General features: G+C 36.9%; 7 protein-coding genes across 8 annotated transcripts in view; 3 read left to right on the top strand and 4 right to left on the bottom strand.

Annotated features, from left to right (window-relative positions):
- Positions 1 to 275: 275 nt before the first annotated feature.
- Positions 276 to 1,569, bottom strand: LOC147850390 (vacuolar protein sorting-associated protein 55 homolog). The gene is made up of 5 exons (XM_087336497.1): positions 1,421 to 1,569; positions 1,230 to 1,281; positions 1,067 to 1,106; positions 701 to 785; positions 276 to 573 (listed from the first exon to the last, which is right to left on the bottom strand). The coding sequence occupies exons 1-5, from the start codon at positions 1,444 to 1,446 to the stop codon at positions 390 to 392; spliced, it is 387 nt and encodes a 128-aa protein (XP_087192623.1). The 5' UTR covers positions 1,447 to 1,569; the 3' UTR covers positions 276 to 389.
- A 776-nt stretch (positions 1,570 to 2,345) lies between these two features.
- LOC147850391 (uncharacterized) lies at positions 2,346 to 10,563 on the bottom strand. 2 transcript variants are annotated; one of them, XM_087336746.1, is made up of 16 exons: positions 10,482 to 10,563; positions 10,095 to 10,203; positions 9,603 to 9,696; positions 9,333 to 9,511; positions 8,559 to 8,609; positions 7,000 to 7,056; positions 6,805 to 6,925; positions 6,598 to 6,664; positions 6,483 to 6,524; positions 6,311 to 6,416; positions 4,480 to 4,590; positions 4,281 to 4,352; positions 4,091 to 4,192; positions 3,967 to 4,013; positions 3,020 to 3,047; positions 2,346 to 2,906 (listed from the first exon to the last, which is right to left on the bottom strand). In XM_087336746.1, the coding sequence occupies exons 2-16, from the start codon at positions 10,110 to 10,112 to the stop codon at positions 2,751 to 2,753; spliced, it is 1,251 nt and encodes a 416-aa protein (XP_087192872.1). In that variant the 5' UTR covers positions 10,113 to 10,203; positions 10,482 to 10,563; the 3' UTR covers positions 2,346 to 2,750. The 2 variants fall into 2 exon arrangements, with proteins under 2 accessions (XP_087192872.1, XP_087192871.1); XM_087336745.1 differs by lacking the exon at positions 10,095 to 10,203 and having other exon boundaries at positions 10,482 to 10,557.
- Positions 10,564 to 13,841: 3,278 nt separating this feature from the next.
- Positions 13,842 to 15,615, top strand: LOC147850392 (large ribosomal subunit protein uL14x/uL14z/uL14y). Its single transcript, XM_087336732.1, has 4 exons — positions 13,842 to 13,959; positions 14,246 to 14,530; positions 15,024 to 15,065; positions 15,388 to 15,615. The coding sequence occupies exons 1-4, from the start codon at positions 13,947 to 13,949 to the stop codon at positions 15,468 to 15,470; spliced, it is 423 nt and encodes a 140-aa protein (XP_087192858.1). The 5' UTR covers positions 13,842 to 13,946; the 3' UTR covers positions 15,471 to 15,615.
- Positions 15,616 to 19,020: 3,405 nt separating this feature from the next.
- Positions 19,021 to 24,499, bottom strand: UVR8 (Regulator of chromosome condensation (RCC1) family protein). The gene is made up of 12 exons (XM_087336415.1): positions 24,218 to 24,499; positions 23,248 to 23,434; positions 22,968 to 23,114; positions 22,694 to 22,775; positions 21,509 to 21,664; positions 21,265 to 21,438; positions 21,119 to 21,190; positions 20,944 to 21,015; positions 20,304 to 20,422; positions 19,947 to 20,035; positions 19,751 to 19,845; positions 19,021 to 19,393 (listed from the first exon to the last, which is right to left on the bottom strand). The coding sequence occupies exons 1-12, from the start codon at positions 24,288 to 24,290 to the stop codon at positions 19,319 to 19,321; spliced, it is 1,341 nt and encodes a 446-aa protein (XP_087192541.1). The 5' UTR covers positions 24,291 to 24,499; the 3' UTR covers positions 19,021 to 19,318.
- Positions 24,500 to 28,806: 4,307 nt separating this feature from the next.
- Positions 28,807 to 33,641, bottom strand: LOC147850394 (uncharacterized). The gene is made up of 7 exons (XM_087336820.1): positions 33,521 to 33,641; positions 32,554 to 32,936; positions 31,659 to 32,000; positions 31,496 to 31,542; positions 30,825 to 30,972; positions 29,930 to 30,037; positions 28,807 to 29,784 (listed from the first exon to the last, which is right to left on the bottom strand). Exons 2-7 carry the CDS (start codon positions 32,890 to 32,892, stop codon positions 29,041 to 29,043), a joined length of 1,728 nt encoding a protein of 575 aa, XP_087192946.1. The 5' UTR covers positions 32,893 to 32,936; positions 33,521 to 33,641; the 3' UTR covers positions 28,807 to 29,040.
- A 3,036-nt stretch (positions 33,642 to 36,677) lies between these two features.
- On the top strand, positions 36,678 to 41,507 carry LOC147850395 (uncharacterized). Its single transcript, XM_087336692.1, has 8 exons — positions 36,678 to 36,961; positions 37,585 to 37,677; positions 39,262 to 39,473; positions 39,645 to 39,789; positions 40,510 to 40,582; positions 40,683 to 40,829; positions 41,045 to 41,170; positions 41,255 to 41,507. The coding sequence occupies exons 1-8, from the start codon at positions 36,684 to 36,686 to the stop codon at positions 41,321 to 41,323; spliced, it is 1,143 nt and encodes a 380-aa protein (XP_087192818.1). The 5' UTR covers positions 36,678 to 36,683; the 3' UTR covers positions 41,324 to 41,507.
- Positions 41,508 to 50,182: 8,675 nt separating this feature from the next.
- The window catches only part of LOC147850396 (protein translocase subunit SECA1, chloroplastic-like), a 10,420-nt gene continuing 9,723 nt past the window's right edge, over positions 50,183 to 50,879 (top strand). Inside the window, exons 1-2 of the mRNA XM_087336781.1 lie at positions 50,183 to 50,192; positions 50,380 to 50,879. The exon at positions 50,380 to 50,879 is cut by the window's right edge and continues 87 nt beyond it. Coding sequence (XP_087192907.1) covers positions 50,183 to 50,192; positions 50,380 to 50,879 — 510 coding nt within the window. The remainder of the gene's footprint in view (positions 50,193 to 50,379) is intronic.

The following is a 50,879-nucleotide window of genomic DNA, read 5'->3' on the forward strand; positions in this document are numbered from 1 at the left end:
ACGCACTCAATTATAATAACTCGAGATGCAGAATTTTGGACCAACAGCTCTGATTCCTGTCAAGCTCATCCATTGTACATAATAGCATTGCTATAAATATAATTCTGCCTTCCCACATTAACATGCATAGCCAGGAGAACAATAATGGTTGTATAGAACAAACTAAAATGCTGCCGAAAAACTGATTCTCTTTCCTTGCAAGGTGTTCATCGAATCCAGTAACTGATTCTCTTTCCTTGCAAGGTGTCCATAGAATCCAGATTGACGAATTTACAAACTCAAAATCGCGATGCATCTTCAAACTCAACCATATACATCAAAAGATTGAAGATTTTTTACAAATTCATGATTCATCCTTCACTAGAAGTAATGTCACTAGTGAATCACAATCACCATTCATCTTCAGCAGTAAAGTTAGTAAATAAAATAACAGCACAGAAGAGAATGAAAGTGGATGTGAAAACCATGCACATCGATCCCACTTGGATGAGCCCAGTATGGCACAAAATCGAGGGGATAGCGATGCTCCCAATTCCAGAGAAACCAGTCAAGAATTTTGCTGCATCTGCCCAGCTTTTCCAGAAACACCATGGAAAACAAGATGCAACAAAAAAAGATTAGGGAGATGTGGATCCTAAATATCCTCGCTTAAACAAACAACACACCAAAAATATATGAAGAAAGAAGAAGGGGCGCCTACTCTCCAGCATCCCCTGAACTGATGAAGTCAGCTGAGCCATTTTCAACAAACAAGCATGGAATAGGAACCATGATGTACATAAGAACTGCAATCACCATTGCCTTCAAAATGAGCCAAAGAAATATGGAAGGCATACATGTGAATGTGGATGTGTAGATACAAAGAAACAAACACACCACACACACACACCCAAGGTACATATATGCTCATACTTGCATACAAATATGTATAATCAATACACTTTCAAACTTACACATACATCCATACATTCATAAATGAAAGGTGCATATGTGTGTGTACAACGAGAATTGTGGTTGATGATGGCCATGGCAGAGAAAACATGACAAGTTTCTGCATTAGGATTACCTGTCAACATGGGCCACCAATTGTTGTACAGGGCACAGGCCTAGCATATGGGAACAAAATCTGATGTTTTCATGGTGTTACATTTTACAAAGAAAACAACATAAAAAAACCCAGATCTTCTCAAGCACAGAAAAAACCCGCAAAAAAAACTAGAGGACCTCACCAGAATCTGCAGAAGACAAGCAGAGAAGAACATGAGGGAGATAGCTGCGAGGCTGAAAGATTGAAAAACAGAAACAAAAATAACTCTGTTGAATCTGTGTCTGTTTGTGTGTGTGTGTGTGTGTGTGTGTGTGTGTGTGTGAATGAGTGAGAGAGAGAGAGCGAGAGAGACCGAGAAACAGAGAGACTTACACAGTATTTCTTGATGAAGATCCCATGCTTGAAATGTTAAGCCTTCTTCTTGATTTGGTTGATGAAATCAAACACTTGGGAAGAGTATTGAAAATGGTCTTCCGAAAAACTCATTGCAATGCTAAACTAAGACATATCCTGATTTGATGGACTTGGGCGCTTGTTCCGATAAAATACATTTGCCATACCATGGTAAAGGAACAAAATTTACTGAAAAAGTAAACCAGCATGGAGTTCTCTATATCGTTTTTGGTATTTTCTTGTTGTTCTTGATCGATTTTGATCATTAAAAAGGAAACTCTAACACTGTCAGAACATTATTTTCCTTCAAACAATGTCTTTACTAGAAAATTGCAAAGGTTTTTATAAAAACATAAACATTTATCATCAAAGACTACAAAGATGAACAGGGAAATTTGTACAGTTTCTCAACATTGGGTAATAAAGGGAATGTTAACAGTTTTGAATCGTTGGGTTGTAAAACAGGAATTCGCAAGGTCAAGACTTTAATATAAAATTAACAACCTCCAAATGTAAACTTCAATGCACATTTCAAGAAGAAAGGATAAATTTGGAAGCAAAGAAATCTGGAAATCTGAAATCTGGATTACATACAGTAATGAGCTCACAAACCCATCGCTTCTAGTGTACAAATATTCTACTCTACCACATTACATACGTATGTGTTTGGACATCATGTGATCGTTTCTAATATTCATTTTCATCTCACTATGTCTAAATTTTTTGTCAACTTCTGAAACCTAGAACACCATATACAACAAAATTTAAGAAGTAAATTTCCTTTCAACATACACCATCTTCCCAACAATGACAACAAAATCAATACCAATTCTATGAGTGAGTATCAAAAATTTATTGTTAGTTTAATAAACTTCATACTTTTGCATAAAAATATGACATTCAATAAATAAACATAAGCGCACTGTTGAGAAGCATCACCTATATATATAACAATCCTCCAAGATTTTCACCTGGACCTGAAGTTGCTGAACAGAGTTCTTCATTGGTTTAAGAATAATAATAATATACAGGTGTTTAGGCAGAAAATTACATTTCCAAGCCTTCCCATCCATAAACCAATACAATGAAGAGAAAAAATAGCAAATTAGTAAAAAGAATCAATCTGCGACTGTGGCTCCTTTAAAATTTTCTATCTAGGTCATGATCTGCAATTTGCAGGATCTTAGTTAATGTAAGGAATTGGCTTAAGGTAATTGCATGGGTTCACAGCAATGTATTCTCTAGAGCCATGACTCAATGTGCCTAAAATCTAACAAAAAATTGTGTAAGATGGATTTCTCTTTCCCTCCTATGTATTGATTTTCTGCGACCGTGTTATCGAAGAGAACCTCTGAATTTTTTTTATCTCGACGGGGGACCTGGAAGAAGTACAACACATTGAAATGTCGATCCCTGCAACTTCCATTGCATTACGCACCCACTCCGGTACATCTCCTTGAGGAAACTATAAAATTCAATTCATGAAACAACATATATTACAGATGATGGATCTTCCTTTCCTTAGTTCAATATTTATGCAAACAAACGACATACACACATATATAACAGCTTTTTCACCTGCTTCTGTAGAAAGTCTTGGACAAACCTGTGCATCAAAAAATCCAATTTACCGAGTGTGTCAGTAAGTATATTTTTGTGATTCATAAGAATGTGCATATACCATAGATAGCTATATGTATGGTTTTTATAAGCATGTCGAACGATTCAATAAACACGGGCAGGGCGGTATATACAATATATAGCGAACATGTCCAACTTATACAAGAATGTAAAATGATTCAATCAACCTGGGTGGTATAAGATTGACAAACTATGTCCTATCACTAGGATAAGAATGCAAAAAACGAATCCTTTCCATCAAAGGGATTTCAAGTGGAAAACACGCGATATATGTTCCTTTTTGCTAATTGTTAAAATCTGGCCAAATCAATTCATTCACCAGCAGATTATAGATACAGGTATCTTATCTTCAAGACTTCCTTAGTCTCAAAGTACCAACTAATAACGCTTCATTAGCAGAAAGGGATGAATCTCGTTTGCTATAACCCGTAGTTCCAGACCCAGTACCATCAAGAGGAAGCGAATTAGCTTCTATTTCACAGCCATTGATACATTGGAGGATTGAGAATCCTTTCTAACGTTGACACCAGAACTACCTTTTCATCTATAGTTCAGTATGCACTTACGTTTGTTTTATTCTATTCAGATGTGATGTACACTTTAATTCTAGTCAGATGTGCCATACACTCTAATACTAGGCACATGTGCCATCTTCTATTCGCAAATATTTCATGTTTTCCTATAATCTATCAGCTAAAGTTACGCCTAAATTTTGCCATGAATCATATGCATCCATTAAATTACAGACTTTCTATCCATTATAAACTAATATTACTTCTAAATTTTATTAAGAATTATATGTATCCAATTTACCGACATAAAACCTGATGAACATACCAATTTTAATATTTCTATTAATAAATATATTGACTATCACAACTTACTCTGGAAATCGGCCTTCTAGGATAGATTGGTGCAGATCCCGACTCAACTACAAGACACAATTTTTTTGGTTAGATTTCTCTTTTCTTAATTCATAAAAAGTTACTCCTATCAAACTAGGCTTACTCGCATCATATACGCAACATTGTGGTATGAAACAAGCTGAGATCCCATGGCCTCTTTTGTAACAAGATTATGAAGATAAGCCCTGGTATATCTTTTGCATACCTGGGTCAAACAAAGAAAAAACTCATTTTAAATTCTAAAACTTAGGTAGCTACCAATTCATGTAAGCACCAAAAGATTAAAATCACACCATGCAAGAGCAGCTTTCATCCAGAGGTCGAAAATCCGATGCCATTGATGCATGCTTGAGTTTTACAAGACCCTACATATCATTTTTACTTTTAACTCCCACTCAAATAGCAATATTAGCAGATTTCCTATCTTTGTTTATCCTAATTTTATTTTCCTCTACCACTCACGTCAAAAAAGACAAAAGATATCATAATTACCTCAGGAACAAGAGCTGTTCCAAACCTCGCAGTTCGTGTTGGGTATACACAATCGTACATATCAGCACCCAACGCACTACAAACAACTATGTCCAGAGGAAAGCCAACACCCTGCATTGCAAATGATTCCATAATTAATTCTTCCATTTCACTCTTTCCAAAACATCCATTTTTCCAAGGTCATGAAAGCCACTGATATAGCCAATCACATTTGTTTAGTTTCACTGTAAAGACCAGAACTGCAATAGAATTTCCATTAACTGTTTTCTGATGAACTTAGAGTGAGACAGTAAGAAAATGCAGCCAATAAAGTTGGAGATGAGAAACAACCCATGTTATTATTTCTTCTGATACAATTCATAAAGATGAGTTGTGGCTTAAATACTAGCTTTGCATTATACTGCTAAAAATAATCAAAGCCACATCATACTCATACAAATAATCAACGCACAAAATTGATGGGAACCAGATAGTTGACATCCATTTCCAACCTGGTTTACCAGAGTTCAAATGCCAGAAATAGAAAACAGACATCTCGCTCAAGCATTTAATTACTATACGTAGGACTAACTTAACAGTATCTCCCAGTACAGACTTAATCCGTGATGTTTATCCTCTGGTAGTGACTTGGTGACTATACCTACCACATTGCTTGTTGCAGAAACACACATCTATCTTAACAGAATCAAATCATCACTAACAGCACAGACTTGATCCATGAAGTTTATCCTCTGATAGTGACTTGGTGACTATACCTACCACACTGATTGTTGCAGAAACACACGTCTATCTTAACAGCATCAAATCATCTCTAACATGCTGCAAGTGTACACTAGTCTAATTCTAAAAGCATCCTGACTATCCTGACTCGTATAAGACATGTTCGGAAAATCTCCCCATGATGCAAGCTTGTGTACAGCTATTTCAGCCATTTACATTCATGATAGTGTCAGGACCCTCTCACAGCAAACCTATGACGTTCTATACCCAAAAGATTTAGATCACACCTAGGGAATCTTTTCCCTCAAAGATGGCCAATTACAAAGATCATTTTATGAACTTCTCCAGGATGGATTCATATAGAGATCAGGATGCATGGACATATCATCATGTCGCATAGTGCTCGCAAAGCAATAGGCCAACTCAGACTTTCCTCCCACTAGATAGAGATAGAAGCAGCTCAAGAGATTTGCATACCAAGAGCCAAAAAAATTCGTAAATTATGTGAAGGAGAATTGTAAGCAAAGAACATTGTGTGCAGATCATATCAGGGTCAGTCAAGACTTTGAACTCAGCTCCATACATATAGTGAAGCCATGTCTTAAGTGCATGGATAATCACATACAGCTCTAGCTCATGTGTGGGAAACTTCCTATGCAGCGCAGAGAACAGCTTGCTCATTAAAGCTAGTAGATTTCTTTGTTGAATAAGAACAGCCCCACAACTACATCACTCTCATCGGTCTCTATGATATAAAATAACTATGTTGACAAATCTTATTATGGGTGTAGACAATATGGCTTTCTTCAACCGATCATGTGATCACTTCCTAGTAAGAATCTGGTCATAGACCACATCAGACTGCAACAAATCAGTCATAGGAGCAACCAATGTTGAAGTGGGTTATGTTGTATTGATGGCCATCATATGACATCCATTACCATCATCAATGCACACTATACATTACACTTCCTAATGTTTGTTGGACAGGGGTTATCTTGTATTATTAAGGGCCATCATAATAGATCCATTACTGTCATCAATGCAGATTATCTACGACATAGCTATCTAGTTCATCCAGAAATAGCATCATTTCACAGCATGATCATACCATGACATAGCGAGGTTTATCTTCAGGCAACCCTGCTGTGCACTGTGCAACGACTCTCCAAAAGGCGTCTTTTTCTTCACCGCCTGCAAGCCCCCCAATGGCATATCTGAAAGATAACAATAGCTCAGTATGTTGATTATAATGTTCATAAGATACTACAATCAACACTTACCCAGGCAGATCTTGTGCCACTAGACCCTTCACACAAATATCTCTGCAAAATATATTTATCATGTTCAATCAACCTAAATAAAAATTTCCACTGTCTTCTACAGAGTCACCTTTACCTGAGCCTTGGATCCAAACCTCCTTGAACTATCCCAAACAGATTTTGTTCAGATGGCCTCTTATGTGCTACAGTAAGGAAAAAGAAAATGATAGTGAAGTTAAGATTCTACAAGTATTTATATGATATCAATCATCCAAAGTGTAAGCAAGAAAAACTTATGAATAAATGGACAATCAACAGAATAGGTGTTTTTAAAGAGTGAAACCCTTGATGCAGCGTTCAATCCAGCGAAGAGTTCGATACATGGCTTCCTCAACTCGAGGCCCTGTTGTCGTAGTTTTCACGACATCATCTAATGCCATAATTATGTCTGCACCAATTTTGTTCTGCAGAAATTTTCATTAGTACCATTATGGATGCCATTAATTGTTTGCAGATGAAATATTCACATATGAAGAACCTGAATTGTAATTGACTCTTCCGGGGTCAAAAGCATTGCCTTTCCATCCACAGGTGACTGAGATGGTCAAATTTACAAATCATGAATGTTGACGAAACATGCACCCAGAAATAAATTGTAATAATAAGTTGAGGGAGATAATACTCTCAAGAAAGACAAGGTTACTTATATAGAACAATATGGTAGAACTTTAGCCAATAGCGAACCAAATTGCAGTTTGTCAAATGTACTTGTGAATGACTACTCTAATGTCTCAAGGGGTGTTCTTCCATATGTTAACAAGATGTCTCAGACTCATAACGTCCCTCATAAAGAAGATTAGAATGTTTCAATTTTGTCTTTCATTTAAATCTTCAGAGTATATTTTTGCCTACTGTTCAAGGTGTGATTATTAGTCCTTTCATTTCAGAAATTTTTAAGTTAGCATTCCTTGTGAAACTATTCCTTTGCGTACCATTTCACGTCAACAACAGATATCATCCACACTGAGCAGTTGACTGAGCAACAAATTCTTCATGTCGTTAGAGATGTGAGAGTTATTCCTTGTGAAACTACTCCTTTGTGTACCATTTCACATGAACAATAGATGTAATCCACACTGAGCAGTTGACTGAGCTACTTTGAACTTTGTTGGTGCAAATTGGTAATTCATTTGAAATGGATAGTTATTCATGTTTAAATCTGTAAATCAGTACATTTTCTTATGTTCCCTTGATAAAGATTTCAGACCCAGATCTCTTCTTATCACAACCTCTCCAGTTTCTCCCCCGTCAAATCTGATTTCACAAATAAGAAAGTTTATGTACGTTTTTTCCACGTTTTTATCCAAATAAACAGTAGACCCTGCAAAGACATGGTAACACACTATTGATTGAACTTGGAATTGGCAAGGGTGGGATGAACCTTTAGTGTGCCATATACTTAATAGAAAGGGAGAAAGACGGCATTACAAAAGACATGGATAGCCTTGGTCAAAAGGCCTACCTCTGCTCTATCACTATATGAAAGTAATTTTTAGTGTCTTTATCACCTGGGCCTTCCTCACATTCTTTCTATACCCTGCCTGATGTCCATCTTGTCACCTGCCTATCTGACCAACTCATAACTAGACAACTAGCTACAGTATTCTAAAACTTATAAAGTTAGATCCCAACATTCTCAAAACTTAATCCACATCTTGAAACCCCATGTAAGAAGAGACTCAGAGCAAAATATGCAATTCCATGCAACCAAGAAAGCTAGGTAATTGGAGATACTCATGAGTCACAAGCTACATTAAGTGCATCCTTCTGTCATTGCATTCAGTCTGAAAATGTAGGTAAGTGTTGAAGGAATACCTTTCTAATCACTTGCACATGTGTATCTACAAGCAAGTTGACTTAAATGTACATCACATATAAACAACACAAAGATACCTGCCAATAAACTACTTTCCTGTTCCAAACAAACACAAAGAGAAAACAGGCGCCAATATGCAAATTCGCCAGATATGGACAAAGTTGTCTTATTACAAAATACAGCTTTTCATGAGCATAAGTTGACCAGCAGTTAATACATACCTGAAAAGTTACGCCTTCCTCTGTAATATCTGCCAAGTGTAAAAGTGAAACCTGGGGCAAAACGTTTATTCATCAATTCTTCAGATTGAACACAAATTGAATCCCATAACTATGCAGTAGCAATAGTTGCTTTTAGAGAGATAGTTCTAACACAAAATACTAGACATTGACACAAGGACACTAACTAATCTTAGTTTGGACTTGCTGAAGCTTCAATACAATCACCCAACTGTAACTACTTTAGGGAATGGGATGTGATGACACCACTGCCAAAACATACAATCCTTTCATTGATCACTATATAGCACCAACTAGACTCTTCCAAATATATCGCTTGGCCATGAATTCTTCATTCCCTTCTAAGCCAATTACATCACTCAAAAGTTCAAATGCAAAGGAGTTCAACAAAATCACTGGACACATCAGGCTGATCACTACTCAGCAACCATAGTGGACAAGTAGGCTATTCAAGCCTAGAGTAACAGGCGTGGAAATCCGATTGAGCAGCTACTAAAGAGAAGGTCGAATCTGTCTCAGATGGCCCTCTTTGAGGTAAAAAAATGGGTTGCTTACATTTCAATTCAAAAGTCATCTTGGAGTTCCACAACTGTGCTTCCATCAGCATCACAGTGCTACATAGTGTGATCATATATAAACCTCTACCTACCTCACACAAACTCAAAGAGGCAAACAATATTCCACTTCAAGCAATTGATGTATGTCGAATGGATACAACAGAAATGAATAAATTACTTCATGAATCAAACAATATACCATTTGAAAGCCCCCAGAGTCTGTCAGTATTGCCCTCGGCCAATTCATAAAGTTATGCAAGCCACCTACTTGATCAAGCAACTCTGCACCTGGCCTTAATTCTAGATGATATGTATTCCCCAATATTATTTGGCATCCAATATCTTCAAGTTGTGTGTTTGTCAATCCTTTGACGGTGCCTAAACAACAATGGGAGACATGCACATCAGTATAAAACATAATACACTTCAGAATTTAGCATAATATGTCCAGTTCCTATAGATGTCTAACCTTGGGTGCCAACGGGCATAAATAAAGGTGTTTCACATTGAAAATGAGGTAAAGTAAGGCGCGCTGCTCGAGCTCGATTATGTTTTGCCAAAACCTACGTTACAAAACAATGTATTCCTGAGAATATCATATACTCAAATGACTCAGCAACTATGCAAAAGTGTCCGATGAATACCACTTTTTAAACACAGCAGCTTTTTTTTACCGAAGATAAATATAAGAAAGGTCTATTCTAACCATCATTACAGGGTCAACAGGTGGATAACAAATTAGTCATCCATATTGAGCTTTGAAACTTCATAAATAACTACAGTAATAAAGCCTAAAGATTTTAAACATTGCAAAATAAAACTCAAATAAATCCCCAGGTATAGATAAATTATACATAGAACATGAATGATGTAGATAATTTACGGTGATACAGAAATTTTGAGGGATCGTACAAAACTAAATTTGAGGGTCTATATTCAAGTTTAAGTACTTTGGGCATACCTCAAATTGTAAGCTCATTGTTGCCCAGTATATTCTTTCTTCTTAGGCTTTTGGTATTTAAGAAATTAATGATTTCTTTTCCTTTTCTCTCTAGCTATATACATGCTGCCTATGAAAATGCAAAACCATAAGATTGCCATTAGAAATAATACAATTACAAAAATGCAAAAAAAAAACGAAATACACAGCAAAAGTCAAGTCTGAGATTATAAAGAAAAAAGAGAGAAATGCCAAGGTTGCTCGAATAGGATACGCTTAAAGACTTGATATGATAAGAACCAGTAGCAATGCGAATGAAGTCGAAAAAACAAAGATTGAGTAAAGATATGGAAGCTTGAAAATTTGCTCTCCCAAATGAGATGTTGGACTAAAATTCGAGTGGCATACCTCGAAGATCAAGGACGGAGCTTTGGAGAAATTTGAAGAAATTTGATTGAAGGAAGCCATGGATACCCAACTAAAAAATAAACTGTTGGTTTCGTTTTTTTTTAAATTAGGGCTAATGGAAAAATATATGAACCCAAGGCCCTCTTCATCATCAAGGGCTAAGATTTCATCACTTGAAACCTTTGCCATTCGTAGAGTTAAAAAAGTTTTTAACATTTCGGACAGCCCAAACAAATGTCCGGCTCGTAACAATCGGCCACGGTTCGAACCGAACCGTTTAATTTTTTTGAAACCTGAACCAAACCAAACCGAACCACGAAACCGTTAAACCGAACCGTGAAACATTTTTCAAACCATTAAACCTTTAAACCGTAAATATCACGGTTTCGTGGTTCGGTTTTGGTTTTCAACATAAGTCTAATTTTTAATTTTTAATTTTTAATTGTTTAAAATTTATAAGATTTCATTTTTTTAAATTTTTACAATTTTTAAGATGTTCCTAAAATGTGAGAATAAGGTCTAAAAATGAAAGGATTGTTTAAAAACAATTTTTAGATTTTTTTTTTTAAATTGTAAAAATAAAAAACCGTTTAACTGTTTAAACCGCGGTTTTTGACTATTGAAACCGAACCGAACCGGTAAACTGCGGTTTCACTGTTCGGTTTAGTTCAAACCGAACCGTTGCCGATTGTTACCAGCTCATCTCTTAACGAAATTTCCGGCAAAACTTCCATAGAGGCGCTATTGGCCGCCATTCAGTTTCCTCGGGGTGCTTTGGTCCAAACCGACCTAGAGGTTGGGGGGAGGGGGGGGGGGGTTGAATTGCTACCAACATGTGCCTTTCCCAAACCATTGATGATGTGTGTTGAGGTCCACGGGTTGGTAAGCAATTTATCATTTATATTGACCAATTGCATCAATCTCATGTGTTCTTGTGATGAAGGATTTTTTATTTTTCTCTCTATAGTTTTCATGTTCATTGTCTTTGTAACACTACTTTTAGATGAAAGCAAGTGAAATGCAAATATACGCTCTTTCATATATGTTCGCGTTGGGGTTAAGGGGCACTGCCTCCACTTGACCACAACAAAAAAATTGTAAAGGGCATACATAGCTTATAAATCTATTGGTGTGGTCAAGTGGCACCAATTGTTACAACTTACAAATATAATTCTACAAAAAGGCGTACCTTGTGGATTTATTGGTGTCACGACCCTACAAATATAATTTTAGAAAACTACAAATATAGAGATTCATAAGTACCGTTGAATTAGATTGGTTTGAAGCTTTGCTTTACTTCTTTTGCATTTGTGTGACATTTTGATTTTGTGTGAGTACGAGTGGACATTTGTAAACCCCCCCCCCCTCCCTCTAACAAGGATGTGACGTCACGCGTTGTGTAAGATTACTTTGGTTATGCTTTTCTTGATATTGGTGATAGATGCTCGCAACTCTACGAAGAGCATTGGCAACATCATAAGCATGTTCTCAAGCATAATCACGAGCAAATGACATTTCCAATACATTGCATAATGATGATGATATTGATGGAATTTAGACTCCAAAGTTTATCGAACATCAAAATCCTCACAATCGTTGATCTTGACTAGTAATACGTGTAGTTCTACTAGATCAAGAAAATGATTCACCATGTATGGTTGTAACTAAGAGACATGGAGGATCAAGCGAAAATTATTTAGTCGCGAAATCTTTATAATTTGTGGGTAACATGGTGAGTGTAGTAGATGTCGATGAATTGCTCAAGGTGACATGGAGAAGATATACTTGGATGTGTTCCATGGTGTCCATGAAAGAGACCACTCTAAAAGTAGTAGAATTGTTGAGTTTCTTGACATAGTACATAAATCTACTGGTCTAAAGAGAGCTCCTGAAAGCAAACAAAGCATGAACTTGTGGGAGCTCGTGAAAGTTGATGAAGCATCAACTTGGAGAGGGCTTGTGAAAATGGATGGATTGTTGTCCCTAGAAAGGGACATGGACTTAGAAAGGGCTTCATGCAAGTGGATGGAGCATTGTCTCAAAGAGGGCTCAATGAGACAAACAAAGCTTTTGTTTGAGAAGACCAATGGAGTATTGACATGGAGAGGGCTTAGAAAGAAATTGGAGTGAGGCAACATTGACAACGTTGATGGAGTAAGAAGAAATATTCCGACTCAATTTATCACAAACCCTACAAATGGAATGCGAGAAGGATATTAACAAGTCACAATAAAAATTCAAAAAGAGTACAAATCAAATATTAAAGACATGATATATGTAATGCTACAAAGGGCGCAACAAAATGAGGGATGTGCAATAAGGCACTGCTACTTATTGGTCTTCACATTGAGACCAAAGGCCATGATCTCGTTGTGTTGATAAATGAGCATTTCAGACAATAACGATCAATTATGAACATCAACGATTTGCGAACGAGGTGATACTATAATAAGCTTTCTCCGAGCGATGATTAGTAGAACACGATCAATACTCCACTCCATTAAAGATCCACGAATCACTACCCTAATGGAGAGGTAAGGAGCTCCTATATTAATTTAATTTGTACATCAACTTGTTGTGTGGATTGATAGTAGAGCGTTTGTGCAAGAATAAGGGATTGTTTAGTAAACACTTAAAAGTTTGACTAATCGATAAGAGATGTCTCATTATAATTGCTAGAGAGCAAAGATGAGCTCTGAAAAACCCAACTCTCGTTGTTGATGCTTTCACACAACAATAACAATCACCCATAGGACAAAGATCTACATATAAAGGGCGAGGAGAAGGAACAATACATCATGGCTTGTCCACCACACATTAGATACATTTTTACTATATTTCCTAATTGACCCACATACGAGCTTTACTCTCATTTATGCTATCTTTAAGAGCGAGCATGTCACCTAAAGCATGAGGCTAATATCTATCTATGACAAAGAATGCTCCATTCCCTAATTCCGTTTATTAAACATCCGATGTTCTCGTCTTTCAAGTTTCTACCCTATAAATATATCGATTTATCTAGGCGCACATGTCCTTTGCCAAGTGGTTAAGAAATCGCACCACTCGAAAGGGCGAGATCACGTTTGGAGAGTTGCATATGTCAGGGTGGTAGGTTTTGGAGAGTTTCCGGGACTGCATGGAAACGAACTATGCACACGAAGAAGATGGTAAGGGGAAGTTATAGGGGTCAGATCGCGCTCCAGGGCTAGCAAAGGTCTCAAGGAAAATCTCTGAGACATTGAAGAGAATAATGTGTGTGTTTAAAATGTAGAGGAAGAAGGGGGGGGGGGGGGCTAAGTTTGGAGGTCTTTTTGGGAGGTGGGCTATTTATGTAAATTAGTCATACGTTTGGTATTGTTTTGTTTTTTGTTTATAGCAGTAAAAATCATGTGATATAATTTGGCTTTTAGGGTTTCCTCTCCTGCGTCTTTCCTGCGTTTTGCGCGAGAAGCTGCTGCAGCGATGTCGAAACGAGGTAAGCCTTCCGTCTCCTTCCTCCACTAGCCTTTTCCTGTATTTCTTCGTTGATCTTCTTCTTCTTCTTCTTCTGCTTCATCGACTTCTATTTGCTTCTTCTTCATCTTCTGCTTAGCAATGCCTTTCATTCTGCCTCCATTTCTTTTTCTTCCTTTTAGGCTTGTTTCCCTTTGTTTTCGTTGATTTCTTCTTTTCCTTCTCTTTCTTAGCCCGGTATCTCTTTCTTTCCTCGTCTTAGCTATGTCTTGCTTGCCTCTCTTACTCGTGATTCTTCATCATTGCAGGGCGTGGAGGCTCGTCTGGAAACAAGTTCCGAATGTCTCTTGGTCTTCCTGTCGGTGCAGTGGTCAACTGTGCTGACAATACAGGTGCGAAGAATCTCTACGTTATCTCGGTGAAAGGTGTGAAAGGTCGCCTCAATCGGTTGCCCGCGGCTTGCGTCGGAGATATGGTTATGGCCACTGTAAAGAAAGGAAAACCCGACCTGAGGAAGAAGGTCATGCCAGCTGTCATTGTTCGTCAGAGGAAGCCATGGCGCCGAAAAGACGGCGTTTTTATGTATTTTGAAGGTTGGTTAATTAGCCGTCCTCTCCATCTCTGTCTGTATGTCTCTCGTTCATCGCCTTTTCCTGTATATTGTGCAAAGAATAAATCTGCGTTTGGACAAGATCCATCAAATATCCATTAAATATTGCGTTTTTTCTATGCATTTGGTATGTATGATCACCTTTGCCAATGTGCTTACAATGTGTGATCTTCTTGTGATGACGCAAACGACGAAGATACAATTTGAGGATTAGTTTCGGGGCCTATACTATATATTAGGCCAATAAGATTCCCCTTTACTTGTCTGAGAGCATGTTCGTGCTTCATATGAACTCCATTAAGCTTGCCATTTTCTTGTTTCAGTAGTACAATCTCGTCCTTTGAAATTCCAATAGTTTGCAGAAGTTTATACTTCATTTAAACATCTAGTGTAATAGATAAGTTTGTTTTGTTTTCTCTCTGATTGTATGCTTATATTCTTCTGTCTTCCTTCCCCCTTTTGTGCACGTTCATCAGATAATGCTGGAGTAATCGTCAATCCAAAAGGGGAAATGAAGGGTAATGATCTTAACTTTCTTATATTTTTCTCCATTTGTTGGTTTGTCATACAAGCAATTAAATGTCATTGTTAGGGGATAGTTCAAGAAGTTATTTTATCAACATACGCATATTCATTTCCAATCTTAGCTAGGTACTAGCATAGAAAGATTGGTAAAAAGGATTATTATGTCTAAGAATGTGTCGGTTCTCTGAGAGAAATATTGATGGGGTTGTTTGTAGATTTATAAGGCTCATTTATATTTATGCATGGATAAAAATCGTTAAATCAGAATTACTGCCAGATAGAAAAGTAAAGAAAAGGATATTGGTCTTATAACAGGTTCTGCTATCACTGGCCCTATCGGGAAGGAATGTGCTGATCTGTGGCCCAGAATTGCAAGTGCTGCTAATGCTATTGTGTAGTGACTCTGGATCATAGACATAAGTACAAGACTAGTTTTTTTGGCTTGTTTAATCAGAACTATATTGAATGTTATGTTATCTTTGTAATTCGAAGTGGTCTCTTCTCGGATCAGAGTTTTTTACCAATGCAATGAGTCTTTATTTATTTGTAAGAATGGTTTCATTTCATTATTTTGTCCAAGAATTTTCAGTAGAGACTAGTTCTATTTAAGACTTGCTCTGCTAAATTGGTCGTACTTTGAGACAAATATCTGTACCTTAATTTTGTTGATTTGACCATCCTATATATTAAATGTGTAGTTTGGGTTTTAAAGGATTTATATGCTGTAAATTCTTGAAGTGAATAATTTTTAGCTTGTAATGAAAATGTCATATTGGACACATTTCTAATGACCTAATCTATTTAATGAGTTGATATTATATGTTCTTTGGCTGTAGCAGAGAGGCGATCTGGACATGATATTAATCCACTCAAAATTTTCCTCCTATATTATTCAGCTTAAATAATTGTCATCTTGGCAAATAAGTGTCTGAGATTAAAAATGTGGTGATTTTAGTTATTGAAGTTAATCATATTGAAACTACAATTCTAGGGCAAAAAGAACAATGACTTTTTTAAGTTTGGCTAAAGTTGAAATCTACAGTACAGATTGGGTCAAATGTTTACAGAAAGTTGGGGAGTTAAGTAATTTAAACAAAGATATGATAATTATTATGCCAGCTTATGCCAAAACTATTAGATGTATAATGAAATTGAAGGCAAGTGCATTGGTTGAAAAGAATTAGCTGGGTAGTTAATGGGCGAGCAGGCTTTTGAAAAATACCAAAGTATAGTAGGATCACCATATTAACCCAAACCCTGTTGTAGTAGATCACGTTGTTAACCCAAACCCTATTGTCAACAGAAGAGAGTTGTATGAGAAGGGTTTATATGGCTTTTGAAAAATACCAAAAAATGAAGAGATTTTTATGAGAAGTAAGGGTTTATATTATCCCTTCATATATTTTAAGAAAGCTTTTGATAAGGTACATTGTGAAGTTCTGTAGAAGTGTATCAAAGGACCCGGGTTTATATGGCTTTTGAAAAATACCAAAAAATGAAGAGATTTTTATGAGAAGTAAGGGTTTATATTATCCCTTCATATATTTTAAGAAAGCTTTTGATAAGGTACATTGTGAAGTTATGTAGAAGTGTATCAAAGAACTCAGGGTGCCAATTGAATATATGCTTGCAATTTCTTGAATCTATGTGAAGGTTATAAGTTGTTTGGGGGCAATATAGTTTCAAATGTTTTCAATGACACAGTTGCTGTTAAGCAAGGATTCTCATTCTCACCAACTTTATTTGGTCGATGCAAGGATGAATTTGAGCAAAAGGTCAGGCTTTGGTGTTTTTTTTAAATACCTTATAAGATCTACAAAAGCTTGCAAGGCCATAGATGAGTTTTGCATGCATACAAAGTTGAGTATCAATAACTTTAAAGGAAGATTATGCTTATGAAGAGCCAAAAAATAAGGATAAACCATGTATTATATATAATAATGAACCACTTAAAACTGTGAAAAGTTTTAAATACCTCAAATTATGGACAACATGAATGTGTTATCCACCACTTTGAGGTGAGAAAGAAAGCATATGCAATTGAGAACTCATGTATGTTGATTAAATTCAATTCAATTTGGTCCTCAAGAATAACCTTTTTGACACTTCGGTGACACTGATGCTCGATGGGATGGAAGTATTGCAAAATAGCATCTATAATACTTGGAAAGAGGTTGAAAATGCCCAGAAACATTTCCTTACAAAGTTTCTCTAAGTCAACAAGACCATACACCCTTTTATTTCTTGAGATAGGATCACTTCCCAATTAGATCATGTCCATGGAAAGGGTTATTAAATATGCTTAAGGCTCAAAAACTCATATTGATTTTATAGAATCAGAAGAGAAACAAGCAAAAAGAAAGAACGACACATAAAACAAACTTTTATATTTCAATTGAATGCCAAATAAGGAAAAATGGTTTGGACGATGGAATGTGACACAATCTCTTCATGATGCATTGATAAATTCCTTTATGAATGAGATATTTTTGCAATGCCAAGGTATCGTGACATGGGAAAAATATCGAGGCTCACACCACACATTATAGTACATATGTTGCACTCTACCACAAAACATTTCCTTTGATGAATAGAGAAACCACACCCATCAAATATAGGTTAGAGACGATCCCATCATCTACCATCCAAACCATTGCTTGCAAACTAAGTTTATACCAACTTTGACGTGAGACAAGACAATGGGGCATAGGACATGAGACTAGTTGACTATACACATTTTTCCCTAAATTGATTTGGGGGTCTCATATGATGCTCTGCCTTTGATCACATTCGATTATGATTTCCACATTGTAATACCATCGTGCCGTTTTTACACAACTATTTTTATACAAAACTACAAAAGATATAAGTAAATTCAGAAAAAAAACCATGGTAGTAGAAATCATGGGCTTTGACATTACTATGAAACATTATTACTTTGCAAATCAACAAAAACTATAGTTTCTCTATTTCTCATTGTAAATGACATATTCTAGATATAAAATTTCCCATCCTAAGCCAATGAGAGTGGAAAAAGGTGTATTAAATTTGGCCTATACTTTTAACAATATTCCATTTTGAAATTGTTCACATCTATCTACCACATCATTATGAAGAATAGAGTATCATGGGTGCACATTATAACTAGTTATGGAACCTTTGCATGCACTTAATTATTTTAATTTCAATCATCATCAACATTGACAATGGAGAGAAAGGGAGAGAGATAAAGAAGCAAAAGGCAATTGCTTCTTTGCTTCTTCTGGATAGTTCAAATGGAAGATAGTACTCATCGTTTCGTGTAATGTTCAATTGATTGTCAAATTTGGAGTTACATTTCTCAAATTTGATTACTTTTGTTATGTTGTTATTTGATGCCAAGCCAATGGGTATTTGCATAGTTGATACATGTTTTCTATTTCTGAGATATTGGGGATTGTTTCATGATCGGGATATGTGCAATACTTTCATATTTGATAATTTGATAGTATGCACTCTATTTCATATCTACAAAAGTTTTAATTGTGACAATTTTATTTATTTATGTAATGGAACAAGTAGAACTTTCCTCAATGGAGTATTTTTCTTATTGAAAAATTCAACATGTCCCACTACCAATGCGGTGGTGACAACACTCAATTGTGGTGCCATCATACTATATTTCACACATTTATTAAAAGAATCGAGTGCTTTCACCAAATACAAAGAGAGAGAGAGAGAGAGAGAGTGTGTGTGTGTGCTACTACCAATGTGGTCCCATTATAATGTTTTTTACACATTCATTAATTTAATTGTGTGTTTTCACCAAAGCCCGAGAGAGAGAGAGAGAGAGAGAGAGAAAGAGAGAGGCTATTTGCTTTTTGGGGTGTGTGTGTGTGGAGTAAACGGGGAGTATATGCCTCCAGCTTTGGGTCTGTTTATAAATTATGTGAAGGAGATGCATCAAGATGGTACAAGGACATTTTTACCAAGGATATAACTAAATGCATAAAAATGGTACAAGGACAGTTGCCATGGACAACTACATTAGTAGCATAAATTATCTAACATTTTACACAAACCAACCCTGGCCCAACAAGAAACCCTTTCCATCCATCCAGTCATGCCCTCTTATTCGAATTACAATGAAGAATAGCAAAAAATATGTAATGAGTCGGATAATGTCTTCCAAATTTTCTTCAAATAACAAGAGCATTAGAGATGACATGTCACGAGAAGCAACCTGTTTCCTCCGATGACGTCATAATTAGTGTGTCCTTACACGCTTGAAATCAGTATCTGGAACACTTGCATCCAAGGATGGCGGAACCTGGTTAGTCACCTGCAAGCAAGAAAGGTTTTTCTTTATTATAATTTATAGGTAAGGAAGAGTTAATACCATACATGTACATGTAACTGTGTGTGTATGCGTGTACATGTACATGTAGTTAGAATGGTTTTTCTACTTTTTCGATACAATAGGTAAGGAAGTAGTACCATGCATGTGTATGTACCTGTGTGTGCGCGTGTGTTTATACATACACATCTTACCAATCTAAACATTCCACACATGCTATTCAATTTCCTTAGAAATGTTTTCAATAAGAACTTAAGGACATTTGGCGAAATAAATAGAAAAATTTAAAGAGGGGTATTCCTGAGTTTTTAAGACTCATATAAACTATTGTTGGCAACATACACTGGTGGTTTGGTGAAGACGAGTTGCGAGTGTCTTTACAGTCTCATCTGGCACAACTGCATATCTTTCACAAGGAGCAATCCAGTTTGCTGTACCTGTGGAAGTGTAATACTATGAGATGACTACACAATCTCATGCTCAAGAATCTCTCGCTCTATATTTGAAGGGCTACAGAAAATTCATTTCCTTAGCAAACCTGGACGAATTGTCGAGTAAGTGGAACTTTCTACCTCCATGCAAGCATTTCCATCAGCACTGAGGGCTTCTATCATTTTGGGTGTGTTTCTGCTCTCCACCACAGTAAACGAATCATGAAAATTAGATTACTCAAAAACTAAGATAAGGACACAAGTCAATCATTCAATGTTAGAACATAAACATGCATAAAACTCAATGGACAAAATTATGTATGCATACATGCAAAATAAACCTGTGTATGCTGATATTTTTAAGCACCAAAATAAGGAATATACAAACTACAATATTTTCACATGGAAGCTAGTTAACAAGGGGGGATATTTCACCCAGATGATAGCAGAATATTTGCTCTCACCTGTCAAGGACATCACCATGGCCCAGTTGGCCACTTGTTCCTCTACCCCATGAGAAAACATTATACCTTGTTGAAATTGCCACGGTATGCCTCCAACCACATCCAACATAGCTTATACACTGCAAAATTGTAAACCATGAGGATCTTTCTTGCTCTCTGTAGGATTATTAATTTCTAACTCTAGGATCACTACTTTGGGAGCCGTTCCCATTTGGTCAAGTAAAATAGAAAAATAGATCTCCTTAATTCAGTGGCAACAAAACTCAAAATATTCTATGATACATTAATTATCAAGTTTTGAGTTCTAAATGTGCGGTGTTGATGGTCATATAACAAGACACAAATAGAATCTGGATGAACATCAACCATCTCCTGGAACCAAACATACCAGAACAATATAGAAACAAGTCACACTTGTTCACGCTGACTGTCATTGCCCTTTAAATTTACCAATTATATTGGCACTTGTTTATGAAAATTATATCTTTATGACAATTAAATCAGCTAAATTAAATATGACTGAAGAAATCAACACAACCAACAATTCATACAAACAAATGCCATCTACAAACTTGAGAAGATAATTACTAGCCATAATCATAAGATGCAAACTGAAAGTACAGAATAGCCATAATCATACTTCTTCATTTGGAAATTTCACCAATTGTGGGCTGTTATGATCATCATTATTACCAACTCCAACTTGTCCAAACTGCAGTGCAAAAAGGTTATATTAAGGTATAAATTCTGGAATCATGACTTCATCCTAAGTAAGAGAAGTAATATTCGGCAGAATCTTTTTGTTCACAGTGCACCTTGTTCCACCCCCAACCATAGACATTGCCTTGGTCATCGAGTGCCATTGTGTGTCTCCAACCTCCTGATATCTGACCATCAAATGTTTGAGTACAACTCCAAATCTCTCTTAGTTTACTAGCCAATTAGAAAACTAATGCAAAACCTGAACTATTGTCTTGTTCTTCAGTCCTGCTACTTGATGGGGAATGAGATGATCTTCATAATCACCATGGCCAAGCTGCCCATACTTACTCCATCCATATGTATAGATGCATCCAGAATCTGAAACAGATATTGTATGTCTCCAACCACACGCCACCAAGTCCATTTTCTCACCCTATGATAGCATAAATACAATTCAATAATGTTCTCAGATGAAACCAATTCATAATATGGAAACCACTTACTGGAATGGGGATAACCTCGCCAGGAACCAAACGGTCATTCCGATCACCCAAACCCAAATTGCCATACCGTCCCCAGCCCCAACCATACAGCTTCCCACTCTCTGTTACTGCAGCTGTATGTTCCGCACCAGCAGCAACCATCTTTACAGGAATTCCCTGAAGACAAAAAAATTGTTATAAAATACATCAATGAGGGTTGAGACCACAAACAACTCTGCTCATGGTTATGCAAATTTCACAGCAGTTGGCACTGCTGGATTGGACATGACTGGTATCCTTTCAACATGTCAAGTAGAAAAAATAAATTTAAATGCTTTAAAGTGCATTTCCGTATATACAGCTACTCAAAAGCATGAGAAAGATGGTAAAACAAAGATGTGCCACACATGTTCCAAATATTAACCTTTACCATGTGGTATCCTTAAAATGTATAATGAATGTTCATTGCGATTGTGGTTCTACACAGTGCTGACTTATGCTTATGGTACAGTGGAGGCATTGTGAAAGACCATGAATGTCCCAATATCCATTCCTCTTTGTCAGATTATGCAGAATGATTATTTTCAAAGACTATATCATAATACATATTGAGGAGAAAACATCACTGAGAGATACTGACTGAATGCATCATGCAGTAGAAATGATATTTTAAATGGTTAAAAATGTGTTAACATACACGTACCTACTTTCAGAATTCAAAAGATTGAGAAATATATTAAGAATACAGGCATTTGAAATACATTCAACATTATTAACCTGTAATTACCATGTAGGACCCTTAATTTTCTGACTCCTATTTCTGTGAAAGAATTATGTTTCTGCAGCTTTCCTTTTCAATCCTATTTAGAAAGTAATACAGTGACCAATTTGTTTGATTCTGCACTCTTTGATATCAAGAGTCTCAATGCTTTCAAAATCCCTACTTCTACCATCGCACACTATCCTTTGTCTATTATTTCCAACAGTTTCTTCGCTGGATTTATGGAATTCGTATCCTCCGAATCCCAAGTTCCAGTTGGTAACTCTATGTGGCTCTTTCACATTGCTTTATTCAGATAGCTGTCTTGAAGCTTTAGATATCAATGCACATTTCTCTGGCTTCCGAATGATGCATCAACACGTGGTCCTAACCCTATACCTAGGTATAACTTAACAATAAACAAGTGTAAGGTGTCAGAACCTCACCTCAAAGGCTTTAATGGTGCAAGGAATATGTGAATCTTCGGTATTCCCAAGCCCAAGCTGCCCATTTTGATTTCGACCCCAGCTGCAATAAAAGAGTATCAAATTTAAAAATTAAGGACCACATTATGACCTGTCAAGAATATAGTAGAGCTAGGCATGATATTCAGTTGCAGAGCATGTCATGTCATCCAACCATGACGAAATGCCCTATGCATGGATAGCTTACTCCTCATCCATCCTGAAAAGGTTGAAGTATCATTGCTGTATTGATTACCTTTTAACTTCTCCCCCCACGGTAATGGCAAGGCAATGGCTGTCTCCGCATGCAATCTGCTTGATTTGAACTCCTTGAAGACCCTGTATAGAATGAGGTACAAAGAGATCGCTCGAGTTTCCATGACCCAAACGACCAAAGTCACCCCTGTGAGCCAATATTGAACGGGTTAAATAAAGGCATGTTGAACGCTCCAAAGGAAGCCAGAGAGAAAATATATAGAAGATAAACTACAAATAAGAGAAGATGAACATAAACCATCAAGGAAAATGTCACTGACCAGCCCCAACTGTACACTGTGTTTCTTGAATCTGATCGTGCAGTTGTATGATCTGCGCCGCAAGTTATAGAAGAGATTTCACAACCTTGCAGTGTATTGATAATGGTCGGAGTGTGTTTCTCGTCTGCATCTCCATGACCTAACTGCCCATCCTCACCTCGACCCCATGAACATACAATATTTCCAGCTGTTCATCCCACATTCCCAAGTATTTTCAGGTGATGAAAGAAACAGAAACAGAAATTACAATTACCCTCCCATAGCAAGAATAGATTGGTAAAAAGTTCATGCACATTGCGCCATCAGGAGCACAAGAATGCTGAAATATTTTACAACAGAATTCCATAAGAACGTTCGCAAACAAACTGTGAGCAAGACCTTTGGATCTCATACAGAAAACTAAACCTTTTGTCAGGTCAAACTCCAGAGAAGCTGACGAATACAGAAAGATATGCAATAGGATAAACAAAGAATATGTAAAGAAAGCATTCAATGGAAAGGAATTGCCTCCTGATCTTGTCCTAAAACTGAACCTTCCCAACATTCAGGGAAGCACAGAAATACGGAAATACTTGCGCAATAATATAACAAAGCATGTATGTTAGAAATCATCAGTCAGCGACAAACTACAAATGAGGACTTTGAATGAAAATTGAAAGCGGAATGGAACTTTTCTGAGGAATGATGTGAGTAAATTCAAAGAGCCGCAAGAAGAAAACTGAAATATTAAAGCAGTACTGTATTCAAACGCATGATCTACGTTAAGAACATCATTCAACAGCAGCATGTCGCAAAGGAATACTTCCGGGATTTCATTCTTGGTTCAAAACCAAACCTTCCTGTGGTTTATGAATACTACCTGAAAGAGAAGCTAAGGAAGTGGAACTGAATTCACACGAGGATGAAGCAGAAATAGTCAATATGACAAGACATAGCAAAGAAATGCACAGTGGAGGGGGTAGGGACATACAGAGAAGTGCGACACTGTGGCTTGCTCCAGCTGAGATGAATTCCACCTTTTTCCGAGAGGAATCCACCTCCATTTCTCTGACAAATTCCTAAACCTGTCAATACACAAGAGTTTGCTTCTGGGAAGGTGGCATAGATAGAGATATAATGGGAAGCCTGTGGAGCAATATTTCAGCTTAAGCAGTTAGCAAGCGAAGGCATCTGATGCATCATTGCGCGGGGATAGGGACTGTGTGCTAGAATTAGGGTTAAGGATTGGGGATAGGAGGATAGGAGGATGGGATTAGGGTGAGGGTGAGGGTTGGGGATGGGGATGGGGTTGGGGTTGGGGTTGGGCTCTGAATTAGGGTTAGGGTTAGGGTTTAGGGGGTAGTAGGAAGGAAAGGAAACTTGTGCAGGAAGCCAAGTGAGGGATGGATTGGATGAATGGTAAAGGAAGGATAAGTAAGAGATATGTATGTATGTATGTATGTTTGTTTGTTTGTTGTTTTGTCTGGCTATGGTGTGTCCAAAAGACCCTTCACCTTCTTTTTGTCCACCCTTTCCTAGAAAGTGAAGCCATACCATGGCCTGCCTGCCCATCTCATCTGGCCTCTGTTTCCTGCCTCTTCTTGCCCATCTCATCTGGCCTCTGCTTCATGCCCAAGTGAGGGACGGATTGGATGAATGGTAAAGGAAGGATAAGTAAGAGATATGTATGTATGTATGTTTGTTTGTTTGTTTGTTGTTTTGTCTGGCTATGGTGTGTCCAAAAGACCCTTCACCTTCTTTTTGTCCACCCTTTCCTAGAAAGTGAAGCCATACCATGGCCTGCCTGCCCATCTCATCTAGCCTCTGTTTCCTGTCTCTTCTTGCCCATCTCATCTGGCCTCTGCTTCATGCCTCTACGTGCCCATCTCATCTGTCCTCTGCTTCCAGCCTCCACTTGCCCATCTCATCTAGCCTCCGCTTCCTTCCTGCCTCTACTTGCCCATCTCATCTGGCCTCTGCCTCATTCTTGCCCATCTCATCTCATCTGGCCTCTGCTTCCAACCTCTACCTGCTCTATGAATCAAATCGCCTGTCACTCCTCCCCGCCCATCGCTTGTTAGAGAGAAGGAAAATCTCACCACCATTTGTCAGGATTAGATTCGTGTGGCCACAATTTCTCGCCTAGAAATGAACTTATTATGGCCAATAGCCCACTGGACACCACTCTTTTTTTGTCCGCCCTTTTGGACACCGCCTTGCCTCATATGCTTCCAACCCTCTCATGTACTTGGCTCTGTTGTTCATGAAAACAACAATCGGCCCCTTTAGCCTTGCCTTGCCTTGCTCGCGTACTGATCCTGCTCACATACGTGGTGGTGTTTCGTGAAATGATGGTAGACCATGCATATATCTACAGTCTAGACCACTAGCAAGAATTCGTATTTGTCTTGGCATGGAAAGAAAATTTGTCAAAAAGGGGCCATTATAAAAAAACACAAAAGGTTTACGAGGCAAGCATTGTTTGGCTCCAACAAAGTTAAGGGGGGGACGAAAATATTGAGTGGAATTTGAACTTGTACACAACCAATGACACGTGAAGGATGACATTAGGCTTCGTCTTGGAAACTTTTGATTGGGGCACAAGCAAGTTATTCTCGCATCTTCAAATCGTGATGAAAGTGCTCCCCCCTTCTCTTTGTTGTCATCCATTTGTTTTGCATTTCTTTAGGCCTAATAAACAGAAAGTAACGATTATAAAATAGTGTGTGACGAATCACTAACAACTTTGGCGATTGGATGCATGTGAGTTAACATGCCTTCACTTTCATGACATATAAGAAAGGAGTTAAAATTGTTGCAAAATAGGAGATCATAACCGAAATCGACATGTGACCTCATCTCCTTTTCTCTTCTTTATAGTTTGTATTGATGAACCCTCGTTAAGACATAATGCAAGCAAATTTTGCCTTTACTCGTGATACATTGTGCTCAAATATGTTTAATGAAGTTGTCGTCCACTCAATTAAAATGCTTAATATCTAATAAATACGAGATTCTCACATTGTTTATAAACAAATAATGATAAAATACTCCTTTAGTCTTATATTAATGTTTCTTATTAAAAAATCATAGTTCTCGATGAATCAATGAGCAATTGGGCCTCATCATAAACAAACAGGGGCAATTACACTACCAATGAACACATGGAAATATAAATTTCTTTATATTCAAGCTTATTATTGATAATGTTACACACACATATTCATAGAGAGAGAAAGAGAGTGAGTTCATGTCCAGCCATTGGTTGCTTTATGAAAAAAAAAAGGTGTCAAGCAAGAATTCACGAGTACTAGACATAAACTCGTGCGATAGTGATGTGATATATGCACTTCTCACAATTAATCCACCCACATTACCGGTCGTAAATTAGTTGACAACAACCCTTCATGTCACAGTACATTTTTCACAAAATTATCATTCCATTTACGTAAAAGCAAAAGGCAACCTATTAAAGAGACATCGTTTATCACTAGAAATCCATTATTGTACATACATGTTTTATTGAATTCGAAAGATTTAGCCTATGTTGATAACATTATCTCAAAGCTTGTTCAATCATCAATGGATGATGGGAAAGGACTACCATATGTAGATTGATGCGATAGGGATGAGATAAGTGCATTTCCCACAATTCCCATAATAAATCTAATGGGTGAACAAGAATTCATCGATGAGCATTAATAAGACGACAATGAGATAGATAACACTTGACAAAACTCACATAGGACATTGCATTGGTGACAAGTGTCCCACCACCTACTATATGAACCACTCCCATGAACGGGGCATTTATTTCTTTTCCAATATCAGTAAGTTGAGGTCTTAGCTCAAAACAAAAACGCACCTCACAATTTCTTGTATACTTGAGATGTTCATAGCTTTTACCAGGCACAAACTTTGTATATAAATGTTTACTCTAAAACATAATTTACTTAAGAAATCCTAAAAGACTAGATGGGCTCATCTTCATGGCATCAACATATAATTCTTGCAATCAATCAATGTCATCCCCACTTCAAATGGCATTACCATTTGAATCATTGTAACTAGTGTTGAACACATTCCATATTAAGCTTGATTGCTTGGTCTAGAGTCATTTGATTGTTTTTTAAATCCTACATTGAAAAGGGATGCATGATATATTTCATGTTGTAAAACTTCACCTGCCTACTCTAAATCAATCTTTCTTTATGAAGGTCTCACACACGATACCGATAGTTTTGAGAGGCAACTATAGCTAACTATTTTTCTTTCTGTAGTTGGTTGGTAAAGATTCCTTATGTTTGCAAACAAGAGGCAATGCATTCGATTGTGTTTTACACATGATGTCATTGGATGACATCTTCGGGCCCATCTTAATACCACCTTTTGGCACAATATAGCCGTATCATTTGATGTCAAGAATAGCAAATGATTCATTTTCTTCCAACAAATTATAAGCAATATCCAAAACTTATGAGCATGCTCATCAACATCCATATTATTTACCTTAAATTTGTAATTTGCTAGCTTCACATACATACTTTAATCAATCTTGGTGTTAAATTTTTTTATCGTCCACCATCAAGGTTATTAAGTAGTGCATTTATAAGTTCAAAATGCATAGGGTTTGGAGTCTCCAAAACGTGGGCAAAATTCAAAATTTTACAAGCACCAGAAAAAAACATTATGGATATGATGAGATCACAATTTCATGTCTATATGCTAGACATTGGTGTTTGTTAGTTTGTGAACAAAATCTTTTCTTCTTGGTGTTTGGTGTATAGGATTATATTCTTGAGGGTGGCAAATTCTACCACATTGGCAAATAAGCCATTTTGACAAATACAATTCACTCTGTGAAATTTACAAGTTTTAAATCTTTGTCATGTTAAAGATGTCTTCAACATTGCCATTCACAATGTACTCGAATATAAGAGATCTGAAGGGTTTCATCATTATATTATCTATGCATGCACTTTTCATTATGAATCTATGGGACAAACATGCCAATAGAGTGGAAACTTGATATTGAATTCATGTTGATGTGAAGGTCACAATCAAGTAGGTAAGTGTGCTACCATATAAAATAGCTAAGTATAATAATGTTTATAGCTATGATCACTCATGCCTCCAGAGTAATGCAATAAACCACTTTGATATAAAGGGAATATGACTTGGAAAAACAATTCTGAAATATTCTATAGAAAAATGAAGCCTATAGTGTCAAACTTGGGTCAAGCAAATCTTGTATCAAGGGAGAGTAATGCCTAGATATCAAAGTATAATAAAAACAATTCCAAGTGTCAAGAAGCTTCAGAGTATGATCAGATGTTGTGAGCATATGTTTCATGAAATGAAACGTTGTCATGAAGTGATTGTGCATGATGCAGTCAGTCCATGGAATCTTTTTGAGGTATATGCTTTCTTTCTATATGTATATTGTTCTAATTCCAATCCACGAGGGTAACTCTTGCCCACCTCACGAGAAATTTGTATGAAGCCATGCTTGAAGTGAAGGTTAGAAACAACACACATCTGTGGAATGAAATTCCATAGGAAGATTGTATATGTTCAAAATCCAAAGACAAACTAGGAATTGATGATGATGTGTCATCAAAGAGACATGGAGCTCAAGGATGTTTACCCATTATACAATGCACCTAACATAGCATTTAGGGACATAGGGAGTCCATACATTCAAATCCAATCACTCAAAGTATGCATGATAAGGATGTCACGGGAAAGGCATAAAGCTTGTCACACATACAAGAAATATATATATAGGTAGGTAAATAGATAAATACCACAAAATTAAGAGACCACAGCCACATCTACCAAGGAAGACACTGGAGATAAGTCCTGAGGAATATGCTCTAGCAATACTTGACCACCCAATTGTTCTCTCCTGGGAGTGGTTCGAGTTGAATGTTGCTTCTTGACCATTTTGATTCTATGTTCCTTGGCCTCTGATGTAACCTTACTTGTTGATAAACCATTATTAACACTTTTAGACTCTCTGGGCTTGATATTACCATTGCCTTGAATCTCGGCTGACGGTTTAACATCTTTTCCTTTCTTAAGTACTTTGGGATTCTCATTAGATATTATATGACCGTCAGAAGGATCACCTGGTGCGAGCAATGAATCACTTTTATTCATAACACCATCATTATTCTTCTCAATGATTACCACATTGCTCGAGTCACCGGGCAGCCCAACCAATTGCTTTGCACAATGATCATCGGCATTGATGTGGGGGGGATTGTCAAGTACAAGTACTCCAGGATGCAATTCGGTTATTTCTTTTGGCCGAGATTGCTTCATGTCTTTTTTCAGGGGGTCATGTAGCTCTCGCTTTTGTGACAATTTCAAAGCTTTATTGTTGTTGGATGAAGAAGTTTTAACTGTGCATTGACCTGATCCCTTCCCAGCAATTGATTTGATATCACTTCGTGGAGAGCAGCCCTCACTCTCTGGTGTTAGACCAGAGCTTGCAATCATAGAGTTGTGGCTCTTTCTTCCTAATTTAGGGGATTTGGGCCGCGTTAGCGGTATCTGTTTATAATTAAAAGAGTTTTACCTCATTCGTACATTAATCTGGATATATATTTCAAATGCTTTCCCAAAGGAAACCTTTTAAGCAACAAGGATCTATTATCTCAAAAAAATCCACCCCATGTTTAACAAAAACTCTCTTTACCTTCTTGATCTCCATTTTCGGTGGTGCTGACTCTTGATAAAATGAAGGCAGTGGCATTGCCTTGAAAGGACTCTTATGGGCCCGGTTTTTCTCTGCTTCAATTTCTTCCTGAAATGGTTTATTATCCCCCAAAATATGCAAACATATCATCATACAACACCAAAAAAACTCAATGTGTATTTCTAGGTATTGAACGGAATGGAATTTGTTTCTGCTTCATCAACCTTGATATCACATCATATGTACATTTTGTATTGAAGCTAGAATAAGAGAATATAACTACTTTCCTCCATAGAGCTGGAAATGGAACTCAAGAATAACATATGATTAATGTGCATTGGGTCAATCAATCTTTTTCCAAAGCCATCATCACATGCCTAATTTAAATCACAAAACCTTTTCTTCACATACCCAATGGATGGGGAAGCATAAATAAAAATACACTATTACCTCTGACCCTTAACTTTTAAGGTAAATGGAAATGACTCAGATTCTGAATCATCAATCAAGTAATGAATCAGAGAGTGATGCTCATGCAGTGAAGATGGAAGGAACAAACGACCACAGTAAAAATACCAACTTTAAGATTCGGTCTATGGGCTTTCTTGTACATGGCAACTTCTGCCACATAGTAAAGATGGTTCTTGAATATGACCTGGTCACGTTAACTTGAAATACAAAAAACCTAATATCATACAATTTTGGAGAGCATCACAATAATAAAGGTACATAGAATCCTATCACATATTGAATATAGTCAACATATTTTAATGTAAAATATGGAAGGTATCTTCAGATGCATGCAATTTTGAATACTTTTGAATTTTAGCTTTAACATTTAAGAACTTAGGGTGAAGATTTATTGGTCAGATGCCATCGGTCGATCGAACTTTACCTTTGTCTTTGTATGCCTACTTGTTCCTTCCTTTCCTGTTACCTCTCTGCTCCTTGCACCTTTAACATCACTACTATAATTTAACGAATTGGTGCTTGCTCTCATCTGCATCATTTTAGCTTTCTTGTTACTCATATGTTCAATGCGCCTGCCCAACACAAAATATAATGTTAATTCCAACGAAATTTAGAAGTCCTTTTCTAGGGATGTACACGTCATTCATGTTAAAGGTCCTTTCTTAATTTTTGGCAATCATATTCAGCTCAGTTATATTTTAGCTGCGAAGAAAAACAGGGAGTGTATATGAGTTTGGTGCCAAATGTGCTATATTCTCGTCCCTCTCCACAAGGAATAGTAACATGGAAACCTGTCTTGCTGACAACAACAAAAGAAACAAACAATCTACTAAATCTTGCCTTTGTCATGATGTCTACCAATAGGATTCTTAACATTATCATAGAGTATTATTCACTATACAACTTGAAAAATGCTATCATCATTTAAAAAAATTCTACCATGTGTCTAGCTTCTACAATGTCAAAAGACAAAGAATGGAAGATTCCCTCTCATTGGTGTGTGATCTAATAATTATGAAATGTGCAAATCTATACTATTTTTTTTAAATTGGACTGGTAGAAAATAGGCCATATGGTTTTAAATTTCTTACTTACTTGACATGTTCTCCTTTATCTCCTGCAGTATTATCTGTCTTGGAGTCCTGGAAAAACATCAATAAAGAAATTTCTCATTAAAAAAGAATCCACAGTTCATGCACATTTTGTTTTTCCCTATCTAAGACACTAATCTTTAAAAAAACTGAAGGTTGAAACCAACCTGAGCATTCCTCAACCGTAAATGCCCTCCTAAGGAGGCCCTTTTATCAGTTGCAAGTCTAAAGGGCTGTGGAATGGTGAAATTCGGGTGAGATCGACGCATGCCACATTGCGTTTGAACAATTGATGACTCTGAATCACTTCCTTTGGTCTCGGCCAGTTCACATTTATTTCCTCTATTATCATTCAGTGCATATTTTGCCAAACATTTTGGTCCATTCTTTGGTATTGGTGCTGAATATCGTTCTTTTGAAACATTTGTTCCATGCTCAAAGTGTTTCTGAACTGAACCCCGCTTGCTAGAGCTCATCATGGAGCTCCCATTCTTCTTGTTAGTTGATTCCTATGTCAGATAATAGAGGGTGATTCAGTTCATCATCCATATTTGGGTTTTCTTTGTGAGGGGATGAAGGCTCCCACGTATACATATAGCATTCAATCAATATCCACAAACACACACAAACTTTTTCACAGGTCAAGAATCACACATTATACAGATACACATCCACAGCATGTTCAGGTTTTCACGGATCAAGACCCATACATATATACAGGTACACCTAAAAAAGTCAAGACCTACACATATTGATACGCACATAATGTAGATCAAGAGTGAACCCTACCTACACACCTTATGTTATGGTCTTCCTGGTTCAAGACCTACCCAAACACAAACACACAAACATGTTGCATACATACATACTGTAACTGGAATCTCCCTGGTCAAGGCCTGCCCATGTACAGATACTGGATACACAATGTTACGAACCTACAATACTCACAACACGAAATGTCAGGGCTTACCAAGGATCAAGAATGACTAGATACACATAAATTTAGGTATTGTTTTGGGGTTTTCAAAGAGATCGACACCCAACACACATACACACATGCACCTTTCCATGTGATTCAATTTTATTTGTTCCTAAGTCTCCACTTGGAACCAAGGCATTCCGCCCTTCCGCTATGTCGTTTTTTTCTTCATTCTCATCTTCATATTCTCCTTCTTCTTCATTGTCGTTTTCTTCATCTGCTTTCAGGTTTATCGCTTGGGTCATTGATTCCTCTTCTTTTCCTTCCTCCTTTTGGCCTCCTTGTTCAAGTTTAATTGCATCATACGCGATATCACTTTTATTTCTCTCGATATGAACGGTCAATCCATCCTCCCCTATAGACTTCTCCAAACCTTGAGGTGTGGACGAGGACCCAACCCCTGCACGAACACTGACATTCATATTCCCTCTGCAATGGTGATTTAGGCTGCCCCCTGCCCCTGTCTCTGCAAATATCTATGGATCAACCTCAAGAGAAAATCCAAAAATAAAACAAAATTGCATTGATCTCCTGCGGGAATAGTCGCATTCAAATATATGAACTAAAAAAAGAAAAGAACGAAAAAAAACATCCTTTTCAATGAGAAAACAAGTTATCATTACTTATATGAGTAAGAAGATGATCAGATTGAAATGCGTTTTACATGGATGAAAAGATGATGAGACCATGATTCATCATCTACCATGAGAAAACCAATGATCATGAACTACACGATGAGATGATCAAACACATAAACATTTGTTTCATATAAGGATGAAAATACATTATAAGGATGGGTAAATACATGTATATGTGTAGAACCATATGATCACTAATAACTAAATTTGATGAAAGCCATATATATGTGTATGTACATATATGTGTGTATAAACACTATCGCTGGATGAAGAAACCAGCATAGCATATATAAGTATTCCAAAAATCGGAATATGTGAATAAAAACACCATCTCTGGATGAAGAAACTAGCATAGCATATACAAGTACCCAAAAACCAGAATGAAAAGAGCAGAGGCATGGGTTGCTTTTACCTGAGAGAAGACAATGGTCCAAGTCGAGAGAGAGACAGAGGCAGAGGCAGAGGCAGAGACAGAGCAAGTCCCAATACCACCTTTGTTGTGTGAACAGTGGACAGATTACAAATACATATATAGCTAGGCTATGGCTATGAGTACAATATATGATGATATAAAGATGGTGGTGGTTTTTGCATATCTCCCAGAGACCAAATTTCAGAAGCCCAAATACCACCTTTTGTGTTGTGTCCAATGCACAAATAAATGTGTACACAGAGAGAAGGAAGAGAGAGAAAGGGTGGTTTTCTTCCAGCCTTTTTCAAGAGAGAGAGCAACCCCAATACCACCCTTTGGGTGTAATAAATATAAGGTATGGTGGTTTCTGGCCTTCTAGTAAAATCCTGGTTCCATGGACAAATATCTCTTCTTAGGCCACCTTTGGGGCTCTTTAATAATTCCCTTTGGATCTTATATACATATTGATATGTGTGTGTGTGTGTGTGTGTGTGTGTGTGTGTGTTATGTGCTGCCTTCTAACACCATGTAAAGCAAAGCTATGTGATTTTGTTTTATAATTCCAATGAATCAATCACACAAAGGATGTGCTTTTGCTCATGCAAAGGTTACCTATTCTCGGACATTACCTGCCTGCTCTCTACTACTGCTCTTATATCCACCAACAATTGACCATTAATGTGTGCACCAGTGTCTCTCTCTCTCTCTGTTTGTATACTCTCTCTCTCTCTCTCTCTCTCTCTCTCTCTCTCTCTCTCTCTCTGGTGGCATACATCATATGTGCACGCTTTGTCTGGTTTCTGATTTTCCCATACATATCGACAGTGTTTGGTTGAACCTTTGCATGCCTGGCCTTGCATGCTTTTATTGTATCATCATGTGCTCGTATAGTCACACAACCACTTGTTTATTTATTTGATTAAAAATCACAAGCTTCTTTTTTTTTTTTTTTGAAGATGCAAGGGAGGTTGCGTCTATTAGCAAAAGTGTTTCATTGTTTGGGTATTGTATGGATCTTTTAATAGTGATAAATATTTGGGATCGTGGCTGTGTCAAGATTTGGTACCTACTACCTCCCTATAAAAGAACATCATCAAAGTAGAAGGCGGCATGAAATGGCTTCACTTAATACTTATATTAATCGAGTGCTCCATTTCGACATTTGAGTTGTGTTACAAGTAGGATTTAAGGCATACATCTAAGGATTATTATATTGTATAAATTCATAAATACCAACATATAGCGAGGAGTGTTGAAGAAAGTTGCTTTAGGTTGACGAGACTCAAATGGAATCATGTAAGTACGACAACTCCAAAATGCCTAATATTATGCAATTGTAGTAAAATAAAATGACAACAAAAAAAGGCATACATGGAAAAGTTGTGGTAAATGGTGGCATTCATAGTGAATCATGAAGGTGATAATTATGCATTTCATATAGCATGTATTATATGGTTTTATGCATGTAATAGGGGAGCCACAAAAACCATCCACATCTTTGCATCATAAAATGTTGGATAAAAACACAATGGTGTGGAAACAATAATTTTTCGTGTTTAATTTATAATGCAAACATGAGCTCAAGCTCCTAAGAAAGAGCAACATGTTTATTGGTTCTAGATCTCAACCCTGAAACAAACCATGTACTTTTGACAATCCGTGATTTCCTTGATAGAAACCATAAACCTTAGAATAAAATTTATTAGAGAAATTTACATGAGTAAGAAGGCATATTTCTATTGGGTCTCTTTTGTTTCACATATTAGTTATTTTAAATGCTTCGTATAGTTTGTGTGAATTTGCATTGGAACTTTCGGCACAATAACAGTAACTATTGTAACCTATCAACAAACGACGAATGTGGACACTAATGGAGTGGTGCAAGGTCATGAGCATGCATACAATTAGAGATGTTGCCAAAATATTCCAGTTCGCCAATCTTCAACATAATCTTGCACTTTTTTCTATAAACAAACTTTTGTTTCTTTATTTCTATTTTCCAATTCAACAATTTTTTTGGCTTTTCTTTCTTTCTTTCTTTTTGAGAATCTTACTAAACTATTTCATCGCCATGGAGTTGTTGGCATGTATGAATCATCATGATCCGAGTTGGATTGTATCACAAACCAAGTTCATAGCATTGGAGCAAGATAATGAAAGGTTGCTTGGGAAAATGTTGCAAGTAAGTGATGAGAAAGCACATCGATGTAGTTCATGATGGGATGGCAAAATGAATAAATAATTTGTTATTCATATGGATAAGATTTGTAAAGGTTGTTACAACCTACCTCATGGTTTCAAGAACATTCAAATCTTCTATCACATGTAACACAAAACTTGGCCTCGGAAGAAAATTAAACTTACAAGCATATGGAGATCCAATTTCCCACTTAATCAAGGTGTATTTCCTGTGGTGAGGTTGGGCACATTGGACTATATGTGGATGGTCTGTCATTGTAAGGCCATATGTCATAACCAATAGTGTTATAGAAGGTGGCTTCTTAAGCAATCCGTTAGAAAATATCTATTCACTTGTCCACAACCCGTGGACATCCCACTTTCAAACACACGTTCTCTACTTTAGAGTGCTTCAAAACGTTGCAGTGTCCAATCGATACTTTGTTATTGTGTAGGTATTCAGGTGATTACAGAAGTTTCACCACTTCAAGCACACAATCTCTATTCTAGAGTGCTTCTAAACAATCCAATGATCACGGAAGTTTCACCACTTCAAGCACACGTTCTCTACTCTAGAGTGCTTCTAAACGGTCCAATGATTACGAAAGTTTCACCACTTAAAAGCACACGTTCTCTACTTTACAATGCTTCTAAACACGCCAGTGTTCCAATCGACGCTTTTGTTATTGTGTAGGTTTCCAGGTGATTACGGAAGTTTCGCCACTTCAAACACACGTTCTCTCTACTTGAGGAGAGTGCTTCTAAACGCTATCTGCTCTGCTGTCCAATCCACACACTTGTTATTCTGTAGGGCTTCAGGTGACAAAGGGGGTTCAAGTAAAATAGAGGTATTTAGGCAGAAGAAGAGGACAGTTTCATAAATTTCGTAAACCAGAGGCATATAAATACAAGGCAAAATACAATACTCCCTCAGCCATGGTTTTTGAGTGGTTCTGCAGCGAGACACGACATGGCGACGGCGACGATGGCCCCTGCTCACACCATCGCCACCATCGCCACCGTCGTCAATCCTCGCTGTCTCCTACACAATCGAGCTTCCTGCAATCATCTCCTGCGTGATCCGTTTCTTCGCATTCAGTCGAAGAAGAAGAGGCAGATGATGAAGTCGATGAAGACACAACCGCCGGCATGGCTTCATTCCGTGCCTCTGCTTCCTCTTTATGCCTCAAGTACTGCGATGGATACGGGGAGTTTCGTTAATGATTCCCTAGATTCATCTCCGGACGCTTCTGTGGCAACCAGGTAAATATCCATTAAGAATAGAGGGAAAAAAATGCGCGCACACATATATTTGTATATCTGTAAATGGATAGTATATCTATATGTATATGCATATGTAAATGGATACATAAACTGTGTTTATCAGTTCCAAAAACGTGCTACGAGATCAAAACACATGCACCAGATGATATCTTTTGCCAGTATAAACCGATGTACAAAAACCTAGTTTTGTGTAGAGAAACTTATAATGCTGTGAAATTTTCCAAGATATACCTCATTTTTGTTCATAGGTTATGTGGGCATCATGGCATTTGCCTCTTCTTTGGGGTAAGAATACATTTTAGGAAAATAATTAAGGTAGAAATGAGAGAGGTGAAAAGGATTAGAAGAAAGCCCTGATAATTATGGAGTGCAACCCGGGTTAAGGTTTCTTGGAATGTTAGAATTTAGCCTAGGTTTAAGATGTATGTGAAAAAGATTTATGCTACAAGTTAATGCCGAAATATTTTATATTAGTACTATAACTTATGATGGCTCTAAAACACTGAGGCTATTTTTATGAACGTATTTGCATAGAAATACATTAATTCTCTTCTTACTTCTACCTATTCAGAAACTTAATAATATTGTTGAAATTCTGTCAGGTTTTGGAAGTGGAAAGACTATACTATTCGATATCAAGTATCGGGTGACACAGGACCTGCTTTGGTTTTAATTCATGGATTTGGTGCAAACTGGTATTTTTATCACCTGAACATTAATGGTATGGAAATCTCCAAATACTAGTATGTGGAAGGTTTCTTATCACATATTTACAAGATTGATCTGAATAGCACACTGGTTTCTCCTTGTGTGGGAAAGGATTTTTATCACTTATTTACAGGATTGTCCTGAATTTCACAGCAAGAAATTTCGTCTCGATCATATTATATGAAAATGCTGCAATTTAGTTCATGAGACTGGATATTTCACTCCAGTTTGTGGTGGAGGCACACTGAATTATACTATATAATTTCTGTAGCACCCCAAACGAACATGAAATGTCATGTTGCTTATTGAAAAGCAATATATTCTTCCAAGAAACTGAAAAACATAAGAGATACACTGATAACATTGTACAGACAGATATTGATGAGCATCGTGTGATCATGTCTACTTGCTTTTCTCTTTGTAAGGTTGTTCCCCATGATTGATTTCCTCTCTTTTCCCTCGCTCTATTTATGGTATCTGTACTGATATTTTCTTCCAGATAGGATTATTTTGTAGTAAACGTGGCCAAATTTAATCCATAATATGGATAAATGGATCATTCTACAGTGAATAGAGCATCAACAGAGATCTATTTGAAGGTAGACCATTAAAACAAAAGGAAATTCATTTAGCTAGAAGAAGCCTACTGATTGAAGTGGATAAGTTCCATGAAGAGAAGATCAATTTCCCAAATGAGAACAATGTGATCAACCAAACAGAGTTGACCTGGTTCAAATAACAGATACAAGATACATTTTTCGTCAGATTTTGCACAAATGTTTAAAACTATGTGAAGATTATTACACTTATTGCTCTGACTAGACTTGCAAGATATTGTTGACTTGGGCAATTGCTTTCTTGCTTTATGAGGGCAACTATGTTGAAACTTGATATCAACCAGAAATTCTGGGTTTGTGGGTGAAATCCCCCTAAGAAAATTGAGAGAGCTATTCTTGCTCCTTAGGCTATTGATATTGAACAACTGATGGCAAGAATGATTTGGAATATCAACCAGAAATTCTGGGTTTGTGGGTGAAATTCCCCTAAGAAAATTGAGAGAGCTATTCTTGCTCCTTAGGCTATTGATATTGAACAACCGATGGCAAGAATGATTTGGAATATCAACCAGAAATTCTGGGTTTGTGGGTGAAATCTCCCTAAGAAAATTGAGAGAGCTATTCTTGCTCCTTAGGCTATTGATATTGAACAACTGATGGCAAGAATGATTTGGAATATCAACCAGAAATTCTGGGTTTGTGGGTGAAATTCCCCTAAGAAAATTGAGAGAGCTATTCTTGCTCCTTAGGCTATTGATATTGAACAACTGATGGCAAGAATGATTTAGAATATCTGACACTATGGGTCATGTACTTTGTGTTTTAAGAATGATTGTCAGACGGAAAGTAGATTTTATCATGATGAGTAGTCAGGACATTGAGATTCTTTAAAAAAACAGAAAACACACATTTATGTTGAGGTTATTTAGGCATTGCTCCATGTTAATGCATATGAATATTATTCTATATTTAAGTTCACATGCAGCATTATAGTGTCTTGATATATTTTTGCAGTGACCATTGGAGAAAGAATATACCTGCACTTGCAAAGAATCATAGAGTATTTGCAATTGATCTCCTTGGATATGGATATTCAGACAAACCTGACCCAACGGTTGGCCCCCCGAACTCGATTTATAACTTTGAAAATTGGGCAAGTCAATTATGTGCATTTTGTTCGGAGATTGTGAATGATAAAGTATTTCTTATTTGCAACTCTGTTGGAGGTGAGCCGTCTCTTCGTTAGCTTTTTGATTGTTTGTTGGTTCTTTAACTATTTAACTATCTAACTATTTGAGAACGAAAATATTCTTTCATGCTGTGTTTCTAAGTTTTTGATGTCTGTTTTTTTGGCTAAGGTAATGTTTTGGACATTTATTTGGGACTATTTCTCGCAGGTGTTGTTGGTCTTCAAACTGCAATATGTGATTCAGATCTTGTCAAAGGTCTTGTTCTTTTGAATATCTCGCTTCGGATGCTTCACATCAAGAAACAACAGTGGTATGTTCAACCTTTTGTAAGAGCTTTCCAGAACGTCTTAAGGTAAGAATATAAGGATTCTTAAGGGTTGCGGATAGCTAAGTAGTTTTTATCAATGCTTTTGTTCTTGAAAATGAGGCACTACATTGTCTGTTTTGTCCTCTTAGACATATTTAATCTACATGATCTGGATAACTTTTGGACTTCATATGCTGCTTGCATACTGGGGAAAGAGCCCATTTTTTCAACACAATCAGTTCGAGTTTTGTGATTTGTTTTGACTCTTGTGCATTGCATTGAATACACCTCCATATGCTGGCTGCAGCTTTATGTGTGCTAACTTTGAACAATGTTATTGAATTTTGTTGTTATTTTTTATTGAACAATCATTCAATATTTCTTTGGATTTTTAGAGGATGTTAGTAGCTTTACTAAATGTTCACATCAAAATATCACCTCTCACACAGCAATATCACTTGGAAGACTTGAGAAAAATTCAGTAGATTAGGAAAAACGAGCTTGTGATTACTAAGATGTAGAATGGTTTATATAACCGATAACCACAGATAGCTGGAAACCCAACAGTCACCTATGTAGGTTCACACTGTTCTAACTATGGTCACGCCAAAGCTTTCATAGGATACACATTGAGTGCAACAATAATGAGTCTAAACCCTAAAGTTTAACATGAAAATGCAGTATAAAATATTGTCATTACTAAGCTTCATGTTTATCTTTTGGGTCATAGTACCGAATTCTCAGGAAGAATTTGTTTGTAAACAGAAACACTGATTTAGGGAAGAGTTTTTTCAAAGCTGTGGCAACACCAGCATCAGTCAAAAAGATCCTATGTGAGGTGAGTATGGAAGATCTGTGCAAAAGATCTTCTAACTCTATTGGAATTTATTTTATGGATCCTGGATTATCCAATTGCAGCATCTATTTTATTATTGCAGTGCTACCACGATGACAGTGCTGTAACTGATGAATTGGTTGAAAAGATCTTATCACCTGGGTTACAACCAGGTGCTGTTGACGTCTTTCTGGATTTCATTTGTTATTCGGGAGGTCCACTTCCAGAAGAGTTGCTGCCTGACATTAAGGTAAAAATAGATTATATATCCATACTTTCTTTCATTCATTCCATACAAAACTGCATCATAAGGAGTAATGAAGAAATGTGATATAGAGAAGAATTTATGGACATGTAAGATGACAAAAAAGTGGTCATGGTCTTGTGTTTTTCTCAAATTAGGTGTTTGAGAAACTATTGGATGAGGGAGATATGCTGATTTGGTTTTGTATTTTGGCAATGAAGTGCCCAGTTTTGATAGGTTGGGGAGATAGAGATCCATGGGAGCCTATCGAACTAGGCAGGGCTTATGGAGCTTATAGCTGTGTGGAAGAGTTTGTTGTATTGCCTAATGTTGGGCATTGTCCTCAGGTATCTCTTATCATTTTCAAATAGACCTATGAATAATTTAGTAGTAAATTATTTGTGTTGAATAATTTGTGCTGATTTTTGTAGGACGAGGCACCACATTTGGTCAACCCTCTAATTGAAAGTTTTGTTTCTCGACATTTAAAAAGTTCATGATCAAATAACATTGTAAAGTCTACCAAGTTCCTTTGTGCTGGCTCAATGAACTTTTGTGTTTTCAGCAAAGATGAGGTCAAGAGGATGAAATCAACCACTTGATTGATTGTTTGATTCTTTCTTTGTATATATGTTTACACATACTCATGTAAATCTCTCCATTCAGTGTATGTTTATTAATTAAGATGTCAAAGTGCACGGATAATAATGCAATTAGATGATTTACCATTGCATACCCATTATGAATAATGTATATAGAGTTAACGTAAATTAGCGTGATACTCCCAAATACAATGAGTAGTGACTGATAGTTGACCATTGAGTCATGACAAGCAAATGTTGATAGTTAGATTGAGTGATTGTAATTTATAGATGGAGGATGAGCCTTGAGAGGAGAAAAATGGTGACGGTGAATGGTAAATCATGAGAGAGTAGAGAGTGAAAGATCAATGGTCATGTAAAAATATACATATGAGTCATGACTAAAGAAGGTATGCTTGACATGTGGTTGTGGCCTAGTCATGGCACATGATGACTCCTTGAGGGAGTTGTTGGATTAGGGCTTTAAAGCTATCCCATGAGCATGCTACCCACCACGTGAGTCAGCAAATGTAGATGGGTATGGCATACAAGATGAAGTATAACTTTGAGGTACCATAATCAAGTATAATTACCTTTTTGTGGCGAAGGGATATGACCAAACACATGATATCAACAATGATGAGGTTTTTGCCCCAATGATAAGGATGACCACCATTCAAATTGTGATGGTCCTTGTCGTAACAAAAGGGTGGCAACGCCATCATATGGATGCGAATAATGTCTTCCTACAAGGAGATTTGAAGGACAAAATATGCATGTAACTTAGTTGGATCAAGTCAAAATCAAATGTGGAATATGTTGATTGAGAAAGTTGTCGATGATATGTTTTTAGTGTTGGAGACATTATATATGATACTATGTTCTCCTTATTGAGGAGGAGTTTACCACATCTCTTATTTAGGAAAATAGAAAGAAAGGTTTAGATGGTTGTTGGTACATTATGGGATTCCTGTGAAGTCATGGATGTGGGCATCGCCATGATTTAAAATGTGATAGTTATGGTTTGTCCATTTAATCGGTTCACCATGTTTTATGGTTATGTCCTATTGCTAGTGCATTTTGGAAAAGAATGTTGAGAAATTTGTATCTTGTTTATGGTAAACAAGTGTACATGTGGGGTTTTGTGAAATGGGGAAGGTTGATTGAAGAAATACAGAATTATGAAAAGGAGTGTGTTGATTTTCTTCTCTTCTCCGATGCAAGATAGATATTGGATGTCTCTTATACTACAACAATCCATTGTTTGGTAGGGGACTAGGTTTGGTTTATGATATCTTCTTTAGTAGTTTGGGTATTGTGGAAGGCAATAAGTAAATGTTTATTTCAGAAGGTCAAACAAGATGTGGTCGTGTTAGTCAAAGAGATATGGTTGATGCTTCTGCATACTCTAAGAGGTCAATACGAGGCAATAACTAGTGAGCTTGATGTTGTGTTTTGTAAGCAACAACATTATAGAGAAATGTGGAAAAAGGCAGAGGTCTTCGTCTCTTTTGGGGAGAGAATAAAGTGGAGATATGCTCCACCAAGATGGCTTTTTCCGCCCCCCGTCTTGGCAGGACCTTGATTTTAAACATGTAAACGCAGTTGCTAAGGTAGATGTGTGAGGGCTTTTGCTATTTGACATGTTGGTTGATGAGGGTATGATAGTTACATTTTCCTATATGAGTTCTTTGTAATTGTTGGGCATCTTTCCATTAGTACCAAGGTGAATCTTTTATTTTAAAAAAAGGTTTCGTCGAAGCTTTTGCATGCAAAATCTTGTAAACTTGTAGTTTATATATCTATATATGTTAATGTTTTTGTTGTTGTTGTTGTTGTTATCACTCTTAGAACAAGTTGCATATAGAGTTATGTCGTCAAATCAACTTTCCTTTCAACTACACACTATTAAAAGTTTCTTGTGGTAGTGTTGAAGCCAAAAACTTCCATGATGGGGACGGTAAAGACTTTGCTCCTAAAAATGAACAAACGTTGAAAAAAGGACAATAACTCATGTGCATGCATAGCTTGCCAAATAAATTCCGTAGTATGCTATTTAACATATTGACCTTGACCGCATGAATATGAGTATTTCCATTCAATATTTTGTCATGAATCCAAGGAAATGGTTTCATTAGAAAAGAATTAAGTAGTTAAATCAAAGCGTTAACAACAACAATTTGTTTGGAAACTCTGATGTGGCTCTTATGGCATGAATACTTTTGCTCTTTTGGTATATGATATACAATGTTCTTCCTAGTTTGATCTCATTCACAAAAAATTCTAAAGTTTTGACGATTTCAAATTTGTGTTATGGTACACACTTTTGAGCTGATAGCAAAAGATAATCGACACTAATACATGACAAGTCCATAGATGTATTTTTCCTACCATGATATTTGATTCAATCAATCTTAGAAATACCAGTTCGCATCTTCAATGTGAGCGCATGTTGTAGTATACATAAACAAGAGGGTGTTTGGAATTAAGCAAAACTTTGTTCTAGGATGATGGTTATGATGCGATTCAAAAGTAGTATACATAAAGGTGTTTGGAATTAAGCAAATTACACATGCTTTTATTTGCAAAAGCATTTTAAGGAGAACAATGAAAACATCCTCAATCTTGATTTTTCATGCAAGGTTGAGAACCTTGTGATTTTTTTTTTTGAATAATAAATAACAAAAGTTGTACATCAAGATTCCCCTTATATTTGATTATGTGTGCTCGAATTCAAAACATGGAATTTGGTTGGGCCCTCGTTATATTGGGAAATGAAACGCATAATGTGAGGTCAAATATGCCTTTGAATTTTAAAAGACACGTATAGATTCTCATGAAGAATGAAAATAATATAAATGACATGGGGTTTGGTAGGATTAATGATAAAACAATGCAAGCATAACTATAAAAGTTAATCACCCACTAGCATCTTCAAATATTAGATAGAGATTAAGAATACATACCTCGATAAATATAATTGAGTTTAAGAAGGTGTGTGTGGACATACTGCAGCTTGGAGCAAAGAGTAATGACAGCATACATCTACATATCAATTCCGGGGATAATAATTTTACTAGCTATTTGTTTGTGTTTTTATTTTGTGGGCAGAAGGAGTGTTGGATTCAATCGTCGTAATGGTGGACGGTCACTTGGACCGATGACTCCTTCACCACCTAACCCTCCCCCTCCCCCTCCCCCTCCTTATTGAATTTGTTTGCATCCCCCTCCCCAACTTCTACCATGGGACATAAAACATCATGTATAAAGCCTTTCTGTACATAGGAATTTAAAAAAAGGATACATAGATTTTTATCTTGGCCAAAAATATTGGACAACTTATTACAAACTTCCATTAAATTTATTATTGTTTATTTTTTTCATTGATATATTATCTTTAATATCTAAAACTAAATTATATATGATGAAGCCACGAAGGACACAAAATCCATAAAATCAATGTATTATTATTTTGGATGTAGTTGTTAATCTAACAAGTTTAAATGCACAAATTCCCATGTACAAGTTCAAATGCTCAATGTTTAATAAAAATCTTATTTGCATTTCATTTTATATATGGGAAAATTTGTGTCATGCTCGTTAGCTTGAGATAGGATGTTTGTTGAGCCTATATCTACTATTGTGCGCATGGCTAATATGTTGTGGCTTATGCTAACAATACTTCAAGTATGATGCATGCTATTTCATTATGGAACAAAACCTCCCATAACAATGCTTTATAGTTGAAGATATCATAAAATGTAACTTGGAGAATCTGGAAAACCTAAAACTTTTTCAAATGTGTGAAGTTTTTACACTTTAGCCTCTTGAGTTGTTTGAAATATTTTGTTCATAAACCTTGAATCTAAACATTATTTGGCTAACATGTTTTCACTCCATGATGGCCAATTTTATCTTGCTACATTTGGGTCATTAGATGGTTTATCCAAAGTGTGCAATTGTTTATCTCATTTGATATGTATTCATCATAATTGAAATTAATTGATCATGTTTTGATATTTAGCTCATAATTGTGCTCCTTTTTTAGAGCTCAAAATTGATGAGAACCACGTGGTGAATGTAGTTTTGGATCAAGAAGATTCGAGCTTTACAACACGGTGATACTATTTGCTTAAAGGGAGATACATTCTAGAGGGAAATTTTTCCTACTAAAAAAATTTGGAAGTGAGTTGCTCATGCAAGAAGATACCATTGCAATCAAGCTTTGTCATTCACTTGGTTATGGAATGATCCTTTGTGAACGCATGTGAAGATGCAACCTTTGAGGTACCAAATGTTGACAATGTGTGAAAAGGCCAATTCCAAGTTTTTCGGCAGGTGATGATAAGGATTCTCAATAGAATTATATTATTGCTTCCTAGAAGAACACATTTAGTTAATGATGTTCAAACATGTACAAGGTTCTCCATAGATAAACAATGACATTAGGTGAATGAGTAATGATAGATTCACATTCACCCCAAGGACAATTAATTATAGGTGAGTGTTGTGACAATTTACCATTGGAGTAAAAAGAATGATTGTATTGCATGTTCCAAATATTTCCAAGTCTTGAGTCATTGATCCCTCTCCATGCCATCCCTCCTCGAAGGAATCATTTATACGTAATGAATGAAGATGAATGGAAGACTTGTGGAACCTATTCACTCTTGACCTTTTTTCTCTTTACTATGAAAAAAATAAAAAACATTGGTAGCTATTTGAAATGACACCATTTGTTACCCGCAGTTTGAAAGCATAATATGATGAAATTGACACCATTACACATGTTATAATAAAGATCCATGGAGTGTGGAATTGATGTTGGGTACATGATTACAAATTCATTGGGATGATTTATGTGAAGGGGAGCTCTGAAAGGACCTAGGAAAGGTTACTTCCTCAGAAATGTGTCTAACAAGCTTGTTACCAACTTAAGACTTCCAAGTAAGTCTTAAGTTTATTTTGATCATTATAAACAAAGATATTATGGGGATAACCTTCCAAGTAATGCTCTAAAGGATCCAAGATATCCAAAAGCTTCTTCTTTATGAATCTTGTTATTGATTTCTACAACTTCAAATTTTTGTGAATGGAAAGCGATTGGATGACTTGCCTAATGTCTCTAGTATGTGACAAGACATTTATGAGTGCAAAATTTAATGCATAATTGGAGAACAATGAACCCACATTACTCCCACTAGGTGCATAACGTTGGTATAGTCTACCTTGTAAGGTACACTACATAGGTGATGCATATTGTGATAATCCCCAAAAAGGATGAGAAGATGAGAATATGTATAGACTTTTGAAAGGAAAATGAAGCTTCCAGTCATAATAATTAACCAATCCCATATATGGAACATCTCTCGGAGAGAATAGCTTATGAAGAGGCATACAATCTTATTGTCAAGTTTCCTATAACCTAAATCATGGTTGCACCCAAAGATCAACCTAAAAATGTTTTCGCCATTGAGATTGGGACTTACGCTTATAAGCAAATGTCCTTCAACTTAATGAGTGCTTTGAGCACCTATCTTGGAGGGGCAAAACTAGGACATGAGAAGATGGACTTCCCCCATCACAATTGCTAATAGACAACTCAATCTAGTTAAAGTAAATTAGTCTACCACACAATTGAGAGGGTAAATCATATGATATATGGGTAAGATATTTAAAAATAACCTCTTTCTTGCTTGTTTCATTTTTTACGAAGACCACCAAGCACTCTTGCATATAATGAACAAGACATATTTGGCGAGGAGAATATCTTGATGGATAGCGGTTCTCCTAGAGTTTGAGTTCAAGGTCATCAATGTAAAGGAAAGGACATGTTTTAGCATATCATTTCTCTTAGTTAAATAGTGGTGAAGAGCACCTCGACATTAATGATGAAGCACATGATGCAATCCTATTCACCGTAGACACAATATTAGAATGGGCTTTAAACATTGTTTGAGTGGTAATGGAGGATTCCTATTCTCGCAACAACTAGGTAAGCCTATTTGATCCTTGGTAAGGCATTATGACCCTTTGACAACAATATTATGTATGAGGATACATGATTACAAAATCGTTGGGTCGATTTATGTGAAGGGGAGCATTGAAAAGATCATGGAAAGGTAAAGGTTACTGCATAATTTTTTAAATGCGACCCTTTGACAACAATAATATTTATGAGGGCACCTTTATATGTGAGGCAATACCATATCTAATGACAGTGCATACTAGATCATGATGCAATTTCTGTGATGCACAAATCCCCACGTACAAGTTCTGATGCATGCAACACATCCATGGTTCATATGCACAAATCCCCATGTATAATTTCATATCAATGTGGAAACGGTCATAGCAGCGTAAAAGCTCATGTCCTCTAAGATTGTCCACATTGGGTTGTGGTGACCCACCCTTGTTAAGGACACATATGAGTATGTGAAATGTTGCGATGATTGCCAAAGGCACGAAATGGCATTGACAAGAGTAAGATGGATCAAGAAACTCACATGAACAACACAAAATGGATCACGTCACGCCTTAGGAAGGTTGTGAGTCGAGACATGTGTATCAATATTGAGGTATTTAATGGTGGCGAACACGACATCTTGTCACAGGCAATTTGCCTTTGCGGGAAATTAAGTGTTTGGGGAAACACGAGGCTATAGGTGTAGAAAGAGAGAGAGAGAGAATAGAAAGAAATATTAACGTCTTCTTAAGGACAAAATTGGCCCATGAGACAGTTGGTTTACAACAAAATTGGTATTTATCCAATCATCAAAACTAAAATAAAATAAAGTAAAAATAGAACTTAAACTAAAAGAGTTATAATAGTGTACAAAACGTGTTATACTCGATAAAAGGAAGTGACTTTGCGCTAAGCCTAATTTCATTTCCACCCAAGCCTCTCAAAAGAAGTGGGAGGTCAAAGGCTTTTGGTGTGGGTGTGACCCATGGTCTCAGTGTATAGAGTGCCCCTGCCATGGCTTGTAGGCGGTGTAGCTCACGTTCCCTGATTTTCTTTATTGCTTCTACACCATGTCGAGTTGCTTTGAAACCCGATATTCGAGGGCATTTGGTTCTTCTTTGGTTTTCTGCTTCATCAAGGAAAAGGTTGAGTGGTGCAGGTGTGTCGACATTCGTTGTTTCCCCCTATTCCTGGAACACTTCATTTCTTACATGTTGGTGAGCATTAGCAACATTATTGTCAACATTTTGTAACTTATTGTCTCTGTGTTGTTTTAGCTCTAGGATGTATTTGCCTAATTTCTTTATATCTAGAGTATCTAATAGTTTGGGAAGGGTAGGAGAGGAACCAAGTATGTCTTGGTATTTTTCCCTTATCTCGACTTAGGTGGGACACTTGTATGTAAATTGGTACTCATCCTCTATCTCTATGTGGCATAACCTACATATCCTTTCCTCCCTAGGGACTCCATTAGTATGACCATTCTCAACCTCATGTTGGTGAGATGATATTCTAAGGTGTCCAATGGCAACCCTTAGTGCACGTGGTAAGAATACATCTAGATATTTTGGTTGCGTAATAAAACCTAACTTAGAGAAGTGCATGAAGTGTTCCTTATAGTACAACATTTTAGATGGGAGTGGCTCTAGTGGGGTGATCCATTTAAATTTGCCATATTTCTTGGCGTATTACTTTATTGCGGTTCTCATGAGAGATTAAAGTGTTATCAATCGCGTGGTTGTACCTAAGGGGAGGGAGGTTATTAATGTCTAGACCATTCGCAAGAAGCCAACTCACCATCATGCCACACCATGAACTAGTATAGCCGGACTCATACAACGATCGAGAGGCCTTAAAGGCTTGATGGGATATTCTATCATGTGGTTGGCTATGTATCCTGTCGATAAAGACTACAAGTTGAAAAAGTGCCTCTACTAACATCGGGGGTAAAGTGAACTCAACCCTAATAATGTCATGTGGTACTGTCGATTTGCTTCGGAGTTGGCGTGATAACATTATCACCAATGGTCTCTCTAATTGCTTCCACATGAAAGATGGTAGTCCTGGAGCCCAAACCATTGATGCATACATGAGGGAGGGAATCACTAATGAGTCAAAGAGCCACCCTTTAGTCCGTGGCTCTTGAAAGTATGCTTGATGGCATTGTCTCTCAAGGAGTGAGAGGGATGCATGTCCTCTTGTAAGTCTATCCTTCACTGCTTGTGTCATCAAAAATTTACCTAAGCGGGCACTGAAAGTGACTCCGAGAGAGACATATGATCCAACCACCTCAATTGGGCAAAGAGAGAGAGAGAGAGAGAGAGAGAGAGGATTTGGGTGAGGAATAACAATCAACAACGGTTCGGTTCGAGAGTGTAGAACTTAAACTGTTTAAAACCGCACCATTCAAAAATTTGAAACGGTTCGGTTTTGGTTTTCAAGTTAAAGTCAAAATTTAAAATTTTAATTTAGACTTTTTTTGTCAATATTTCAAAATTTTATAGATTTTTCTTAAAATGTCAGAATTAAAAATAAAAATGAAAAGGTTGTTCAAAAATTATTTAAAAAAATAATCAAGTGGCAACCCTAAATTGCCAAACTGATTAAACCGAACCGAATCGAACCTTTGACTTCCCCACACTGAAACCGAACCGTTGGTTTTTCACCTGCGAGTCGCGACGAGAGTAGTAAAACTGAGCCGAGAGTGGCACTATCTTCCTTTCAAAAAGAGTTTCAATGCCAGGTAAAGACAAAATGATTGGATATGTAATCTAAGTAATTTGCCTAAGTAAAGGTCGCTTCCCTTTAAGATAATGGGCGCGGGTAAAGAAGAGCAGGCCATCATTTGCAACTTGAACCTAAACCGATCCGATCCGAACCGTTTAAACTTTTAAGCTGTTAAGCCGCAGTCTTTCAGCTCGGTTGGGTTCAAACCAAAGTGTTGCCTATTGCTGGCAAAGGAAGTGCGGACATGTCAGAAACACAAAAAACTTCCTTTGTGACAATTTAGAACTTAAGAGTCCATCCATCCATGGCCCAAGCCCAAGGAACCTGAACTACATAGAAGATAGAAAGATAGTCTTATTCTTATCTCAGAGATTAGATGGCACAGGGATCCTCATTCTCCTGGTCCTGACTCCTGATCCTGATCAGGTCCTTCTTCCACGAATGGCCTCTCACTCAGTCGGCATAGCTCGCCCTTCCATTGCAACAGATTCACCATTATGCTCTTCTCTACCTCGGATTATCCTTAAATGCTCTTTCCTCGGAAACAGAGACATTCTCCACGCTCATGATTCATGCTTCATAGCAAAGAAGAAGAAAGGCACAAGCACGAGCACGAGCAAGAGCAAGAGCAAGAAAACAGAGGGATTCTCATTTGCTTCTATTTCTGCTATAGGCGGTCTTTTCGGTGGCCTTTTCAAAAGTGCAGATGATAATGGGGAAGCGACACGTCAGCTGTTCGAATCCACCGTCTATTCCGTGAATGCATTCGAATCCACTGTCATG

The sequence above is a fragment of the Azolla caroliniana genome, unplaced genomic scaffold (assembly GCF_043228905.1).
Source record: "Azolla caroliniana isolate FFs.n. ecotype wild unplaced genomic scaffold, voAzoCaro1.0.p SCAF_21, whole genome shotgun sequence".
Taxonomy (NCBI): Eukaryota; Viridiplantae; Streptophyta; class Polypodiopsida; order Salviniales; family Salviniaceae; genus Azolla; species Azolla caroliniana.

Bases quoted from the DNA above. Each gene is read 5' to 3' on its own strand.
- LOC147850392 (XM_087336732.1), top strand. The intron at 14,531-15,023 runs GTTGGTTAATTA...CACGTTCATCAG, and splicing joins CGTTTTTATGTATTTTGAAG to ATAATGCTGGAGTAATCGTC. The intron at 15,066-15,387 runs GTAATGATCTTA...GTCTTATAACAG, and splicing joins TCCAAAAGGGGAAATGAAGG to GTTCTGCTATCACTGGCCCT.
- LOC147850394 (XM_087336820.1), bottom strand. From the start codon at position 32,892: ATGAATGTCAGTGTTCGTGCAGGGGTTGGGTCCTCGTCCACACCTCAA. The intron at 31,543-31,658 runs GTTGGTTTCAAC...ATGTTTTTCCAG, and splicing joins TACGGTTGAGGAATGCTCAG to GACTCCAAGACAGATAATAC. The intron at 29,785-29,929 runs GTAAAGAGAGTT...AATTATAAACAG, and splicing joins CGAAAATGGAGATCAAGAAG to ATACCGCTAACGCGGCCCAA.
- LOC147850395 (XM_087336692.1), top strand. From the start codon at position 36,684: ATGGCCCCTGCTCACACCATCGCCACCATCGCCACCGTCGTCAATCCT. The intron at 40,830-41,044 runs GTAAAAATAGAT...TTGGCAATGAAG, and splicing joins AGTTGCTGCCTGACATTAAG to TGCCCAGTTTTGATAGGTTG. The intron at 41,171-41,254 runs GTATCTCTTATC...TGATTTTTGTAG, and splicing joins ATGTTGGGCATTGTCCTCAG to GACGAGGCACCACATTTGGT.
- LOC147850390 (XM_087336497.1), bottom strand. From the start codon at position 1,446: ATGGGATCTTCATCAAGAAATACTGT. The intron at 786-1,066 runs GTAATCCTAATG...TGGTGATTGCAG, and splicing joins TTGGTGGCCCATGTTGACAG to TTCTTATGTACATCATGGTT. The intron at 574-700 runs GTAGGCGCCCCT...TTTCTGGAAAAG, and splicing joins AGTTCAGGGGATGCTGGAGA to CTGGGCAGATGCAGCAAAAT.
- LOC147850391 (XM_087336745.1), bottom strand. From the start codon at position 10,541: ATGGCTTCCTTCAATCAAATTTCTTCAAATTTCTCCAAAGCTCCGTCC. The intron at 7,057-8,558 runs GTATGTATTAAC...TGACCATCTCAG, and splicing joins AGGAAGGCGTAACTTTTCAG to TCACCTGTGGATGGAAAGGC. The intron at 3,048-3,966 runs GTAAGTTGTGAT...TTTGATGCACAG, and splicing joins CTAGAAGGCCGATTTCCAGA to GTTTGTCCAAGACTTTCTAC.
- UVR8 (XM_087336415.1), bottom strand. From the start codon at position 24,290: ATGGAGGTGGATTCCTCTCGGAAAAAGGTGGAATTCATCTCAGCTGGA. The intron at 23,115-23,247 runs GTCAGTGACATT...ATTGGCTCACAG, and splicing joins ACAGTGTACAGTTGGGGCTG to GGGTGACTTTGGTCGTTTGG. The intron at 21,439-21,508 runs GTAAGTGGTTTC...ATGCTATCATAG, and splicing joins GCGAGGTTATCCCCATTCCA to GGTGAGAAAATGGACTTGGT.